General features: G+C 47.4%; 1 protein-coding gene across 1 annotated transcript; it reads left to right on the forward strand.

Moving 5' to 3' along the window:
- The first annotated feature begins 13,690 nt into the window (after positions 1-13,690).
- On the forward strand, positions 13,691-31,973 carry LOC136493409 (sugar transport protein MST1-like). Its single transcript, XM_066489492.1, has 4 exons — positions 13,691-13,909; positions 30,095-30,414; positions 30,540-31,175; positions 31,270-31,973. Exons 1-4 carry the CDS (start codon positions 13,768-13,770, stop codon positions 31,681-31,683), a joined length of 1,512 nt encoding a protein of 503 aa, XP_066345589.1. The 5' UTR covers positions 13,691-13,767; the 3' UTR covers positions 31,684-31,973.
- Positions 31,974-72,089: the final 40,116 nt, after the last annotated feature.

Consider the following 72,089-nt stretch of genomic DNA (forward strand, 5'->3'; position numbering starts at 1 on the left):
TTTCCTATGGCACATATCCATCGCGGCTATACTCATAGGAACAAAGGCAGCCCTATACCCAACGTGGCAAGCCCCATTTGCACCAAAAAGGTAACCTCTAACTAGCTAGAAAATGTCCTATTACTGAGCTAAAGTCAGAGCCATATGACTTTCCCGGTTGCACTGTCAGTCCTAGCTTTTGCCGACAGATAAGTCCTTATGGAGGGCCGGGTGCAACATGATCAACAGTCATTTGCCCCTTCGCCCTATGTATCAGTTGTTATACTCATGTTATACCTTTAGTTCCATAGAATCATTCATCATCATGTAGATCATGTTTAGTTAGAGCACTAGCAATCTACCCATATGCAATTAACCCATAGGAGACAAGGAACAGGATAATCAATCACTAGGATGTCCTTACGGGTATCAAAATTAGACACATGCAAATGAGTAATTTATTAAAGTGAAATAGGACATCAAGGTAGGCCCATGCTATACTTGCCTTGGTTCACAAACTCTTGCTGGTCCTGCTGGTCGTCGAAGAATTCTTGGTCTCCAACGTTCTCCTCACCGTCTGAACGCGACCAACACGGCAACATACAACATTCCAAAAGCATTCATGCAAAGCAAACATTCCTATCATTAGAACAGTATACCAACAGTATAGAAAATAAGATAAAATGTTTGTGAAAATAATCTACGTCTCGCTACGATCACGTCAACGCGAAGTTCACGAAAAACAAAGCTAAAATACGAAAGTTATGATTTAAACGGGATTTCCTATAGCAATATATTTAATTAAATCTAACCAGAAAATTAAAAAGTTCCAAACTTGTCTAACAGTGATTCTAACATGTAGATTACGAAATTACGAAGCTAACGCGATTTGAACGGATCAATTCGGAGCTAAAACGATAATTTTATAAGCAAAACTGTTCAAATGGCATTTCTGTAAATACTGAAAACGTATTTTAGACTATAGCAGTGAACTTTACGCTTTTAAAATAGGAATGCGTACTCGGGGAAATACGCTTTGGACTGCGGGTTAGGACTTAGAAAATTACAGGGTCTCTTTAGCAAAATGACCCCCGAAGAGGTATCGGCCAATTAGAGCCGTCGGATTAGAAAGGAACGGTCAGAAACGAAACCGGGGGAGAGAGAAGTAGGCTGGTCGGCCGGAACAGTGGTAGCGCGGCGGCTCAGCCATGAACGACGGCGAGAGCTCACCGGCGAGCTCAGTTAGGGCCCCACGGGCCACGGAATGCATATCCGAGGGCACCGGGAAGAAGCGGAGGAGCGGGGGATCATGGCTGGGCCAAAAAGATGGTCGGAGGGTGCTGCCATGGCGGCGATCGCCATGGCCGGCGGCCGAAGATCCTCGGCGCGTGCGGCTACGGTGCTAGAAACCAAGAAATGTGAAAATAATGGCACGGGAAGATAGAGTGGAGCAAGGGGGTTCTCACAGCGGGGAAAAAACGATGTCGACGACGGCTTGGGGACGGTTGTCCGCGCGGACGGGCGGACGACGGTCGGTGGAGCTCCTCCGTGCAGCGGTTGCGACCTCCGTGGCGTGGACGAGGGCGAAAATGGAGTGGGGAGAGGCAGCAGGGGGGCGGCTCGGGTGCGGGCTCCCATTTAAAGAGGCCAGGCGTGGGGAGGGGCGCTCCCACGACGCACGACGTGGGCGCGGGCGGTGGTTGCGGCTGACGCGCGCGCGGGCGGTTCCGAGACGCACGGGAGGAAGGGGGAGGAGCTGACAGGCGGGGCCCGGGCGTCCGCGGCAGGGGAAAGGAGGCGCGGCAGTTGCTGCAAAGCCGTTCGGCTGGGCCGGGCCGGCGGTACTGGGCCAGCGCGGAGCGCAAAGGGGGAGGCCGAGCTGGGCTGCGGGGTGCATCGCGCGAGCCGGGCCGCGGGAGGGAGCTGGGCTGGCGCGGTGAGGAGAGAAGGCCTGCGGGCCGAAATGAAGAAGGGAGGGGAAAATGAATTTTGCATTTTTCTTTTTCTTTTCCAAATGGATTTCCAAAAGCATTTTCAAATAGGTTTTGAATTCATTTAAACTTTGAATCAAGATCAATCATCACAAAATTAGATATGCAGCAACATGTATGCATCAAGAAGTTTCTAACCTTATTTTTAATTTTAATTCCACAAAATTTATTATTTTCCTATATTTTAATGCACACATATTTGCATAAATAAATCAAATTTACTAATTTTAAAAGAATGTAATTTTTTTAGGGTGTTACAGTACAAGAAAGGGTATTATTCCAAGGGGCACATCTATCCTTCAGGAGAGAGATACAAGAAAGGTTATTACACCAAGGAACACATCTATCCTTCAGAACTGTCTGAACTGATTGATCAGTTATTGAGGGTTGAGATGAACAACTTGTGCAGGACACATTTTATTTAGAGGATGCAAACATCATTCTATCCTTACCACTTTCTGTTCATAGGGAAGATTTTCCGGCATGGACCCTAATCCAAAAGGAATGTTTTCCGTTAAATCTGCATATGCCTTAGGCACAAAAATTAGATATCACTAAAACAATAGCAATGCTTCCACCTCAGGTTATGAGGGAGGCGGATTTGATTTGGATGTTCCGAATAAAGTTGTTTGTGTGACGCTTGGCTCATAATAATGGTTTGCACGTGAAGCTTAACATTGCAAGAAGGGGTGTGGATCTTACTACTCCGTGCCCAATATGTTCGAGGTTTGATGAAGACACAGGTCATCTCTTTTTCAAATGCAAGGAGGCAAGACATGCTTGGCAGTTGCTTAACATGGAGGATAAAAGAATCATGATGATGGCAAAAAAATCTCATAAAGCAATGCTGCAGAAAATTTAGGGTTTCGACAATGATTGCTAATGCAAATTAATTTTGTTTAGGTGGTGCTGGTGGTCTGCACGTAACAAAGTAAATTAGGGTGAAATGAAGAGAACTGCACATGAGGTGACTAATGATGTTTTGTTCTTTTTTCGGGCATGGAGAAATGTAAACCACCTGGACAAGCAACCTTGTATATTATCTGGCAAGCCAAAATGGATAGCTCCACTTGAAGATGTCGACAAAATTAACTGTGCTTTTATCCCTGGATCAAATAAAGCTAGGTGGGGTTTTATTATTAGAAATCATGTTGGCATGGTTGTAGCAGCAGGAGTAGGATCAACAAATTTTCTAATGTCACCTCAACATGTTGAAGCAACTGCTTGTGTAAAAGGCCTGGAGCATGCAACTCTGCTGGGAATGAGGGGAGTTATTTTAGAGACTGATGCAGTTGTTATTGCTAGGGCCTTAAATGATCAATGCTTCAAAAGATCTCTGCTTGCAAATCTGTTGAGTGAGATCAAAACTTTTTATTTATTTACAGCCTGTTCGGCAAGCCACAGCCAACCGAACAGATTTACATTTCTGAAAAATAGTGCGTTCAGAACAGTAATGTAATGTTGCAGGGTTGCATGCTCCGGGCCTTTTGTTGCAACATTACGTTTATCTGAACGCACTATTTTTCAGGTGTCCAGAAACGTAATGTTGCAGGAGATAATCTGGCGGCCATAGGCCTGAATTGTACCGATGGTCCTCTACTGTGGCAAGTCCATGTAACAGACTTTGTAGCTGCGTTGGTGTCCGGCGATCTTCAAGGAACACGCTAATGAAACTATGCTTTTTCTATTTAAAAAAAAATACCACCCAGACTCGCTTATTATATATCTACATGAAAATGATGGGTGAGTCACACTCAATGTCAACTGAGATCAATATGTGAAAGGTTTGGGCCTAGTATACTTTTATAAGAAGAAAATAAATGTAGTCTTTTCGGAGTCTATACACTACCGGAATCTTCAAATTTGCCGAGTGTATTCCCTCGGACACTTGACGAATAAGTTTTTTGTCGAGTGCCGTGCGAAAAACACTCAGCAAAAAAAAAAAAAAAAAAAACTCAGCAAACAGGACGTTTTGCTGAGTGTCAAAACAAAAACACTCGGCAAAGAGGTTGTTTGCCGAGTGTTAAAAAAAATACATTCGGCAAATAAAAATAAAATCTTTTTCTGAAAATGTAGGAGAAGAAAAAAATTAAAAAAAACTTTGCCGAGTGCCCCATCCGAGACACTCGGCAAACAATAAAAATATCTACTTAACCTAACCGCGTCCAGCACCCCACCCGCCCTTCTCTCTCCTCCCGCTCCCAGCGCCCTCTCCCCTTCTCCGCGCACGCGCACGCGCCGCCCCCTCCTCCCTCTCGGCACCGGCGTGGCCCTGCCCTCCCCTCCTCCCTCTCCGGCGCCCGTGCGGCCCGCCCTCCCCTCCTCCCTCGCCGGAGTAGCCTGCCCTCCCCTCCTCCCTCGCCGGCGTAGCCCACCCTCCTTCTCCCGGATCCGGCTGCGCCGCCCCCCTCTCGACCCTCCCTTTCCAGATCCGGCGACGCCCCCCTCCCGGCCCTCCCTCTCCAGATCCGGCGGTGACGGGCGTGGTGGTGGAGGTGGAGGGAGGAGCGGCGGATCTGGTGGCGTGCTCGTCGGCGTTCGCAGCTCCACGAGGAAGGAACAAGCGACGCGCGACGCTGGCGAGGATGGGCTTGGGCGAGGCTCGTCGAGGTGGATGGCACAGCGGTGGAGGCTTGACACCGCGGCTTCCTGGTGACGACGAGCAGAGGTGGCCGCGGTTAGGGCGTCGCAGCTTAGCGGCGTGGTGGAGTAGGAGCCCGCGATGGTCGCGGATGACGACGTCGCTGTGGCGAGCGGCTCGAGGAGGCGGCTTTGCTGGTAGCGCGGTGGTGGTGCGGCGTGGTGGGGCCCTCCCTTCTTCCCCGACGTGGTGGCGGCAGCGTGGATGGTGGTGGTGCGGCGTGGTGGGGCCCTCCCTTCTTCCCCGGCGTGCTTTTTTTTATTTTTTTTTGAAAAAAAAGTTTGCCGAGTGTTTTTTGACACTCGACAACTTCTTTGCCGAGTGCCCGACAGAAAACACTCGGCAAACTAGTGTTTGCCGTTAACAAGTTTGTCGAGTGTCGTTTGCCGAGTGTAACACTCGACAAACCCTTTGCCGAGTATTTTTGGGACTTCGTTGAGTGCCCCTGGCACTCAGCAAATATCCTGTATCCGATAGTGATATCACATAGCTACGGAATCTTAGACACGGGAGCATGTTGAGTATACTAGTGCATCTGTACGATTATAACTACTAATTATCAAGGTGGAGCATTGAGAGAATATGCTTTTGTGGAAATTAAAACGCATGCGTGGAAGCCTGTGTACCTAGTGGATTATTAAAGAATGTATTTGTATATTTTGACGATTTTTTCACAAATTCGCTATTGCTATTAACTAGCAAACATGATGTGCGTTGTAACAGAGCGTAATTTATGGAGTGATTCTCGTGAGCTAGCTATTTTATTAGATTTAATTAGGGTTGATCTAACCTTAAATCAAATAATTTTCAAGACTCATAATAAGTGCAAGGATAATAAAAAAATAATCATGTATAGGTATAGGAGATTGGCTCACTTAAATCACTACAGGAAAACGCCTCTTTGCCGACTGCTTGCCCCGGTCGGCAAAGGCATAAACCCAGTCGGCAAAGGCTTTGCCGACCGCAAAGCCACGTGGCAGTCGGCAAAGAGCAGTCGGCAAAGCCTGGGTCGGCAAAGGCGGATTTGCCGACTGCCACGTGGCACACAGTCGGCAAATCCTTTGCCAACTGCCACGCCAGCAGTCGGCATAGCCACGTGGCGCCGTCAGCCCTGACGGCAGGCTTTGCCGACTGCTGGTTCCTCGGCAGTCGGCAAAGAATTTTTTTTCAAAAATTGTTTGCCGACTGCTCGGCAGTCGGCAAAGAAAGAAAATATTTTTTTTTGAAATGTTCTTTGCCGACTGCTTTCGGAGTTGCAGTCGGCAAAGATTTGACCTCTTTGCCGACTGCCTCCCATTGCAGTCGGCAAAGACTCTGTCCTGGGTTTTTTTTGCCCAGCTTTGCCGACTGTAAGCTGGAATTTTTTTTGCTTTTGTTTTCTGTTTTCTCGCATCAAAACCCTGCAAAATCACAAATTATAATCCAATTTCACCAGAAGCACCGGTAGCACCATTTATATCACAATTTCATCACATTTGTCGCCAACATCACCACATATATCACAATAACGCACAACATCACATATATCTCACATATATGTCACAATAACAACCACACAAGTGCATTACAACCATTACATGAAGTCCAACACGTCGAACACCACAAGTTGACGTCCATCACACGAAGTTCAACATAACAAGTCTAGGTCCATAACGAAGAAAAGAAATACATGACAACAACTTCGACGATACGGTGGATACATGATAACAGAATCGACAAGTACCTAGCTCGTCGCGCCGTCCCCGGTCTCGTCGTCCGCTCCGCCCCCAGAGCCCCCAGGGTTTGCCCACGGAAACCCCCTTGGACCAAACTGAGGCGCCTGCGCGTACTGCCACCCTCCGCGCATCGGCGGCCACGAGTACGTCGGAGGAGGGCCACGCGGAGGTGGATACGGTGGATAGGGTGTAGGTGGTGGATACGACATCATCTGATGGCCGGGACCTCCAGGAGACGGGTTTGAACCCGCCGACTGTACCTGCACAAGTTAAACGCCAAGTGATGTCATTAGTATCTGCAGCATGGACGCACAAGTTAAAGCAAGAGTCAATATACTCACCGGGGTCCCTCCATCCGTGCCGGGCGTACGAACTCCGCAGCACATGGTTTTTAGGTTGGGTCGACTCTCCTCGTAGCTTCTCATGCGAAAGCGATAGCCATTCACATCATAAACGGTGAATGACTTCACCCTATGGGAGAAGCCACGGCCCACCTGTTTCAATTCATCGCTCATTTCTGCATCCGTTCGGGCCTGCAAGGGTAGGAGATCGTTACATAACTCGCTCCGGGGAGCAAAGTGGAATCACAAAGTCAGAAAGAGGTTAGTTGGTTGGTACCTTTGTACAGAACCAGGAGATGAAATCGGGCACACCGTGTCTAAGAAGATTGTCTTCTTCTTGCTCGGTAGGAGCCCTATTGCCTCTCCAGTATTGACTAATAAATTCCCTGAAAGAAGGAAGAAACTAGAGGGTCAGACCATGATAGATGGAGGATAGTGACGGCGTAGGTAACAAGCTCATTGAGAACTTACTTCTGATAAGGAATCACTTCATTAAGGTTGATCAACAATGTGAACATGATAGTCTGCCACTCCTGATGGTTCAACTGCTTGTTGGTACCTGCGCTTCCACTCCCGAGATCCCCTTGGAAAAGGCTAAGTATCGATGAGTTCTCGTCAGCGTTGTAATGAGGGGTTGGATTGTGCATGCTGGGAAGCTTCTCAGTATAGTACGCCTGTGTGAAGGTCGACACCTCCTCTAGAACGGAGGCCTCTCCCACGGAAGCCTCAATCTTGGCTTTATTTCTACAATTTTTCCGAAGAAGCTTTAGACACCTCTCGATTGGATAGCACCAACGGGCTTACACGGGACCCCCCAACCGTGCCTCACGCGGTAGGTGCAAGATCAGATGCTGCATGGACAGAAAGAAGCCGGGTGGAAATATCATCTCCAACTTGCAGAGCAACAGAGGTGCAGCCTTCTCCAGTTCAACACAAACATCCCGAGACAACTCCTTGGCACAAAGCTGGCGGAAGAAGAAGCTCAACTCTGCCAGGACGCGCCACACATGCTCTGGGAGGTATCCCCGGGTCATCGCAGGAAGGATCCGCTCAATCCATATGTGGAAGTCATGGCTCTTCATCCCTAAGACTTTCATAGTCTGCAAGTTCACACCCCTGCTCAGATTCGCCGCATACCCATCGGGGAACTTTAACGTCTTGATCCACTGCAGAACTTCCTTCCTATCTGCCCTTTTCAGGATGTAATCGGCCGGCCCCCTTTTCCATTTCCTGCCGAGCGCAGGGGTCTTCATCACCAGGTTTGGTCTATCACAGATCATCTCCAGGTCCAGTCTAGCCTTGACGTTGTCCTTCGACTTTTTGCCAACGTCCATGAGTGTTGCCTAGAGTGCCTCGACCACATTCTTTTCTGTGTGCATTACATCGATGTTGTGTGGAAGAAGAAGGTCCTTGAAGTAGGGGAGCCTAGTCAAGCCCGATATATGAGTCCACATGTGGTCCCAAGCATATCCCTTAAACCCACCTGTTTCCTCAGGTTCGAGAGCCTATATGTCGGCAAGGACGGCGGCAGGGCTCTTAACCTGCGGAATGGGGCCGGTGACTTGAACGCCTTTCGTGAAGTGCTTTACATCTATCCTGAATTCATGGTTCTCAGGCAGGAATTGGCGATGCTTGTCAAAAGAAGAAAACTTGCCGCCCTTGGCCAGCCAGGTGAACATCACATCTGCCTTGCATGTCGGGCAAGGGAACTTCCCGTGAACACACCACCCGCTGAATAAGCCATACGCCAGGAAGTCATGCATTGAATACTGGTACCACACATGCATTCTGAAGTTCCTCTTCGTAGCCCGGTCGTACGTGAGTACCCCCCTCTTCCCAAGCAAGTTCCAATTCATCCCACACCGGCTGCATGAACACACCCATATTGTCGCCCGGGTGTCCAGGTATTATCAGTGTCAAGAGCATGTTCTTAGGTTCAAACATGACGCCGGGGGGGAGATTGAGGGGGATCACAAACACGGGCCAGCAAGTGTACGGGGCCGCCATCATTCCAAACGGGTTGAACCCATCTGTTGCCAGCGCTACGCGTACATTCTGAGCCTCCATAGCCTTGATAGGATTCATGTTATCGAAGTGCTTCCATGCATCACCGTCCGCCGGGTGTACCATCTTGTCAGGATGGTATCTTTTGCCATTCTTGTGCCATGTCATCTGTTTCGTGGACTCCTCCGTCATATACAGCCGTTGCAGCCTCGGTAGGAAAGGAAGGTGCCGTACGACCTTCTCGGGGACCTTAGACTATTTCATGCTGCCATCAGAGCCTTCTACCAACACGAACCTAGAGGCATCGCACTTCGGACAGGTTTTTGCTTCCTTGAGGTCTCCCCTGAACAGGACGCACCCCTTCGGACAAGCATGGATCCCCTCATACGGCATCTTAAGTGCACGAAGGAGCTTCTGTGTAGCGTAGGTGTTCGTCGGCAGGACATGATCTGCCGGAAGCAGTCCCCCAACAATGCTCAACACGAGATCGAAGCCGTCTTGACTAATGCCCAGCTGCGACTTCAACCCTATCAGGCGTGAGACAGCATCCAGTTGCGTAAGCTTTGTCTTCTCGTGAAGGGGCTTCTGTGCCGACTCCATCATGTCGTAGAAGGCCTTCGCGGTTTCCTCCGGATCTTCCTCCACATCCATTCCTTCGCCAAACCGTGCTTCGTGGAAGTCTGCCATCATGTCTGCCATCCCGGCATCGCCATCATACTCCTCGAGGACGGGTCGCACCACCTCGTCCCTAATAGGATGGTATTCACCATGGTGGCGCCAACGGGTATAGTTTGGAACGAACCCGTGCTTGAACAGATCTCTCAACACCTGAGCCTTTACTTTCTTCTTCTTGTTCCTGCACTCGCTGTAGGGACACGGCATCCGAATCGACCCTTTAGCAGCTGGGCCAAATGCATGCTCTAGGAACTCAGTCATCCCCCTGATCCATTCGTGGCTCTTACTTGCGAAGCCCGAGTACATCCACTCACGGTCACCCATGCTCTGTCATGCGGCAATGTTAACATGTGATAAAACCAGCAAGTGCATCTACAACGCGCTCCTACCATCTAATAGGTGAAGGATAGGTCCTAATCCCACCCGAGCATGCGCAGACGAGGTTAGCTTCCATGCTCCGCTCCCATCCGAGACGGAATTTCGGCAGCACCTCCCCACTGTTCTCCCGATACACGTCCCGGCGGGGAGAGTGTGTATCCAGAGAACAACGGGGAGGTCCTGCCGAAACTTCGACTCGGACGGGAGCGAAACATGGGAGCTAACCTCGTCTGCGCATCCTCGGGCTGTCCAAATAACGTGGACAATCCGAAACAGATACGGTTATACATATGCGAAGAACGCATACTTCCAACCATATCCGTTTCGGACGGGAGACGCCTAACTGGGTAACGCGACCTACGACTACATGTGGCGGAAAGAGGGGTCATACCGCAGGTGCCGGTGAAGAAAGGCTAGCGGGGCAGTGCCGAGTCGTGCTCCTCCGGCTAGCCTCCAATGGGAGCCCTCCTGAAAAAGAAAAACAATTAGTGAGAACGAAAAATTTCGGCAGCACCTCCCCTGTACGGGAAGGTTACCAAACCTGCAAGAAAAGACGACACGATGGCCGACAAACACATATACATGTCAGGCACGATGGCCGACAACCACAAATGTATTTCCAATCCATGCAGAAGAATATAAGCAGGTATTAACAAAGTAAACTACTACTACTACTAGTAGTACTACTACCTCGTCGTCACGGACGGCGTCACCGGCGCGTGGAGCAGAGGCGCGCGCGAGGACGGCGCGGCGAGGCGAGACGGCGCGGCGAGGACGGCGACTCAGGGCCAGCGGACGGCGAACGGCGCGCGGACAGCGGACGGAGCGGGGCACGCCGGATCGGGGCGGGGCAGCGACGGCGCGCCTGGCCTGGGGCCGGATCGGGGCGGGGCAGCGCCGGTGAGGGGCCTGGGCGGGCGGCCGGCGCCGGGAGGGGGCCCGCGCGGGGGGCCAGCGCGGGGGGGGGGGGGACGCGCCGCGGGGGTGGCCCAGCACAGTGGGGGGGGGAGCACGGGGGGAGTGGGGGCACCGCCGGGGAGGGACCAGCGCTGGGGGGGGGGGGGGGGCGCCGCCGGGGAGGGCCCGCGCCGCGCGGGGGAGGGTCGTCCGCGCCGCCTGGGAGGGGCGCGCGGCCACGGGGAGGGGGCGCGCGGCCACCGGGAGGGCGTCGCGCGGCCGGGGGAGGAGGAGGAGGGGATCCGCCGGCGCGGGAGAGAGGGAGGGGAGGGGCGCGGGGGAGGGCGCGGGGGGGGGGGGGGGATGCGCCGGCGGCCGGCCGGGCGACGGCGTCGACGGCGGGGGCGGCCTGGGTGGCGGCGGCGGGCGAGCGGGTTATTTGGGGCAGGCGGGCGGGATTTTGGGGAGGGGGGAGGGCGGGCCGAGCGAATAAGGCGACGTTTTTCTTTTTTTTATTTTTTTCCCTTTGCCGACTGCCAGCATGTGACGCAGTCGGCAAAGGTCTATTATTTTTTTTTCAAAAAATTATTTTTTTTAATTTTTTTTAAAAAATACTTTGCCGACTGCTCTGCTCCCTGGCAGTCGGCAAAGGTTATTTTTGATTTTTTTCTCAGAAATTCTTTGCCGACTGCCATCCTCCCTAGCAGTCGGCAAAGGCTCTTTGCCAACTGCCACTAATTGGCAGTCGGCAAAGAATTAATTTTTTTTTCGATTTTCGATCCCAGTTTTTTTTGTGTTGCCTTGCTACAGTAAGTACATGATATATTCCAAGTTTGGGGTCATTTTGATTTATTTTGCTATATTCCATTGATTTTTTCTGTTTCTTTGATTTTTTCCGGCAGCTCCAGATTTGAACTGCAGGTACATGAAATAATGGAATCCGGCGATTCAGAAAATGATATTCATGATGTTTGGAGCATGTTGAGGCCGTGTGCGGGGCCTCGCGTGAAATTTCGACCGTGTTGGTGTCGGAACACGCCGAGCCACGCGCGTGAAAAGTGTTTTTAAATTTTATAAAATCGAAACGGAGTCCGAAAATGACGAAACTTGACGACGTGTCTTGTCATCGCATGCGGAGGCTGTGGTAAAAATTTGAGAAAGTTTCGAGCAAGTGGCGACGTCGGGTGGCTAAAACCTGGACATCTCCACCCGACGTCGCCACTTGCTCGAAACTTTCTCAAATTTTTACCACAGCCTCCGCATGCGATGACAAGACACGTCGTCAAGTTTCGTCATTTTCGAACTCCGTTTCGATTTTATAAAATTTAAAAACACTTTTCACGCGCGTGGCTCGGCGTGTTCCGACACCAACACGGTCGAAATTTCACGCGAGGCCCCGCACACGGCCTCAACATGCTCCAAACATCATGAATATCATTTTCTGAATGGCCGGATTCCATTATTTCATGTACCTGCAGTTCAAATCTGGAGCTGCCGGAAAAAATCAAAGAAACAGAAAAAATCTACGGAATATAGCAAAATAAATCAAAATGATCCCAAACTTGGAATATATCATGTACTTACTGTATCAAGGCAACACAAAAAACTAGGATCGAAAATCAAAAAAAAATAAAAATTCTTTGCCGACTGCCAGGGAGGATGGCAGTTGGCAAAGCCTGCGCCTTTGCCGACTGCTGACGGAGTGGCAGTCGGCAAAGGTGACGGTGTGGATGGCGTCAACCATGGCCTGCCTTTGCCGACTGCAATTCTTTGCCAACTGCCTGGCAGTCGGCAAAGCCAGGCAGTCGGCAAATCCTGCTTTGTCGACTGCAGGAAATTCCAGTTGGCAAAGGGACCTCTTTGCCGAGTGTCGAAAAAAAACAGTTGGCAAAGAAAATTGCAGTCGGCAAAGAGCCAGTTTCCTGTAGTGAATGTGTACACTTCTGTGAGTTTGATAAAGGTGGAAGGCGTGCCACCCTCACGCATGCTGCGAAGACTTGGGTGACCAAACCATAACATTAGTGCGGCGCCAACTAAAATTTTGCAACTCCAAGGTCAAAGCAAGAAGGATGAGTGAGAGTGAATGACAACGGATTGAGGGACATAAATGTAGCGAGGGACAAACGAACGAAAGATATATAGCGAGAAATGAAAGAAAGAAATTTCTGCCCATTAATATTACGTATAGATATAGATTTTTAGAATTAAGCTCATTTCTCTATTTATGCTTTGATTGAAACGAGCTAGTTATCTTGCTGGAAACGCAACAGCGCAACGAGCCAATCATATATATATATATAGACACACACACACATTTTGGTCTATGGAGTGTTCCGCGTTGCTCTCCTTTGCTGCTGGTTATTCACCCATTTGCGTCTTGTTTAGTTTCACCTTAAATTTTAAAAAAGTGCTACAGTACCTATCACATTGAATATTCGCGGCCCGTGTATGGAGCATTAAATGTAGACGAAAAAAAACTAATTGCACAGTTTGGTGGGAAATTACGAGACGAACGTTTTGAGCCTAATTACTCCATGATTGAACACTAATTGCTAAATAAAAACGAAAGTGCTACAGTAGCCCTAAATTTCAACTTTCTGAAACTAAATACACGCTTAGTTGACTTCTAGCTAATCCCTCCCCCGTCAAATCCATGGGCCCATATAGCTGGTGAAGCACCCCCTGTAGCGATAGCGAGCCCCCATCCCTCCCAAACCCAAGCTAACGCTGAATCCTGCAGCAAAGCGCCGAAACCGTCGCAAAACCTGCAAGCTCGATCGGACCCGGCCTCTCCCGCCCGCCCGATCCATCGAGCACACGATCGAGAAACGTAAAAATGGCTGGAGAATTGTTAACCCCGTACGGCCGTGCGTGTTAGTTGTTGGCTTGCATCGCAGCCATAGGCCCGGTTCGCTGGGAGAAATTTAGAGAAATCTAGAGAAATTTATGAGAGCATGAACAATAACTTTTAGTGATTTCCGGCTGGTTTTTGCACCGCCGAACGGCGCCATAATATATAACAAGCCTCCACGGCACACACCCACAGGCCACAGGGTGCAAAACATAACTTGTTGGCTCAGCTCTCGCCGGCCCAACCAAAGAGGCGGAAAGGAGCCCCTGGCAGAAGTTGCTTTCCCTGCTCTCCGATGGCTGGAGGCGGGTTCGCCGCGGCGGAGGGCGGCCACGCGCGACACGACTACGGAGGAGGCGTGACGGTCTCCGTCGTGGTTACCTGCCTCATGGCCGCCTCCTGCGGCCTCATCTTCGGCTACGACATTGGCGTCTCAGGTGCGCTCTCTGCTGGCTCCTGATGGCTTGGTTTTCTGTTAGATGATACTCCATAAAGCAGCAGCATGCTTCAACATATGCGTCGAGCAAACGCACGTTTTTTTTCTCGGTTCGTTTGCTTCCTGATTGCATCTTGTGCCACTCCGGCAGCCAATCCCAGCCAGTAATAAACTAATAGTAAGACACGCGCGGTCTTTTGCTTGATCTCCTTGGACTCGTGGTTAATTGTTTCTTCGAGGGAACTGGAGGGGCCTAAGCCCCTACAGAAGATTTTATTAAAAGAGAGTCTGAGCAAATAACAAGCAAACAGAACAAACAAAGAAGACAGAGCAAATAACAAGTAAACTCGTGGTTAATTGTTGCACGACGACATGGTATATTTCCATGCATGTTACGGAATTGGACACCCCCCCCCCCCCCCCCCCCCCCCCTTTTTTTTGTATTGAGCTGCTAGACAGCTACACCATGTCGCTTGATTGATCATACAGATGTGTGTTAACATTAGTAGGAGTTGCAGAATATAGACTTTCTCCTTAAATTTACTGGTGGTTTAGACCATGTGTTTTATGTATTGAGCTCCGCAATTATATGCACGTTTACTATTGATTCCGCTAGCTCGACGGGGAAATCATGAAATTTGGATGTAAATTTTAAGATCTTTTTTCTTCTCTCAAATACGCAAGAGTGTTCCGTATCATTATATCAGAATAGGAGAATAGTATCAAAACACTTCGCAACTGGTATCCCAAGCAATGGAGAAAGGTTGGTACAGACTAAAGGTAGCTTTGACCTCCATGGTCTTTGAGATTCTCAGTAGTACAAAGTGATTAGTTTAAATATTATTTTTCACCTAAAGTTTAGAATTATTGGTCCCTTTACCACCAATCTTCGCAATGTTACATGCTTAAAGATAATTTATGCATATATATAAAAAACACACAGAGGTGTAGAGAGATAGAAAGGTATGGAATGGATGGAAAGCACATACAGAGTAACTTGTAACTTTATCATAATAGAGATGACAGAGTAGGTGTATTGTGTTAGAAATTGGTAAAAAAAAAGAGCGCAAAGATAAGTATTCCTAATTAGTTGTTGGTATTAGTATTAAAATAAACTTCTAAGTCTAGCCTGTTCGGTTGACTGGTTCGTATCGTTGCTGGTTCGTGAAGAAGTACTGCTGGCTGGTTTGTGTGAGAGAAAAATACTGTTCCGGCTGGAAATTTACGATCGTTTACGACAAGCCACAGCCAAACGAACATGTGTTGAGTAGAAGGGCACGGATTGATGGAGTAGTTTACATAAATGACAAAACTCTTGCTGGCTCTAGTCCTCTATTCTAGTGAAAAAAAGGGAGATGATTTCCATGCAGGACATAGAGAGGTGAAGCATGAGAATCCAGTCCGGACATGTGTTGAGTGGAAACATGAACTGTTATAGGGTTTGGATGAAACCTGTCCGGCCATCTAAGCTGACATCTGCTGGTCACTTTTACTGGGTATCCTGGGCTCCTTGGCACAATGCATGGTGTAGTTGGCCTCTCGTGTAGCGCAATTATCAGTGTAGCACAGGGCCAAAAGATGTCTTCCAATAGTGGTCGGTGCGTATACAGCAAGAACGGGGAACAAGCAGACAACCCTCACTATAAGACGCATAGTACTAGACATTCCTGTACAAGTAAACCACAACACAGCAAGGATGTATGGTGATCGAAAAGCAGTCAGCTGCTTGGGGAAAACGACAGGGTTTATCCGGTCAGTATTCCCCACTTACGAGGTGCGGAGGAATGTAACGCAAACGTAAAATGATAATAAGCTGCCGATGTTACTATACCGGCGGGATGTACGTTTGAACTAATTTCATTAACGTTTACGTTACTTTGGAACCAGCCAAAAAACACGTTAAATTTTGATTTTGGGTCTCTAAGTTCAACGGCTAACTAAGATATTGATAAACCTACATCATCTTGACTCAGGAGATGCGATTCGGTCTGGATATGCACATCTAAGAGCAACTCTATCCTTTCTAATTAATTTATAGAAATATTATCTTGTGCGTATTCTAGAGAGCCATCATCGTTTTCTATCTTTCGCTAGCGAAAAAATAGAACAACAGATGTCTATATTTAGAGATCCAATAAAAGATATTATTGGATGGTACAAAGATATAGAAAACAGTTTTTACTCAATAACTATATAAATGATGATTTAGAGAGTAAATCTTATAAAGACTCTTGATAGAATAGTCTGTTGTTACGTACACGTAAGCTCAGGGATGACTCGGTTTCACATACAACTATACAAGTCGAATTATATCAAACATCGCTGGACTTGCCAACGTGGAGCTCTGAAGTCCACTCTTGTGTCACGATGAACGTCTAAGAGTAGTGGTGCTTGAAGCAAGGGTGCAACTTGCAAGGGTGCTAAAATCATAACATATAGTAAGCCACTTAGGCTGTGTTTAGTTATAGGAATTTGAATTTTGGGGCTACTGTAGCACGTTCATTTTTATTTGGTAAATAGTGTTCAAACATGGACTAATTAGGCTCAAAACGTTCGTCTCGTAATTTCCCACCAAACTGTGCAATTAGTTTTTCTTTTCGTCTATATTTAATGCTCCATGCACGGGCCGCAAATATTCGATGTGACAGATACTGTAGCAAATTTTTGGAAGTTGGATTGGAACTAAAGAAGGGCTTAGAACTTCTGTAGTGTAGTGTGTCGCTACAGATAGTACATAGTACAAAAGAATATTTTATTATTCTAGCTTCACGCAACCCTCGGTTTTAGGCTTTAAAAAAAGAGTACCACCACAAAACATAATCTATTGAGGCCAAACATAGCTTAAAACAATAACATCATAACTCACTATAATAGTAAACGGTGCGTAGCTCAACTGGACAGATTCTGTGTTACAATGGCCCCGTTCGCTGGTCTGAAGCTTAGCTGAAAAATACTATTCCAGCTGAATTGTTGTGAGAGAGAAACACTGTTGGCTGGTTTGATGAACAGTGCAATGGGAGGGGAACCAGCCGGCTGAACTTTTCAGTTCAGACCAGCGAACCAGGTCAATATGTCTACCCGAGAATTATTCGATTTGATGTGGATGCTCGTATTTTTTCTGAATTTATCCTAGAATTTAACAACACTATTTTTAGTTGTTGGTGACATGCCCTTTGACAGCGAGACATGTAGTGACTTCGTCAACTTTAAAATATGTTGGTCTAGTATTTCAGAGCTGCCTATTGAGATAATAAGTATGCATACTCTAATAGAAATAAGTGTGCATGGATATATGTAAGCGTTTATATCGTGTTTCATAAAAAAATCTGATTAATAAACATCCGCGCATACTTGGCAAGATCTTCAAGGCTGTCATGTTCAATAATAATACATGTCCATTTCATGGTTGTCATCTTCATGTACTTTCTCCGTTCTAAAGCGTAAGTCATTCTAACTTTTCTAGATATAGAGCATGTTCGCTGATTGGTTTCTGGGCTGATAAGCCCGACTTGTGCTGGTTTGTAGTGAGAGGAAAACACTGTTGGCTGGCTGATAAGGCCTGACTGAAATCAACAAACGAACACCCTGATAATAGATACATAGCTTTTGATGCACATCTACATATACATTATGTCTATATGTAATAAAAACTATACATCTAGAAAAGTCAAAACGACTTAAAAATGGGTAATTCTTGTTGCGTCTATAACATGCATGTAGCCAATTCCAAGATAAATGTGCCATATGCAGGGACGGGTGTAAGCCATCAGGGGGCTCGAGCCCTACCGTTCGGCAACCCATGGAGTCACTCCCCCTCTAAATTTTTGCGATGTGCTTGCCACTGGCAACTTGTGTTGAAGGATGATGTAAACCAAAGCCTATCAGTATCAATTCTCCAAACAAACATTACATGGTGGTATCAATCAAATAACAAAGTAGTCTTCTCGTCTCATAAAAAGTGTCATTCTTATTTTTTGAGAGTAAAATATTTTTAACTTTAACTAAGTATATATAAAAAATTATTTATGACGCATAATGAATATTATTAGATTAATCATTGAATATATTTTTATAATAAAATTATTTAGAGATACAAATATTGCTAATATTTTTTTTTATAAATCTAGTTAAATTTAAAAAAGTTTAACTTGCATAGAACCCTAATCGTTATTTTTTTGGGGGGACGGAGTAGTTACTATGTTGCTAAAAACAACGACGACTAATGCACTGGGAGTTGTGTTTCATCAAGTTCTTTTTTGTTAAAATCACATCCTTACATTGAAACCATAGGAAAATGTTAATCATAAATGTACCTTACATTTCCACAGAATATTTCTTCTAGTTCGGACATGTTGGTGAAGTACTCAAATCCCTCCGCTGGAAAATAAATCAATTTATAAAATTACCCTAAATCAAACTATTTTAAGTTTGACCATTTTTATAGGAAAAGGCAATAACATTTATGGCACAAAATAAATACATAAAATATATTTCAGGATATATCTAGTGATACTAATTTATTGTCATATAAATATTGGTGCTCTTTTCTACAAATTTTATCAAACTTAAAACACTTTGACTTGGAATCACTATAGAAACTTATTTAATTTGAGATGGAGGGAGTATTTGTTTGGTCATCATCTAAGGAATCACCCTGATCATTCACTTGCACAAAATTAAATCTACTTTTTTGGGGTTTTTAATAAAGAATAATGCTATTTTAATTATAGCTACCAAAACATTCCTTTGGTCAACAAATCTCCTGCTACTGCTTAGTTAAAACACATGGCATGGAACACTATTCATAAATCATAACTTCTTCAACTGTCACATGTGATTTTCGCAGGGTATAAAATAAGGGTGAGCATTAATGTTCTTTTAGGGTTGCATATCCAATCCACACACCATATGTCGGTACAGAAAGTGACCAACTAGTGAATATTTATAGTTTTGCTGTACGTTGTGATCGGAGGTGACCTAGCACTCAATGACACAGAATTTATACTGGTTCAGGCAACGTGCCCTACGTCCAGTCGGGGTCGATCGGTGACTTTATTCCTGAGTCCAGGTGCTCGAAGTCTACAGTGGGGTTACAAACGAGAGGGAGAAAGATGAGGTGTACAAGAGGTCTGGTCGGAAGGGCCAAGAGTGACAGGAAGTTTGTTATGAGCTAAGTGTTCAAGCGTGTGCTTGAGGTCTGAACCTGACGGTTCTGTGGTTGTGAGCTATTGGACTAATGAATCTCAAGGAACTGAGCTTGGATCGGTTCAGTCTATCCCTTGTTGGAGGGAGCGCACCCCCTTTTATAGATGAAGAGGACGGCTTTACAAGTGAGAGGGTGAGGGTACGTATGTTGCCGAGCCTTGTTGCCCACGCCTACCGAGCCTTGTTGCCCACACCGGCGGGTACAAGATAGTGGTAGGCGCCTATAATACTATTTCTATCACTGTAGAATATCAGATGCACATGGGAGGTCGTGATGAGTACAGGCCCGATCTTCCGAGAGGTAGCCGGTAAGTTCGATTTGTGGAGATCTCGACGTTGGCGATCCGGCTTCAAATCAGACACGATTCGAACCCTGCAACCGTTACACCACTGCTCCATTGGTTATCAACCAAGCACAACTTGATTGACCTCGCCAAGAAGGCTTTTCCTGCAAGCGAATCGAAGAGCACAAGCAAGAAGGTAAAACACGCAATCTGAAATTGCAAATATGAATGACGCGAATATGAATAGAGGGTTCAAGAACTCGGTTCCAAAGGACTAATCGACACAGTGGAGGAGATCAAGAACGGGGGCCCTGGATCACTGTAAAAGGATTTGTCACCACAGTTACAATGAACAATTCAGTTTCTCGAGGGAAAACTAAACTCTAAACAAAACCCAATTGTGTAGCAGCGGCGGCGGCTATGTTTATAGTCTAAGACTCGACCTAGGGTTGGGGACGGCCAGGGGTTGGGCGCCCACAACTTGGGCTTAAGGCCCGACACGATACATGGCCAAGTTGGCCCAAATAGGTGACGCAGCACCTTGCCGTGGTCACACAGAATGATCCACGGACCTTCTGGAGCTGGGACCAGATCCAAAACGACGGCATCGTCGTCCCCTTTCCAACGCATCCAGACATAAAAGGTTGACAAAACATAGTATAACATGGTGCATCAGGATTATCACATAACTCAGCAGTAGCAGGAGTTGTAGCAAGAAAAGCACCTCCTTTTAACTTAATCTCATTATTTTTAGCAATGTCTGTTGGAGGTTTATTTTTGATCTCATTAGCATGTTTAATAATATCCGTAGGAGACAAAGGCAGCAATGTAATTTTCTTGTCCTTATGTATGATAGTGTATGTATTAGTTTTACCATGGTGTAAGGCATCATTATCAAATTCCCATGGGCGACCTAACAAAATGGAACAAGCTTGCATAGGGACAACATCAAAATCAGCAGTATCATGATAAGAGCCTGTGAAAAAGCTAATGCGTGCTGATTTAGTTACCTTAGTCTTACCACTATTATTGAACCATTGAAGTTTATATGGATACGAATGTTGTCGTGTGGTCAAGCCAAGCTTGTCAACCAAATCTGAACTCACCAAGTTGTTGCAACTCCCGCTATCAATGATAGTGAGAACACGACAACCCTGCACAATGAGATACATGTGGAACAAATTGTGGCATTGGATCTTCATCTCTTCTTCATGACCCACACGTGTACTCAACACACGCTGCACAAGAAGGCTAGGGTAGTCCGTGGCAGCAGCCACAGAGTCAATTGTGATGGCCTCCTTGTCATGATCGCCCTCGATGGGATCTGCATCAATGTTAGCAGCAAGGGCTAAATCATCTTCAACATCACTAGCACTTACATATCCATCCTCGGTAGCAATGAAAGCGCGACGACTGGGGCATTCCTTCATGACATGTCCCATACCTTTGCATCGGTGGCAAATGATTTTAGAGCTGGACGAGGAGGAGCTAGTAGAAGCACCCGGAGTGCCACCTTTCTTCAGCTGTGGAAACTGCACATTAGACAATTTACTTACCCCGGAAGAAAATGGAGGTGTAGATGGCTGTGGTGCAACAGGAAGCTTGGGCGTCTCCGGCTCGGAACGCTGCTGAAAATTCCTCCCATTGTTAGACCTGAAAGGCTGGTGTTGTTTGCGTCCCTGTACTTCTCGTTCGGCCTTAATAGCAAGATGATACAATTGGGAAAAATTGCGCCATTCTTTATAATCAAGTATGTTCTGTATATCATGGTTTAAACCACCAAAAAATCTAGCACTAGCATCATCATCATCTTCATTTATAGCACAACGTGCTAAACCAATAATCAATTCTTGATAGTATGCTTCTACTCCTTTATCACCTTGTTTTAAAGTTTGTAGTTTCAAACGTAAATCACGTTGGTAATAAGGAGGAACAAAACGAGATTTCATACGTTGCTTTAAAACATTCCAAGTTTGAGGCACAGCAGCAGCATTATTAGCATTGCAAAGATCACTCCACCAGAACAAAGCAAAATTAGTAAACTCACTAGTAGCAAGTCTAACTCTATGCTCAGCAGGAACATTATGAGAATCAAATTTTTGTTGAACAGCAAGCTCCCAATCTAAATATGCCTCTGGATCAACATTACCAGCAAAAGGTGGTAGACTAAATTTAATTTTAGCAAAAGGATCATTATTACCATGATTATTACCTGCCATACCGCGACGATTGAAGTTGAGGCGGCGACGGGCACCACCGTCAGCATACGCATCTTCATCACCAGCATCTTCATCATCAGCACGATAAGGTGGAGGGCGTTGCTCAAGCTGTTCAATGCGGGTGACCAGATTGTTCACGTTGCGCGTCAGCTCGGTCATAAGATTGCGTTGTTCAGTCATGAACGTTGCAAGCTCGCCCTTGGACATGCACTCATTGAAGTCCGTCGGAGTTCCTGCCATGGTTAGAAGATAGAAAAAGACAACACCAAAGTATTATCCCTATCAACTAAAAGGAAACAAGTGGTGGTGGTGAAAGTGGAATACAAAATCACAAGCGGCTTACCACCGTCTTACCTGTATTCTTACCAACGCCAAACAGGAGCAAAACCAAAGTGGCGAAGCAATCTGTTGTTGAGCGTGGGTAACAGTTGCAAGATGAACCTGTGCTGACAGAAGAATATGTGGAGCTATGGGTAGGCACACAATATGACAGCAAGGATTAGCAATTAACGAGTGTAGAGTAGCGATTGTTCAATCTGGATCCAAAGGACAAATCACAGTTGCTGGCTAAGACGTGTCGAGACGTAGCGCAACAAGGTGAAAACAAAGGACGATCGAAAGAACTCACAGAACAAGCAAATAGCCCGGATTTCTCCTTTTTCCTGAATTTTTCCCGGATTTTCCCAAAAGGCACTAGTAGGAAACAAACTTTTTTTTTTACTATTTTTTTTATACTTTTCTCTGAACAAGGATCACAAAAGATGCAACCACAAAAATGGGCACCTACAACTGAGGTGGGATGTGGTCTACAGAAATTCAGCACGTTCTCTGAAAAGCGTGCAAAAACTTTGACAATTTTTTTTCTTTATTTTCCCGAATTTTTTTGGCAATTCTGATGAAACCAAACAGGGCGAAGCCGAGTTTGGGTCGGGTCCAAATGGTGTCAAGAAGCTGCACAAAATTTCAGATTTTTCTGATAAACGAGCGAAAAGTTATGCCTGTTTTACCGAAGGTATCTCAAGGTATGTTTTCCGGGAGGCACAACACGGCGGCGGCAGTTAGGGCAAAGCGTCCCTAAACTCTAACACCGATCACAGCAGTAGGTATTCGCCTGATGATGTAAGGAGGGCTGCGATGCAGGCAAAATAAGAGCGGCTGGCAACCTATCTAGGGTTTGCGCGGCGGCGAGAAGTTACACAAGGCGGCTAGCGGGGCAAGTCGAGTAATGTGGTGGCTTCGACTTGTTGTTTGGGAACGGTGGATGGGATAGCGGCGGAAAACAAAATCACAGCAACGAGCGATTGAACTACGACCACGAACACAATCCTAAACCAGCAACAAGACTCGACCACGGACACAAACTCAACAACACGAATCTGAAACGAAATTGCAAAGGCACAAAGGGCGATAGGACAGCGGAAATTGAAATATTTTTGGGCTTTTTGTGGACTCTAGGTAATGAACAAATACGAATCTAAGGCAAACGAGATTATACCTCGCGGTAAACCTGAAATATCTGATACCAATTGATGAGTACAGGCCCGATCTTCCGAGAGGTAGCCGGTAAGTTCGATTTGTGGAGATCTCGACGTTGGCGATCCGGCTTCAAATCAGACACGATTCGAACCCTGCAACCGTTACACCACTGCTCCGTTGGTTATCAACCAAGCACAACTTGATTGACCTCACCAAGAAGGCTTTTCCTGCAAGCGAATCGAAGAGCACAAGCAAGAAGGTAAAACACGCAATATGAAATTGCAAATATGAATGACGCGAATATGAATAGAGGGTTCAAGAACTCGGTTCCAAAGGACTAATCGACACAGTGGAGGAGATCAAGAACGGGGGCCCTGGATCACTGTAAAAGGATTTGTCACCACAGTTACAATGAACGATTCAGTTTCTCGAGGGAAAACTAAACTCTAAACAAAACCCAATTGTGTAGCAGCGGCGGCGGCTATGTTTATAGTCTAAGACTCGACCTAGGGTTGGGGACGGCCAGGGGTTGGGCGCCCACAACTTGGGCTTAAGGCCCGACACGATACATGGCCAAGTTGGCCCAAATAGGTGACGCAGCACCTTGCCGTGGTCACACAGAATGATCCACGGACCTTCTAGAGCTGGGACCAGATCCAAAACGACGGCATCGTCGTCCCCTTTCCAACGCATCCAAGAACGGCCCGTTTCGATGTCGTATGAGGAAGTTATGACCGAAACAGTAACGACATGTCTGCTGAATCCGAGGACGACGTGGCCGCTGAGATGGAAACGAATTGCAACTTGGGGAAGACCATGGCGTCGGTGTGTCCAGCGTGGCGATGTCCTCATCAGGTCGTGCTGCCTTTTTCAGAGACTATGGATGTCGGTACCTGCAAATACTGTTTGATGCCTAAAGACATGTGAGGAGTCTCGCTATGTTCACCCGGTACGGTAAATCCTGGTGCCCATACCGCTATCGATGTTCAGAGACACGCGGGGGGCCTTACCGTATGGGAGTTTTAGCGGCCCCTACAATACTATAGAGAGAGATGTCGGCGCCTACAATACTGTTTGTGTCAGGCTGGCTGCAGAGTACTGTTCCGTGCAGGGTATGGTCCATAGTACAGTGGTTTTGACTTGTGAGCCTTGCCTTTCTCCGCACGTCTTCTGGTTTCTACCGAACGGGCGTCCCCGATCGGATGGCTCTAGTCGGCTCTGAGTGCGCCGGTCGGAGAAGAGAGGTGAGCAGAGTTCTTACGAGCCCTAGTCGGAGGGATGCGGGGTTGGAGTCATAAGTAGGGCTCGGGGCAGGCCTTCTGACCGGAGAGGTCGTCCGGAGACGGCTGGAGCCTGAATCAAGCGCTCCAGTCGGATAGGTGGGCCAAAGTTGTTGATGAGTGGGCGTTGCTCTTCTTGGGCCTAGCCTTTCGGTCGGTTGTTGGACCGCCCCTTTGCCTTGTTGTTTTTAGACTCTTGGGCCGAGCCTTGGTGTAGAAGCCGGTCCCCGAGGGCCCCCAGGTTTATGAACCCGATAGGAGCCCCCGAGCCCCCGGGCGATTCGGGTAGAATCGTCCGGGGGATTTTTGTCTTGTCGACAGGTGCGCGAGCGCACCTGCAGGTGTAGCCCCCGAGCCCTTGGGTGGTTCGGGTAGAACCATCTGGGGGTGTTGTTTTAGCGGGCGTGTATGCGTGTTTTTAGTCTGAGACAGAATTTTGTCAACCAAGGTGTCGTTGTGCAGTCGAGGCGTTTTTAGGCACGAAGATTGGATTGAAACATAACTTACTGATCCTGGCGTCGATGTGCGCCATGGATTGGGCGAGGAAGTTAGTTTGGACGCGAGAGAGCTCACTGGTCCTGGTGTCGGTGCGCATAGTGGGATCAGACAGGTCGGAGTCATGGATCCTTGGCCTTAGCGTAGCCTGGGCAGCCGAGGTAGTTAGTTCAGTTAGTTTTCATGCTAGTTTGGAGTCGTAGTCCCTAGATTTTTGGAGCGCAGTCGGAAGTGAAGCCGTTACGTGAATTCAGAGTCGTGGTCCCAAACCGTAGCCAGATGTCGTAGATCCTATCGACATGAGTTTGGGGTCACGGTCCTAGGGTTTTTTGGAGTGTAGACGAAAGTGAAGCCGTTATGCGAGTTCGGAGTCGCGGTCCCAAGCCGTAGCCGGATGTCGTAGATCCTATCGACGTGAGTTTGGGGTCGCGGTCCCTAGATTTTTTGGAGTGTAGAAGAAAGTGAAGCCATTACGTGAGTTTGGAGTCACGGTCCCAAGCCGTAGCCAGATGTCGTAGATCCTGTCGATGCGAGTTTGGGGTCGCGGTCCCTGGATTTTTTGGAGTGTAGACGAAAGTGAAGCCGTTATGCGAGTTCAGAGTCATGGTCCCAAGCTGTAGCCAGATGTCATAGATCCTGTCGACGCGAGTTCAGGGTCATGGTCCCTAGATTTTTTGGAGTGTAGACAAAGCATAGTTAGTTAGTTAAAGATCGGACAAGGCAGTGCTCACGGATCCTGGCGTCGGTGCGCGCCGTGAGACCAGGCGAGTCGTAGTCGTGGATCTGGCGAGTTCAAGGTCGCCTCCTTGGCGTTTGTCTTGAGCCCCTAAGCCCTATCGGGCCTTCGTGGGGGTCGATGTGAGTTGTGTGCATTACCCCATCCGGTTCCTCACAAACCGGAGGGGCTGAGTTTCATCGCTTGTCCCGATCGCTTGGGCTCAAAGACTAGCTCGGTGAGTTCGCTAACGAGTGTGATCGAGCAGAATCCAGGTCTGTTGTTCATGACGGGGTCAGCATAGCCCTCTTGTGATATTCGACTACTCCTTTACCTACAACCCGGCAGATGCCTAGGTCATTTCGGAGACCGACCCGAGTGGCCTAATGGCCTCTCCTCGATAGAGATTCTGTGGGCCTAGCGAGAGGTTCAGGATCGAACGAGAAGGTTGAGATGACCCGGTCTACCGGACCAGGCTAGGGCCGCACGGTGCTCATCTATGGTTTTATCCCCTGGCTCTGTTGGTTGCTCTTGTCGAATGAGGCAACTGCCGCTTCATGACGCAACACGGAGCATTCTGAAGCATTTCGTTGCACGTGCGATGCCTAGTTCCCGAGCCCCTGGGCAATTCAGGGCCCGAATCGTCCAGGAGGCGCAGGCGTATGGAATGAATGCGCGTATGGATGTATGAAATGAATGCGCGTATGCATGCCTCTCGATAGCGGATCTTGTGCTAGCGCTTAGACCAGACGATGTCAGATCCACCGAAGATCATGATGCACTCGTCGAGCTTGGGGAAGCCATCTCTGTCCTTGCATACCACACCCCCCTTCTTGGCTGCCGCCTCTTTGCCATCTCCCTCCTTTGGCCCACCAGCCTATCGGAGGAAGCGTTTGAGGAGCTTGCATTTCTTGTAGAGGTGCTTGATGGGGTAGGCATGGTTGGTGCATAGACCATCCATGAGTTTTTTGAAGTGGTCAGGTAGTCCCTGTTGGGGCTGCTTGGCCGTGCGATCGGTCGCGGCAACCAGCACAGAGCTGTCTAATCGGCGTTGATCTTTTTTGTTTTTTTGCCCCTCTGCGTGGAGGGGCCTTCGTCCAGGTCTGTGCGCTTGGCTTTGGCCTCATGCCAGCCTCTACCGAAGACCGCTCCGACCTCCTCCTCACCAGAAGCATGGTTGGTGGTGACATCGAGTAGGTCGCGGGTGGTACGAGGTTTCAAGCAACCAAGCTTGTGGATCTGGGACTTGCAGGTCGTCCCGGAGAGGAACACGCTGATGATGTCTGCATCGATGACATCGAGCAAGGAGTTGCATTGCTGGGAGAACCTACAGATGTAATCCCATAGGGACTCGTTGGGCTCCTGTTGACAGCTCTTGAGGTCTCAGGAGTTTCCCGGGTGGACGTACGTCCCCTAGAAATTCCTAATAAAGACCCTCTTGAGGTCCGCCCAGTTGCGGATGCTGTCGTGCGGAAGGAATTCAAGCCATGCCCGAACATATCCCCCCACACAAATGGGAAGGTATTGAATGATGAAATAGTCATCATTCACTCCTCCGGCTCGACAGGTGAGCCGGAAGTCTTCGAGCCAAATGCCTGGGTTGGTCTCCCTAGTGTATTTGGTGATGTTGGTGGGCGGCCGAAAACGCTGTGGGAACGATGCTCTTCGGATACGCCGGCTAAAGGCCCGTGGCCTCGGGCCCTCAGGGCTAGGGCTACGGCCGTCTAGCTGGCGACTGCGCCTAGGGCGTGTTTCACCAGTTCCCTCAATGGTTTGGCCAGGGTCCGTGTCGCCTGCTGCCGTACGGTGGACATTGTTATCGCGTCGAGCCCGACGTCGGTTGTCGATGATGCTGCGAGCATCCTGGTGTGGATCAGGCCGCTCGTGTACCGGTAGTTGGTGTGGAGCAGGCGCCAGGTTGGACCATGGCACGACTGCCGCACCCTGAGCCAGGGCTGACGGTTGTGGTGGCGAGCGAATGGAGCGATCCGTTTGGTGCGTCCTTGTCCCCCCGGTGGGGAGAGAGGGTGCGGGTCAGAGTCGCGATGCGGAGCTTTCCGCCTGTTGGACGGTGGCGGCTTCTACTAGAACCCGAAGGTTCCGGTAGACTGCCCGCTCCTATGGGTCGGCGGGCTTAGGAACGCCACGCAGAAGCATTGCCGCAGCGCGCGATGTTCTGGCTAGCCTGGGCGAATCGAGGGAGATCGTTCCCCTCATTCATGATGTTCTGGCTAGCCTGGCTAGCCCTGGCGAATCGAGGACCTGACGGGCGCGACCCCGGGTGCCGCTCGCCGGGCCATGCGCATGGGGCGCAACGTGCTATACTGATGGCGCCGGCGTAGGCGGCGGCTGGTTCTGCTGTCGTTGTCGTAATTCCTCGGCGTGTGCTTGCACAAACGCGAGGGCCCCCGCACGTGGGTCCAGAGGAGTGTGAGTTTGCGTAGACTCCGCAACCACCGGTGGCTGTCTCGGAGCGTCCGCCATAGCGCACTCCCAGGACGGACGGTGGCCGGGCGCCACATCATCGATGCTGGAACCGTCGCTCTCGCCCTCACCATCCGAGAGTTTGTGGGAAATGGTAGGAACGCAGCGTGCCAGTCCCACGAACTCGGACATGAGGGGGGATGGTACCAGCATCCTTCGGAGCCCCCGAGCGTATGTGTCCGCGGAGAACGCGAGGCCGTAGGGGAACCGATTGTACGGTGTTTGTGGCGTGGGCGGTACATTCCCTCCGGGTGATTGGTGGGAGATAGTAAGTAAAGAGCGAATAGTAGTACGCATATTACTTACAGTGGGGTTTGAGCAGAGAGTTTGCTCAGAATGAAGCGCAGATGCCGCGCCGTCGAAGTCGCGCGTCCCAGAGTCGATGGAGGACGTCTCTCCGACAGGTGTCGGGTCGCGAGTCTCCTCGTGGAGGTGGAGTACGCCGAGTCGGTTGGCGACGAATTCTAGGCTTCCGAAGAGGAAGGTCTGGGATGGCTTGAAGATGGGTGGAACCCGCATCCTAGCGGGTGAGAGTGCGGGAAACTCCAGCAAGCCGAAGCGAATCGTATCGTTCGGGCCCGTCACGGCGAGGGTGGCGGAAATGTGGGCCATCCGATGACCAAAAAGTGTTGAACGTACAACGTCTTCCCCACGAACAGCGCCAACTGTCGGTACAGAAAGTGACCAACTAGTGAATATTTGTAGTTTTGCTGCACATTGTGGTCGGAGCTGGCCTAGAACTCAATGACATAAGATTTATACTGGTTCAGGCAACGTGCCCTACGTCCAGTCGGGGTCGGTCGGTGACTTTATTCCTAAGCCCAGATGCTCGAAGTTTGCAGTGGGGTTACAAACGAGAGGGAGAAAGATGGGGTGTACAAGAGGTCCAGTCAGCTTCGGTCGGAAGGGCCGAGAGTGACAGAAACTTTGCTATGAGCTAAGTGTTCAAGCGTGTGCTTGAGGTCTGAACCTGGCGGTTCTGTGGTTGTGAGCTATAAGACTAATGAATCTCAAGGAACTGAGCTTGGATCGGTTCGGTCTGTCCCTTGTTGGAGGAAGCGCACCCCCTTTTATAGATGAAGGGGACAGCTTTACAAGTGAGAGGGTAAGGGTACGTATGCTGCCGAGCCTTGTTGCCCACGCCTACCGAGCCTTGTTGCCCACACCGGCGGGTACAAGATAGTGGTAGGCGCCTACAACACTGTTGCTGTCACTGTAGAATGTCAGATGCACATGGGAGGTCGTGCTGCCTTTTTCAGAGACGGTGGACGTTGGTACCTGTAAATACTGTTTGATGTCTAGAGGCATGTGAGGAGTCTCGCTATGTTCACCCGGTACGGTAAATCCTGGTGCCCATACTGCTATCGATGTTCAGAGACACGCGGGGGGCCTTACCGTATGGGAGTTTTAGCGGCCCCTACAATACAGTAGAGGGAGATGTCGACGCCTACAACACTGTTTATGTCAGGGTGGCTGCAGAGTACTGTTCCGTGTAGGGTATGGTCCTTGATACAGTGGTTTTGACTTGTGAGTCTTGCCTTGCCTTTCTCCGCATGTCATCTGGTTCCAACCGAACTGGCGTCCCCGGTCGGATGGCTCCAGTCGGCTTTGAGTGCGCCGGTCGGAGAAGAGCGGTGAGCAAGGTTCTTACGAGCCCCGGTCGAAGGGACGCAGAGTCGGAGTCGGAAGTAGGGCTCGGGACAGGCATTCCGATCGGAGAGGCCGTCCGGAGACGGCTGGAGCCTGAATCGGGCGCTCCGGTCGGACAGGTGGACTGAAGTTGCTGATGAGCGGGCGTTGCTCTTCTTGGGCCTGGCCTTCCAGTCGGTTGCTGGACCGCCCCTTTGCCCTGTTGTTTTTAGACTCTTGGACCGAGCCTTGGCGCAGAAATCGGTCCTCGAGGGACCCTGAATTTATGAACCCGACACCATCCTAGCTAGAGCCAATTTGAGATCCATTATTTTACGTACGCACAGTGTGATGAACGAATGCAAAAGGAAATGTGATGATATATCTTTATATACTCAGGCGGTGTGACGCAAATGGACTCGTTCCTGAAGAAGTTCTTCCCTGAAGTGCTTCGGGGGATGAGGAGCGCAAAGCGTGACGCCTATTGCAAATACGACAACCAGCTGCTGACGGCATTCACGTCGTCGATGTACATTGCCGGCATGCTGGCGTCGTTGGTGGCGAGCAGCGTGACGAGGAGGGTGGGCCGCAAGGCCGTCATGCTGAAAGGCGGCGTCATGTTCCTCGTCGGCTCCCTCATCAACGCCGGGGCCGTCAATACTTCAATGCTCATCATTGGCCGGATCCTACTCGGCTTCGGTGTTGGGTTCACCGCGCAGGTCTGATACTGCTAGTTCCTTGACATCACAAAAAGAAAAAATGAAAATGAAAAAAAAGAAAAGAAAAGGTAAAAACAAAATCCTTGCTGCAAACATGAGTACGAGTTCTGCCATGCATCATTCAGGCGGCTCCGCTGTATCTCGCCGAGACATCACCCACGAGATGGCGCGGCGGCTTCACCACGGCCTACCATTTCTTCCTCGTCGCCGGCACGCTTGTCGCCAACGTCGCCAACTACTTCACCAACCGGATTCCCGGCTGGGGCTGGCGCGTCTCCCTCGGCCTCGCGGCCGTGCCAGCCACCGTCATCGTCACGGGCGCCCTCTTCGTCTCAGACACGCCCAGCAGCCTCGTGCTGCGCGGCGAACCAGACAGTGCCCGCGCGTCGCTCCAGCGCATCCGCGGCGCGGACGCCGACGTGGAGGCCGAGTTCAAGGACATCGTCCGCGCCGTGGAGGAGGCGCGCCGGAACGAGGAGGGCGCGTTCACGAGGCTGCTGCGCGGCAAGGGGTACCGGCACTACCTGGTGATGATGGTGGCCATTCCCGCCTTCTTCGACCTCACCGGCATGGTCGTCATCTCCGTCTTCTCGCCGGTGCTGTTCCGGACGGTCGGGTTCGACAGCCAGAAGGCCATCTTCGGCGCCGTCATAATCAGCCTCGTCAGCCTCTGCGGCGTCGTGCTGTCCACTCTCGCCGTCGACCGCTGCGGCCGGAGGTTCCTGTTCCTCGCCGGCGGCACCGCCATGTTGCTTTTCCAGGTATGTAAGTTGTTCATGCCAGTATGCCACTCCTCGTCGTCATGTGCTTGCGTTCTCTAACATGGACCGTGCTGCCATGGGATGATCGACCAAGGTGGCCGTGTCATGGGTACTGGCGGACCACCTCGGGAAGCACCAGGCGGTGACGATGCCCAAGAACTACGCGGTGGCCGTCGTGGTGCTCGTGTGCCTGTACACATTCAGCTTCAGCGTGTCGTGGGGGCCGCTGAAATGGGTGGTGCCGAGCGAGATCTACCCCGTGGAGATCAGGTCCGCGGGGCAGGCCATCACCCTGTCAGTCGCGCTTACCCTCTCCTTCACGCAGACGCAGGTGTTCATCTCCATGCTCTGCGCCATGAAGTACGCCATATTTCTCTTCTACTCCGGATGGGTGCTGGCCATGACGGTTTTCATCGCGGCGTTCTTGCCGGAGACGAAAGGCGTGCCGCTGGAGACCATGCGGTCGGTGTGGGCAAGGCATTGGTTCTGGAGAAAGTTCGTCGTCTAGCTAGCTTGGACGCCTGGCAGGAGGTTCAGGTGAACCGTACACACTCCGTCCAGAAAAAAAAAACGCAATTCACGTCTATGTTTAAAAACTAGAATTACGTTTTTTTTTCGGAAGGAGGGAGTACGTAACCAGAATCGATCATATCACCAGGCAGTGAAGAAGTCGAATTATTACTGATATCATGGTATGCAATATGTCTACTGTGCTTGTGAGCTGTGACAGACTATGTACAATGTACATGTTGTCTGGGAGCTAGTAAAAGATCAATGGAGTTTGTGCGCCTGCATAAATCGACGGGGTGAATCAGTGTGGGTTTCATCGGATCTGAACGATCGAGAAAGGCGATCGGGGACTCGTGCGAGCGGTTAGCGAGGGCAAGAAAGGTGAAAAAATATTTTTTCAGTCAGTTTTAGCCAAATTTCAGGCCAGCGAACGGAGCCTAACTTTGTGGGCTTTTATTTTTATTTTGATGATGTGGGACCCATCTTGTGGCTACTATAGACCTTAAACATAACAGAGCTTTGGTCTTATGAAGTGTGGGACCCACCTTAAGGCCTTTGGACTGATGCCTAAGTACTCTCTAGTCATGGATAAGTGATAGGGAGATAGTAGCGCCCGAACATTTGGACATAATATAACACCCGTGTTTTTGCATCATATTAAAAATTCACTAAAAATTTAAATTTTTTAAATTTTACAACAAATGAAAACCCTGACTAGTTAGTTTCCGCATAACCGTTTTGAAAATATATTTCCAAAACCTTGCATCAAAACTCACCGTATGCATTTTGTGTGTCGCTTAGAATTTAGTTGTAGCGCTAGAAATGACTTGTAGGAATAGAAGACCGTCTGGTATTTTAATTCCTTTGCCTGCACCTTGCCTGTTGAAATGCTTGAATGCTTGCTTGATTGCACGTGTGTTTGAATGTTTGCTTTTCTGGAATTTATTTGCAGCACCAAAATAACTTCACTTATTTATTAATTGCATTTCTAAATATAGAGAGATAGATAATGCATCATAGATATAAATAGTATTTCACTAGGAATTATTGTAGCACCCGATTTTAAGAACAAACTCAGATACACACCATATGTGGGTCTAGAAAGTCAAATCTCATATATAGCTATAAATAAGAGTAATATTAATAGACAATGCTCAATATATAACATACTTAGCATAAAGAATATAACCTTAGATAGCAAACAACAGAAAGACAATTCTGATCTTCGGGTGAAGACTCCAGTTTCACAGGGACAACTGACTGGTTGATCACAAGACTAAATCTTCCAAACTCTAGCAATCTGGTACCCATCCGAGATTTTTATCCAAATATTTAAAAAATAAAGCAAGCGTAAGTACATGTCGTACTAAACAAATATAATATAGGGTTCATGAGTCTTAAAAGACTGACATTGATTTAACTGCGATTAGCTTTTAATTATCACAATTTTAACATAGAAGTAGCAACAAGTTTATCACAAGCCCATATAAACACATGATCAGGTAAACCTGAATAATGAATATTATAAACAATAATCATTAGTGAGCATCTTCATAATCAGTATCATCAGTGTTCATCATCTATTCCGTAAGGGTTCCAAGGCCGCTCGTGACCGTGAGTACGACTGATATACCAGTTTTACACTCTACAGATGTTGTACACTTTCACTGTGAATCGTGATTTCTCATTTCGCCTGAGGTGATCAGCCTCTTGACCCACTACCAAGGAAGGTCGACAGCATTCACTATGAAGCCTTTCAAAGGTTCGTTTAACAAGGGCCATTAGTGTCAGGGACCAATATTAGGGTACCCGAAGAGAAGGAGCTAATGACCATCAACATTGATTCGTCCGCGCGATCAAGAGCGTGACTACACCGCTTGGCGAGTCCCTTCTTGTCCGGCCACCGAGACCATGGGTCCTGCCTCGTCTGACCCACGAGGGTTGGCTCTGCCTCGGTGGGCGCTGCGGTCGTGGGCCCTGTCTCGCCTGACCCCCGAGGGTTGACTCTGCCTTAGGCTGACTCCCGAGGGTTGGCTCTGCCTCGCCCGACGTTTGAGGGCTGGCTCCACCTCGCCCGACGTCCGAGGGCCGGCTCCGCATCGCCCAATGTCCAAGGGCTGGCTCCGCCTCACCCAACATCTGGGGGCTAGCTCCGCCTCGTCCGATGTTCGAGGGCCGGCTCTGCCTTGCCTGATATCTAGGGGCTGGCTCTGCCTCACCCGATGTCCAAGGGCTGGCTCTGCCTCGCCGGACATATGAGGTCTGGCTCCGCCTCGCCCTACATCTATGCACGACTCCTTCATAATGACGCGCGCGGATAAGGCAGGACACTCAAGTCAACCGCAATACCAAGGACCATACCCTGCACGTCTGCAGGAAGTACCATCAGGACATGACAGAAGGGCGCTTTGCGACCTTCCAGGCATGACAGAGCCCAAATAGTGCTATAGGCACCGATATTTGCCTTATAGTGTTGTGGGCGCCGCCATTTGCCCTCGGGCACGAATCCTTATGGAAGCTCATGACAACCACTATGGTTTAGAAGGAAACTCGCATCCCCTATAGTAACAGACATGCGGTCACTGCGCTGTCTACTCCCTGTATGGTTGTGGATCGGCACATTGGTCCACCACGCTGTCCACCGAGGCGGGATGGGACATGACAACTCGCTGACAATGCCAGGACATGGCATCATCAGTGAGCTGACGCCTAGTGCGGCCCTATCAGGGTCAGTAGACATGCACCTAGCAAGGAGCTATCCCTATCACCGTGTGCCATGTCAGCGGGACCCGCACAGAGGAAAAGGAAGACCCGGCGTCGTTGAAGGATTTCCTTTGCCTCTGGTTTTTCTCTTTTCTCCCATCTTTCCTCCCTACTCTCCCTTGGCCTATAAAAGGGAAGGCAGAGCACCCCACTAAGGAGATTGAGTCAACACATCACACATAGATGAACAACAACCAAGCTCTCAGCACCCATTCGACCTTTCCATCAGAGACTTGGGACCCGTCCCTCTCTCGCCCATTTGTAACCCCTACTACAAACTTTTTAGTGCTAATAATATGAGCAGCAGCCATGAACTGGACGTAGGGACATTCTGCCCGAACCACTATAAACCTTGTGTCTTTTTAGCACACCATCCGGACCAGACGCACAATAACACAAATTTACTCATTGGTGTTTACTCGAAACACCGACTGTTGGCATGTCAGGTAGGGGCCGTTACACGTCCCAACATTAACATCAGGCCATAGATGGCTAGTCACGGCATCAGCTAGGTCCTGGGCGCACATGTGCGCTTCGGGGACCTAGACTTCATCATCACGGTGGGAGGAGAGTTGGTATTGTCTCACGCCGCCATCCAACCTCTCCCCTCCATTGGCCTCAACACAATCGATGAGGTGGTTGAGGAGCTGCAGCTTCATGCACTAGGGGCCCGTGCCCCTAGAAACAACCAATTCCTCGACTATGAGAGGCTTGAGTGCTGGCTCGACATCTCCCTAGGACCCCAGTCATCCTGGGAGGACCTGCACCATCTCACCTTCTCTTACACCAATGACATGGCATGGCTCGCTGGAGGGGAACCCCTCTCTCCAGAACACCTCATCCGAAGTGCCCCGACAGTGCTCCCGTTTGGTCTCCACAATGCCGTGGAGACTGTTTGCCACCTTATGGTGCAACGCATGATTCCACCTCCCACAAATGACAAATTCATGGGGGTGATCAAACACATCATGGAATCTTTCCATGACCTACTCGAAGAGGAGCTAGAGTCACCCTCTGGCTCTGACTCTAGCTAGGGGAGTCATCACCCTTCTTGTGAATGCTTCATGACAGGTACCCCCAAGGGACATGTCGAAAGCATGCATGAGGAGGAGGCTACCCCAACAAACGACCTCGACAACAAGGCCGAGGGGGAGACAATAGCCCCACCATGCATGTAGGTGGAGTAGCTGAAAGCCCGACACCAAGAGCTCGAGGAAGCGTGACTCTAGCTTGAGCATGAGCACGCGGAGCTCGATCAGGAGATCGAGCGCCATGGAGATGGTGGGCGCACACGTGCCATGGCCCGCGATGTGAACCAAAGGATCATCGTGGGCAATGAAACCCTCCCTCACTTTGTTCGGGCAAGCCAGAACATCACTGCCTCAACAGCCTTGCTCCATGGTCTTCCAGAGGCCACAACGCCTAAGGATCATCGGGCCCACTATGAGATTCACATGTTGCTCGAGCGTGCGGCAGTGCAGCAGGCCGAGAGCTCATTGTCTCGGTGACACGAGCTCAACGCTAGCCAATACACGCTCTCCGAGCGCCCCGGTAGGGACACGTTGGTCCACCAGGCGCCACAAGGAGGCATGCAGCGCGCCACGGTCTTGGTGCATCAGCGTCTCGGCCGCAACCATGACGCCCATGACACCCTTGATGCTCGCAGGCGTACCCATGATGACCTAGGAGAGGAAGCTAGCCACGGCTATCACCCTCACCATGGTGGACGCTATGATAGCGGTGAGGACCGAAGCCCGAGCCCTGGCCTACTAGGGCCTTAGGCCTTCGGTCGACACATCCTCAACGCTGCCTTCCTGCTAAGGTACCGATCACCAACCAACATCCCAAAGTACTCTAGGGAGACAAACCCTATATATGGCTTGAGGATTATCGGTTTGCCTACTAAGCCGGTGGTGCAGATAATGATGATTTCATTATCCATAACCTTCCATTGTTCTTGGCCGATTGAGCACAAATATGGTTGGAACACATGCCGTTCAATAGAATTCAGAGTTGGGTGGACCTGAAGGAGATCTTCATGGGGAACTTCCAGGGCACATACAAGCACCCTAGGAATCCATGGGACCTCAAGAACTACCGACAGAAGGATGATGAGACCCTCCGTGGGTACATCCAGCGTTTCTCCCAGCAGTGCAACGGGCTACCTAACATCGTCAATGCCGATGTCGTAGGAGCTTTCCTATCTAGGACCACCTGTGAGTCTCTGGTTCACAAGCTGGGATGCAAGGGCCCATGAATCACCAAGGAACTCCTAGACATCGCCACTAGCCATGCCTCGGGCAAAGAAGCAGTTGGAGTGATCTTCGACCGTCTCAAAGGCAAGGCGAGATAGGACAAGGACACCGACGAAGGCGCTTCCAATAGTCTCGCCAAGAAGAAGAACAAGCAGTGGTGTGGGGTCTCTCTCATGTCCACCGTAGACCGAAGGGGTGGTTGAAAGCTCGTGGAGGGCACTCCGAACCATTTTGAAAAACTGCTCGAGGGACCATGCCTGAACTATGCCTTTCCCGTTAAGCACCTATACAAGGACTATGACCTCATGAAGCAGTTCTTATCTGAAGGCTCGAATAAAAGGGAGCATGGGAAGGACCCTGACCTGACCATGGATGATGCCAAGGGGAAAGACGGTGGCTTTCTGACACTGGATGGCTACCTCATGATCTTTAGAGGGTCAGCGGCCTATGACTCCAAGCACTGCTAGAAGGTCGCACGCCGTGAGGTCTACATGACCGAACCAACCATGCCTGCCTTCCTCCGGTGGTTAGAGTCCGCCATAACCTTCGACTAGACCGACCACCCGGAGAGTGTCCCACAACTAAGGAGATATCTGCTCATGGTTGACCTGATCATCAGTACAAAGCAGCTTACCAAGGTACTGATGGATGGGGGTAGCAGCCTCAACATCATGTACGCCAAGACGCTTGACACCATGGGCATTGACTGAGCATGCGTCCAGCCAACCGGAGCACCTTTCCACTATGTCATGGTGGGAAAGTAGGCATTGGCACTTGGGCGGGTTGATCTACCCATCACCTTCGGGGGTCTATCCAACTATAGGATAGAGACCCTCACCTTTGAAGTAGTTGGGTTCCACAGAACCTACCACGCCATCCTAGGACGACCATGCTACGTGAAGTTTATGGCTGTCTCCAACTGCACCTACCTCAAGCCAAAGATGCTAGGCCTAGGTGGGGTCATCACTATCGTCACCTCCTTTTAGTGCACCTATGAGTGCAAAGTCAAGTGCTACGATCACGCCACAGCAATCATCGCCTCCGCAGAGCTCGTGGCTCTCAAGAAGGTGGTCGTTGAAGAAGCACCCAACCCCAAGCGGTCAACTAGATCCTTTGAGCTAGTGGAGGGCTCCAAGGAGGTCCTCATAGACCCTAGGAGCACCGAGGGCAAAATGGTGTGCATTGGTATCACACTTCCCTCCGAATAGGAAAGCACGCTCGTCGGCTTCCTCCATGCCAATAGAGACAACTTTGTGTGGAAACCCTTGGACATGCTAGGCATTCCGTGGGAAGTTGTCTAGCATGCCTTGAAGATCTGCCCCGGTTCCAAGCTGGTGAAACAACGCCTGCATCGCTTCAATAAGGGTAAACATAGGACCATCGGTGAGGAGATCGAAAAGCTTTTGGCTTCCAGATTCATCAAGGAAGTGTACCACCTAGAGTGGTTAGCCAATCCCATTCTTGTATGAAAGAAGAGTGGGACATGGAGGATGTGTGTTGACTACACGGGTCTTAACAAGGCATGCCCAAAGGATCCGTTTCCTTTGCCGCGCATAGACCAAATAGTTGACTCTACCTCAGGGTGCAAAACCATCTACTTCCTTGATGCGTACTCTGGATACCATCAAATCGCAATAAAAGAGTCTGACCATCTCATGACATCTTTCATCACCCCTTCGGATCGTTCTGCTACATCACCATGCCATTCGGTCTAAAGAATGCTGGGGCTATATACCAGCGTTGTATGCTCAAGTGTTTCAGGGACCTCATCGGGCAGACCATTGAGGCCTACATTGATGACATCGTGGTGAAGTGCAAACAGGCTAACCACCTCATAGCCAATCTTGACCAGACCTTTGCAAAACTCTAAGCATACGGCATCAAACTCAATCTCGAGAAGTGCATTTTTGGGGTCCCGAGGGGCATGCTACTTGGTTTCATCATCTTCGAACGTGGCATCGAAGCCAACCCAGAGAAGATCTCAGCCATCACAAGGATGGGCTTGATTCATAATGTGAAGGGAGTACAACGAGTTATAGGGTGCCTCACCATGCTCAGCCGCTTCATCTCGCACCTCGGTGAATGTGGTCTCCCCCTTTATTGACTTCTGAAGAAGGCCAACCACTTTGAATGGACATTCAAGGTCCAGGAGGCACTTGACATGGTCAAACTACTTCTAACAAAGGCCCGGATCCTAGTTCCTCCTACCAATGGAGAACCCCTTCTGCTCTATATTGTGGCCACCACACAAGTGGTCAGTGCTACCCTGGTAGTGGTGCGGGAAGAAGAGGGACACGCCCTCAAAGTCCAGCGCCCTATATACTTCATCAACAAGGTCTTATCCGACTCAAAGACCTGCTACCCCCAAATCCAGAAGCTTCTATACACCATCCTCATCACCAAGGGGAAGCTACGCCACTACTTTGAGTCACATCCAGTGACAGTCGTGACGTCCTTCCCCCTCAGCGAAGTCATCCAAAACTAGGATGCCATAGGAAGAACCACAAAATAGACACTCAAGCTAATGGGTCAGGGCATTGCGTATGCTTCCCAGATGGCCATCAATTCCTAGGTGCTGGCTGATTTCACCGTGGAATGGGCTGAGGTCCAAATGCCACCAGCGGTCATCGATCAAGAGTATTGGACTATGTACTTTGATGGATCACTAATGAAGAAAGGCACCAACATAGGGCTAGTCTTCGTGTCACCCCTTGGGGTATGCATGAGGTACATGGTCTGTCTCCATTTCCCCTCCTCCAACAATGTGGCCAAATATGAGGCGCTCATCAATGGCCTATGCATTGCCATCAAGTTGGGCTTCTAACGCCTTGACATTCGAGGAGATTCCCAGCTGGTCATCGACTAGGTCATAAAGGAGTCAAGTTGCCATGATGTCAAGATGACCGCATACTGCCGAGAAGTCCATTGGCTAGAGGACAAGTTCGATGGCCTCAAGCTTAATCACATCTTGAGACGCCTCAACAAGGTGGCCGATGCGCTTGCAAAAGCAGCATCCGACTGAGAGTCAGTGCCAACAGGCATCTTTGCCAGCGACCAGCAAAGCCCTCAATTTGCTATGAGGGATCGGAACAAGGCGGTGATGGTCCGTCCAATCTAGGCCCGGGGGCTGACCAACCGTCAGCTCCATCTGGCCCCAAAGTCATGGAGCTCAAAGAGGACCCAGCAATAGAACTTGACTCTCTGGTCGACTGAAGGACGTTCTACCTCAACTACCTCCTCTATGATGCACTACCAATGGACAAGATAGAGGCTCGACGGCTTGCATGTCATGCCAAGTCCTTTGTTCTTGTGGAGGGTGAACTCTACAAGCAAAGCCACACCGAGATCCTATAGTGCTGCATCCTCATTGAACAGGGGAAGCGTTTGCTAAGTGATATCGATGGTGGGGTCTGTGGTCACCATGCTAGGCTTAGGACCCTGGTCGGAAATGTGTTCCGATAGGGCTTGTACTGGCCCACCGCTGTAACTGACGCCGAGTAGATTGTGCGCACCTACGAAGGGTGTTAGTACTACGCTCAATGAATTCACCTACCGGCCCAAGCACTCCAGATGATCCCTATCATGTGGCCATTCATGGTCTAGGGGCTCGATCTGGTCAGACCTCTCAAGAGAGTGCCTGAAGGCTACACCCACTTGCTTGTCATCGTGAACAAGTTTACAAAGTGGATAGAAGCTCAGTCAATCTCCGTGATCAAGTCCGAGTAAGGCATGCTGGTCTTCCTCGACATCATCCATCGCTTTGGAGTCCCAAACTCCATCATCACAAACAATGGCATGTAGTTCACCATAAAGAAGTTCCTTTGATTCTACGATGAATACCACACCAGGTTGATTGGGCCACCGTCGCGCACCCCCGAATAAATGGGCAGGTCGAGCACGTAAACGACATGGTCCTACAAGGCCTCAAGGCTAGGATCTTCAACTGGTTGAACAAGTTTGGTGCACGCTAGGTCATCGAGCTTTCTTTAGTACTCTAGAGCCTGAGGACTACCCGTAGTCGAGCCACCGGCTACACACCCTTCTTCATGGTGTACGGTTCTGAGGCCATCCTCTCAACTGACCTTGACTATAGAGTGCCAAGGATTAGAGCATATGATGAATAGGGACCCAAGGCGTCCCTCGAAGACACCATGGGCTAGCTGGATGAAGCACGCGATGTTGCCCTCCTCTACTTGGTGAAGTACCAACAGGCGTTGCGATGGTACCACAACCGACAAGTGTGGGGTCGAGCCTTCAACATCAGAGGCTTGGTCCTCCACCTCGTACAGAGCAACAAGGACCGCCACAAGCTCTCCCCACCATGAGAGGGACCGTACATAGTTGTGAGGTGCTCCATCCTAGTGCCTACAAGCTCAAGACCATCGATGGCGAAATCTTCACCAATGCCTAGAACATCGAGCAGCTATGTCAATTTTACCCCTAATAAATGCACACTTTCTCTTATTAGTTTTGTTATCAAAACTCCCCGATCCTTTGTGACATCTGACCCCAGCAATAGCAAGGGGTCAGGCCTCACTCGGGGGCTGATATGAGTATATTTACCCTACAAACATTCTCTATGCCTGCCCCCTTTTCTCACGTTAATGCCTAGGAGCTAGGTTTTCAGGAACAAACTCTGAGTATAGCTAGTCGGACTGTGAGAAACCTACGCCCTAGCAGCTACGGCGCCTTGGCTCACTAGCGTGATCAGAGCTGGCTGACCCGCACTCTGAGCTTTTATGACCTTAACTATGGAAAGGGTCGAAATGCACTAAACATTTTTTACAAAAAGGGGGAGAAGAGCTAAAAAGCTATTTGCTATAACAAAGATTAAGAGCTTATCCATTTTACATAAGTTTGTCGCTCGGCTTATCTACCTAACTAAATTCTTGCATGGGACGTTCTCATTCTCTATTTCCATAGGAAAAACTTATCTCAACAGGTAACACAAGTCGATCAGACGGCTTGGCCACTAATGAGAAACAGGTAAGGAGCAGACAAGATCACACTCATATCCAGTGGAGGTTTTTTGAACCTATCACTCTTACCATCGAGGTAAAACCGGTGCCTAGGTCGATCAAACGGCTTAAAACCGCCACCGAGAGACAAGCACCCTTACTTACTTTATGTATTAATTTCGATACCGAGCCTCTGACCCTAGCAATGGCAGTGGGTCGGACATCGCTTGGGGGCTAGTAGGAGTGTCTATTCGCTAGACATTCTCTTTACCTGACCCCTCCTTATGTCTAAAAACTGGAGGCACGGTGTGCGGGCACAAACTTTGAGTAAACCTGGTCGGACCGCTAGGACCCTATGCCCCAGTGGCTATGGCATTTTTGCTCACTAGCATGATTAGAGTCTTTGTCTCTGACTCCAAACCTTAACCTCCACCTTCTCGAGAAGGGTTTGGAGTGGCCTACATATGGAATCTCCATCAAGGAGAGGCTATCAGGTCGTCTAAGTCGATCAAACAGCTCGGGCTGCTACCAAGAGATAGATACGAAAGGCTAGGATGCTCGTGTAGGTTACACCGGCCCTATCATGAATGTCGAACCCAAACCTTGCATGAACATATTTGGTAAGAGCTCCCAGAACCCGTCACTCATGCTATCGAGGTAACATTACCGACCCCTGCCTTTTCTTTATATGATCATTCATTCATCCATTTTCATTCATACTTTTGTTCATTCAATCATTCATACATTCATCTCATACATCCAAGCATTGCATATGCAATTACTGAGTCACAACGTTTCACGTTGTGTCATGAAGCGGTAGTCGTCTCATTTGATATGAGCGGCGACCGATCGAGGTTCGAAGGCCATCGCACGAAGGGCTCGAGGCCACCTCGTGTTAAACAGAGATAGGGGAGAAAAACTGAGATGAGCCCCAGTGGCCTTGCTCAACCCCGCTCAGAAGCAAACAGGGACATCTTAAACTTTCTCGTTCGATTCTAACCTTGAGCCAAGCCCATAGAATCTCCATTGAGGAGAGGCCAATGGGTCACCTGAGCCTATTGAACGACTCAGGCATCTGCTGGGAGATAGGTTAAGAAGTAGTGTAATGCCACATGAGGGCTCTATCGACCCCGTCAGCGGATGATGGACCCAGATGTGACTCGAACATGCCCGTTAGCGAGCTCATCGAGCGCGACACTCGAGCCATTGAGGCAAGTGTCATTAGCTTAGCCCCTCCAGTTGTGGAAACCATGGACGGGGTGATGCATGAAACACGGTCAACCCCTACCAAACCCCATGGGGCTCAGGGGCTCAAGCTACTTGATCCTAGATTGAGAGACCGAGGTTCGAAGGTCGGTTGGTGAAGGGCCCAAGGCCACCTCGTGTCGAACAAAAGCTACGGGGGAAAACACAGATGAGCCCCAGTGGCCTTTGCCCATCCTGCCTTGAAGCAGACAAGGTCATCTCAACCTTCTCGTTCAATCCTATCCTCTAGCCGAGCCCATAGAATCCCCATTGAGGGGGAATCTATTGGAAGGCGGGTTAAGGAATAACAGAATGCCACACGAGGGCTTTGCCGACCCCATCACAAGTGATGGAACTAGATTCTGTTCGAGCATGCCCGTTAGCGAGCTCACCGAACGCGTCACTTGAGCCATCGAGGCAAATAACGTTAACTCAACCCCTCCAATTGCGGAAACCATGGACGGGGCGACAGTCACAAAAAATGAGCCAACCCTCGACTGAATCCCTGCTACACATGGGGCTCGAGGAAGGTTGGACTTGCAAGGAGACCAAACACATGGTCGTAGAATGATAGCTGTGATCCTAGGGAGGGGGTACATGCGAATACAAGAGATGCTTTCTCCTACTAAGTTTTGCTATCCTCTCCTCGACCTTCAGCGACATTTGACCCCAGCAATGACAAGGGGTTGGATCTCACTCGGGGGCAGATAAGGGTATAAATACACCCCTTTTCTAAAATAGTTGCCGCGCTAGACCTCTTCCTCACATTAAGTTTAGTGGCAAGGTTTGTAGAAATGAATAATTGAGCATGCCTGGTCGGACTGCAAAATGCCTATGCCTTGGCGGCTACAGTGTCTTTGCTCACCAGCATGATCAAAGTTCCACTCTTACACCTCAGGCCCTATGATCTTAATGAATAGAAGAGTCAGAATACATGAGCCCCTTTTTCACATACAAAAAGGGAGGAAAACAAGTTCAATCAAGTAGAATGAAATAACAAAATTGTTTTTACGATACATAAGGGTCGACACTTGTCCATAGATTACAATAATGTTCATCCGACCTATATGACTAACTAGCCCCTCCAGGGGAGAACTATATCTTCAACTCTGTTCACCAGGTCTTGTGCAAGAGGAGCCACCGTTGTCTCTATCTCGTCCAGCTCATAGGCTTCGTAGCTAGGTGCAAAACCAAGCCTCATCGTGTCCAAGTCGATACTATCCGCATAATGCGAATGAGCAATCACAAAGGCTTGGGTGACCCAAGCACAAAGAGTGTCCCTCTTGAGCTAGCGCACCCACACCGTGATATCGACGACACGGGCCATGAGCGAACTAGACCCCTCCGACTGTACCACCTCCAGGTCGTCGCAGACCACTCTAAGAGCGGTGCTCAGGATACTGAGCTCATCGCTCTCTGCCTAAAGGTTCCTCCTCACCTTGGCGAGCTCTATGGCTAGCCTAATAGAGACACCCTCGGCCTCCAGCCTCCAGGTTGTAGTGGTTTCAAGCTCGGCCTAAAGGGAGCCGATCCTCCATTGCGCCTCGTCGTGCTCTTAGACGGCCTAGTTGCGCTCCTCACGGGCCACACCATGCTTTGAGCAGAGTCTCCCCATAGTTTGGAGCAGCTCATCTCGCTCCTTGCATAGCCGGGTGACCGCCTCGGCATCCTGACTCGCCCTCTGCTCCAAAGCTGTGAACTTCTCCTTAGCAACTAGCTTTAGGTCCCGTTCCTTTTTGGCCTCGGCCAAGAGGTCAAGGATCCATTGGTGGGTCTCAACGTCCCTCTAGAGCAATAGATCCTACTCCCTCCTGACTCTGGTGGCCTCCTCCTCATCTTGCCGCACCCTCACTGATAGGGCCTTGAATGCCCTCTCGGTCTCCTCATGCCAACGGGCCTCGGTCTCCTGTAGTTAGAGACTGTCCACCTCCTCGGCCAGGGGAGTCAGCTCAGCCACCGTCTATTGGATGGCAGCAAGCTAGGTGGCCACATCTCCACATAGCCAGGCCTCTTCAAAGAGGCAGTCCCTGTTCTCCTTCTACTCACGAAGAAACTAGGATTTCTCCCAGCTGCGAGTGATAAGGGACTAAAAAAAGATAATGGACAGAACACAAAAATACATGAAGAAAAATGAGGGTGAGAGGCAAGGTTGAGTGAATACCTGGCTAGTGGGAATGATGACTTCGTGTAGGGCGCCCCTGGCATGGTCCATGGCCTTTAGCATTGCTGCAGTCCCCTCATCAAGACTCTCCCACTCCATGCTCTCAGTAGCATCATCGAGGGCGAAGAGGGTCGACGTCGGGTCTTGCGGGTTCATCCACCAGAGAAGGGGCTCTCCCCATGCCAGCGAATGGCTGCCCCTCGATGTCAAGGCTAGGGATGATTCCCCGCCGGTCCTCTCTGCCACTGCCACAACATCCAGGGACCCCTCGGCCACGTCCCCTTCCGTTCGGCCCACATCGGGCGCCGTCACTTGGGCCACTAGTGGCGCGGATCACACCGCTTCATTAGACACCACTATGGGTGCATCCAGCTATGCCTGGCTTGTCACAATCGCTGCCACCTCTACATGCATCGGTGGGGCCTCGACTAGTGGCATCGTGCCCACCACGGTCGGTGCCGCAAGCGCGGTCGGTAGCTCTGCCCGCCCTATCATCGGTAGCGGAATCACCTCTGTGGCCGACTGCTTGGCGACCTCTTAGGGTGTTCCTTTAGCTCTAGTGCTCGCTTGTCCCACCGAGGGCACAGATGCCACCATGAGCGATGCCTCATCGGCTAGCGACGTAGTAGCACCGGCGCTGCTCCTGCCCAAAATGGGTGTGACACCAGCCGATGGCTGCCTCCTCACTTGAAGGGTGATGCTCTTTTTTGGTGCCAGCACCAAAAGATTGCACCGCCTCAAGACGCTGCAAGAAAGAAAGGCGTGAGTCATGCTGAAAACAGAGAAACATAGAGAAAACAGAGAAAAATAGAGTAAACAGAGGAGCCGGTGAATTACATCGGCGCTGTTGGACGACGGACACATTTGGGGGGCGAACCCCTAGACTCCTGCAATGCTTCATCGGGGCAGGTCCATTTTGAGCCTGCCCCTGCTCCCGGTCAGAGGGGCTCGTTCCCTTGCATCTAGGGGCACAGCGGTGGAGCCACCCTCCTCCAGTTGGCATCTCGGGCGTAGCGGCAGATCCACCCACCCATTGTAACGTCCAGTCCCGACATACATGGCCCAGGCCCACTCTTCCTAGGAGTGGTCCCACCCGCGTAGCAACTCGCTTGAACTTTCGTCCTCGCTTCGTTCAAAACGGTTAACCGAAGGTTACTACGCGTCCCTGGCCCTGGTATTTAAGTCGATCCGGTGATTTCAGGATTTCCAGTATGGTACTAAACTTTGGTTGTGCAGTGTTTTCGCGGTGCTACAGTGCCGCATGAACAGTACTCCGAATTTGGCCGGCCCATTTTCGGGTGAACAGTGGTTCGGTGAGCAGTAGCCTGGAGTCCCGCTGCTACAGTACCCGACACCCTCTGCTACAGTAGCGCCGCCCCATACTGAAATTTAATTTGGGCCCACTTTGGCCCATTAGGATGTTACACCCATGTTGTCTCTTGAGGCATGGTGGTGGAGGCACCCTCCTCCGTTGGCACCTCGGGTGCAGTGGTAGATCAGCTCGCCCCCGCTGACTCTTGGGGCTAGCCGACGGTCTGGCCTATCTCTGCTAGCCTCATGGGTGACCCTTCCCCTCCATGAAATGGGAAGGGTCCTGACCCCTGCAAGGATGAGTAGGTACCTATCAACATATCCTCGCTCTCTAGGTTATCCCACTTGGTATCAGCAACTACCTCATCGTCATCCTCCTCATCGTTGTCGTCATCACTATCAGTTTCCTCCCATTGCTCCCATGTACGCAATTTCTGCTTCTTCTTCTTCCTCTCGTCCTCCTTCGCCTTCCTCTACCACTTGGCATCAGTGTGATTCGCTGCCCTCATGGATGGATCCCTCGGCAACAGAGCTAGGAGATCCATGAGGATGAGGTCCCTCGGCTGGTCCCCAATCTCAATGTTAGTATCAAGGGGTTGGAAGTTCAATTGTAGAAGAAGGCATGAGGAAAAGAAAACTTACAAGGACAATGTACCCTAGTTCTAGCCGCATCGGGGGATGCCACGGCACCGGGTACACAAAATCAAGGGGGCGCCTGCGCTATCCTAAGAAGGCTCCATCGCCTCCTTGATGAGCTGTGCGACTTTGGAGGGGGAGAGCGCCCCCTCGGTAAGCGTCATCCCATCGAATGATGCCCTAGGTGCCATCGCGTATAGGCAAAGCGTGTGCCTCATCAGTGGCGCCACCCTCCTTGCATGGTAGGCACCGATGATTCCCGACCCCTTTTAGCTTCTCTTTCTTGGCGTTGTGGAATGTGTCCAAGAAAGCTTCATTATGGCCTAATATGGCATCACAAACAAATTTGTTTATAGATTCCATGAAGAAACACCTATCTTTAGCTTCATTTGCATCTGTCTGCCCATGTAATAGAACTCTTGGCAGTGGATATTTCTGAACAATTGTATTGTCACGTGTTTTGGTGTAGGACAACAAACACTTATTCTAAAATTCTTCTATAGCTTTGCTGATGACACCTTTATCTCCATCAGGTAGGTCTTCATAATGTACCATAAGGATGTCGTTGTTGTTGTAAACCACCATGACGATTGTGGGGTCCCACCAGGCATGCCAAGAACGTGTGTTGGCATGAAATTTTGTCCTGTGTCAAGAGCACACGAGCAAGTCAAAAGGGTTTGCTTGATGGAGCTATAGATCCACCTGGCTTCAACGCATGAGTGGTCGATCCTACGTACTCCTCCCGAGACGTGCCAGTTAATTTGACCCTACAATTGACAAGGAGAGAAAGCTAATCAGTAATTTAAGGCGGAACATACCAGTGTTGCCAGATAGTCCTGAATATGCGGCTCTGAGAACCGATATGAAAAGAGATCGACTAAATAGTCAATTCTAGTATATTTATAAGAATAAATCAGTTAAAGCTCATGGGGTTGTGTAAGAAAAATTAGTTATCATTTAGGATGAATATCGTTATTTAAACAAATATTAGTCAATGGCAATAAGATGTCAACAATAATCAGTTTATGCTAAGCCAATGACTGCAAGTAACCAAATCTATGTTATATAAAGAAGTAGCTCATCACCATTTAACCATTTAATACAGATAAATCTAATGAACATATTAGATCTCATCTATTGCTATGACCAGTGGGCCTTGAGGTAGAATCATGCAGACCGTAGAAACAACAATAGATTTGATGACCCTAACTCATTACTAATATCAATAGAGCATGATGCAGAATCATGCAGGCTGTAATACAATAATAAGATCATGGGGCTAACACATCTTTAAACCTATCTTTACTTCAACGGTCTCGTGACATGAACTGCATATGTGAAAGCACTCGATATCGGCTAAAACAACCGATTTAGGCATAACGCATAGTTAAGGTCAAGCCCTATTAGGAACAAATCTACCAAGTAACAATCCCCACTCCACGGTGCTAACAGTGAGGTGTGAGGCAGAATCACACAGGCCGTGATAACGGGCCATGGAACGGTCTTTGTTAGCCAATAGATCTTTTCAAGACAAAATATGCCTTAACTACACACTATGCACGATCAAGATTGATATAAAACAGCCAATAAAACATAACTCATCATTTAAGATGTAGATTAGATCAGTTTAGATTAACAAACGATGGGTTAAATAGGATATAAGGCTGATCTAGATCAATCCCAATCGGGCGAAGTGATATTGCTGTAATTAAATAAATAATGGAAGCAATAAGCAATATTGGTAACTTAATGAATCTATCCGAAGGAACACCACCCTTAGATAGAGCCGATAACTTGACCTTAATCTAGTTCGAGCAGTGGAGGTCAACCAGATCGATGTAGGCGTACTTGAACTAAACAAGAGTCGATAACTAGTTTATACCAGAGTCGTACTGGAGGTCGACCGGATCGATGCAGCCGTACGAACAGAAGTATAAGCCATGATGGTACTTATAGACAAGTCGGAGGTCGGCCAGACCGATGCAGCCCTGCTCACTGAAGAACTCGCCGAGATCTACTCTACTCCTACTTTTAAGGGGTGGACGGAGCCAAAAAAAGTAAGGAACTTGTATTTGATTGATTGTGTGTCCTTTACAATAGCCGGGGTCCAATATTTATACCGAGAACCTACGCATGAATCCTACTTAAGCATGACTCATCATGATTTTTGGCCTAAGAGAAAATATTCCTAATTTAAGATAACTTGGACCCTAATCTTTCCCTTTTTGTAGAGTCCACCATGTTTTTTCTAGCGTCGATCATAGCTTTTGTCGTTATTTGCTGGCGCTATCTGAAGAAAGCCAATTTTAGTGCTGCATTCGAATCAGCTGATTCCTACCTTCAAGCAATCGATTCTTTGATGGCATGATCTTGGGAGTTTTCGAGCCCTTACAATTCTTCTTCCAAATTTTGGTGTAAACAGCCACCGAGACCATGGGCCCTACCTTGTCTAACCCTCAAGGGTTGGCTCCACCTCGGTGGGCGCTACGGCTGTGGGCCCTGTCTCACCCAACCCCTAAGGGTTGACTCTACCTCGCCCGACGTCTGAGGGCTGGCTCAGCCTCACCCAACATCTAGGGGCTGGCTCTGCCTCGCCCGATGTCCAAGGGCTGGCTCTGCCTCGCCCAACGTCTAGGGGCTAGCTCCGCCTTGCCTGACGTTTGTGCGTGACTCCTTCATAATGACGTGCGTGGATAAGGCAGAGCACTAAAGTCAACCGCAATACCAAGGATCGTACCCTGCATGCCTGTAGGAAAGTACCATTAGGACATGACAGAAGGGCACTTTGCGACCTTCTAGGCATGACAGAGCCCAAACAGTGTTGTAGGCGCTGACATTTGCCTTACAGTGTTGTGGGCACCACCATTTGCCCTCGGGAATGGATCCTTATGGAAGCTCACGACAACCACTATGGTCCAGAAGGAAACTCGCATCCCCTATAGTAATAGACGTGCGGTCACTACGTCGTTTCCTCCCTATATGGCCGTGGATCAGCAGCTTGGTTCGCCACACCGCCCACTAGGGTGGGATGGGATGTGACAACTTGCTGACAAGGCCATGACTTGGCATCATCAGTGAGCTAATGCCCAGTGTGGCCCTATCAGGGTTAGCAGACATGCGCTCGGCATAGAGCTATCCCTGTCACCACCTACCATGTCAGTGATACCCACACAGAGAAAAAGGAAGACCCGGCGTCATTGAAGGATTTCCTTTGCCTCTTGTTTTCCTCTTTTCTCCCATCTGTAATCTCTGCTCTCCCTTTGCCTATAAAATTGAAGGCAGGGCACCCCACTAAAGTGATCGAGTCAACACATCACACATCACATCACACATAGCTGAACAGTAACCAAGCTCTTAGCACCCATTCGACCTTTCCATCAGAGACTTGGGACCTATCCCTTTCTCGCCCATTTGTAACCTCTACTACAAACTTTTCAGTGCTAATAACACGAGCAATAGCCACGAACGAAACGTAGGGACATTCTGCCCAAACCAGTATAAACCTTGTGTCTTTTTAGCACACCATCCAGGCTAGACATGCAATAAAACAAATTTACTCATTGGTGTTCACTCGAAACACCGACAATTAGATTCACTTGGCAAACAGATGTAGAGCCCCCCTTCCCGATGGCACAATGATGCGTAGCCTATACACAAGGGGATAGAGGCTGCACTATACCCGATTCGGCAAGCCATTCTTATGCCAATAAAGGTAACCGCTAACAAGCTAGAAAATGTCCTCATACTGAGCTAAAGCTAGAGCCATGTAGCCCTCACAATTGTACTGTAGGTCTCGGATGATCACTTATAGATAGTCCTTAGGGAGAGAAATCTAGAGCACCATAAAATAGCCTAATGCTCTAGCCCCCTTGTTACATGTTGCTAAAAAGCATCTTTTAGTGTTTATTACATATACCATTAGTCAAGTTACAAGATCATGGCTTTCGTTGAGCACTAGCATCATACTACCCAATGCAATACCCCATAGGTATCAAGTTACAGGGTAACAAAGTATTAGGAAATCCTTAGTGGTAGTCAAGGTAGACACATGCAGTATGAATCAAATGATTAAAGGTGTATAGGACAACAAGGAAGATCACATGCTATACTTGCCTTAAACTCAGATCCTTCTTCTATTGAATTGTAACATCCAAAGGACTTCTTCTGGATCACCAACTTCTTTTATATCACCAACGCAAAGCTCACCGACTGGACATGATCATAAAGCACCACACAAGCATCCATGCAATCATACACCAAGCAAACAATAGAACTAAATCAGAACAGTACACCAAACATAATAAACAAGTAAAAAGTTTTTTAAAATGTTCTACATGTTGCTACGAACACACAGACATGAAAAGCACACTAATCGGAGCTATAACAAAAAAGTTATGAATTAAACAAGATTTCATTTAATAAAATAATAGATTAAAACTACCTCAAATTTCAAAAATTGAAAACATGTTTAATAGTAAGATAAACATGTATATTACATAATTATGAATCTAACGCAACTTGAACGGACCAAATCGGAGTTAAAACGGAGAAGTTATGAGCTAAACAAGGTAGTGGCAAAACTATGATTTTTGGAACTTATTTTTGAATTAAAACAAATCCAAATACGGTTTTTAAAATAGACCAGGGATGGCAGGCATGATAAAGAAGAAGTACAGGGGTTCTTTATAAAAAGTGCAGGGACGGTGGGTTCTATTACATGAAACTTTAGGGGCTCTTTTGAAAGATTGCTAGCCGAAGGGGTATTAGCCGATCTAAGCCGTTGGATCAAAGATGGACGACTCAGATTAGATGGGAAGGGAAGAGAGTCACCAGTGGCAATCTGGGACAACAGCGCATGGATGGAATAAGTAGGGGACCTCGCCGGCATTCGTCGTTCTCAATGTTCCAGACATCATCGGTCAAAAAGAAAGCACGGGGAGCAAGAGGAAGACACGACGAACTCACCTAGGGTGTTCTCGCGGTCGATGGCAGGTCTATGGCATCGGGCAGCATGGTGGGGTAGACAGTGAGCTCTGGTGATGCGGCGCGAGTGAGCTAAAGCAAGAAAAAGAGAGAAGGGGCTCGGTGGCTTCACAAGCTTGACGCAAAGCTCGGTGAAAAGCTTTCGGCGGCAGCGATGCGGCGAAACAGCGAATCACATGGCACTAGCAGCTTTAGGGCTGCAGGAATGCAACGAGCTCAAGTGGAGGTGGTGGCTCATGATAGGGCTGGATGGGGGCAGCATGGCACCGGGGCTGGCTATATAAGAGGCGGAGCAGTGTGGGGCACACAGCAATGGCGCGTGGAAGCAGGGCGACGACAGACTCCGTAGTAGAGTCCGGGTCGGCGACATGAGGAAGATGATGATGCTAATAGAGTGGGCGCACTTGTTGGTGACTCAAGGCATGGGAGAGAGGGGGCGTGGTGATGTGGCTGTGCGGGCCTTTGGATGCTGTGGCTGGGCCGGTGCGCACGGTGGGCCGCGGGGAAAGAAAGGGAGGAAGTGGGCTGGCGGCTTGCTGGGCCACATGGAAGAGAGGAAGCAGCTAGGCCAAGAGGCTGAAAGGGAAGACGGAGAGAGGCAAAGGAGCTAGGCCTTCAGGCCAAATGAAAGAAAGGAGAGTTTTTTCCTATTCTTTTCTTTTCTTTTTATTTCAAAACCATTTTAAAAGCAATTTGAATCATTTTGAGTTTTAGATCAAAACCACTCATCTCAATAAATTAAATGCACCAGCATGTATGCACCAACATGTTGCTACCTTATGATAAATTTTAATTTAATGAAAAATTATTATTTCCTATGTTTTATGAGCACAAAAATACAAAATTAAATCAATTTATGTCTTTTTCAAAAAGTGCAAATTTTAGGGTGTTACAATTCTACCCCACTTAAGATGAATCTCATCCTCGAGATTTGGAAGACGTCGACTAGGAGATAGGGATACTCCGTCTTTGAATTCTTCTTTACTTTGCACACCTGTTAACCTTATTCCAAGTATCTTGCCAAATTGATTCCAAGATTCTAACAGATACTCCAAACAATACTTAGGTAACTCCAATCACTAGGCCACCTTTCCTTTTTAGTCCATACTTATTAGACCTCTTTCTTCATATGTTCACCTTCCAACGGAGCCTGATGAATCTCTTGGTCAGAAGAAGATTCTACCACCAATCTTTAAAACATTAATGATTTCGGTTAAGTTGCTCAAACCTGGAATACAACTCTTAATCCATGGTGTCGTCTGAATCCTCTTAGCATAACCTTCCTTTGCTAAAGACGTCGGCAGCGACTTTTGTTTTTCCAAGTGATAGCACTTTTGCAAGGCATAATCAATTTGATTCCGACGATAATGTCACTAGCTCCAAGCCATCTTAGTGAAGATGTCCTTTAGATTCTTGTAATCCACTTAGATGTCACTTTTACATCCAAGTAGATAGTACCTCCATGCTTCACTTTGGATAACCCCACATAAAAATGTTGGGTAGTCCAACTCACATTTCCTTAGTTGACTTAATGAACAAGGTACTACTTTTTCTTCTTGCATAAGGACACATCCCACGCCTTTGACAGGGCGCATCATAGTGGATATAAAACTCTTGTACTGATCATAGTTTTTACTTCAACCTCTTTTTTTACTCCTTCAAATACTTAGCTGAGGTCTCTTGATCCACAAACTTAAACCTTCTCCAATAACACTATCAATATCTTGATGGTCTTGGATAAACTTCCCTTGAACCTCCAACCAAATCTCATCATTGAAAACTCTGAGTTTCTCTCTATTGACTAAATATGCCCAGCAATCCTCCGAGGGGTATCCCATAAAGGTAGATTGATCGGCAAAGGTGCGTGTAATCAAGAACAAGAAGGCAATAGAGACACAAGAGTTAGTCAGGTTCAGGTCATCAGCATGACATAATACCCTACTCCTATGGTCTATTGGTTTGTATTGGCTATCGTATGATATTATGTGTGATCAGATGCCTTAGGCTAAGCCTAGGATCCATATGGGGATGTCGACTAGGGGACCCTAGCCCCTCCTTATATAATCTGGTGGGGTAGGGTTATAAGGAAAATATCCTTTTTGGTATTACAATATCTTCTTGTAGTCTTGCAGTGCACGCCGACCAGTGCCGTGCGCCGCATGCCTTGATCTTGTAGGCTGTGCCACCTCTAATGGTGCAGCCTATGTCTTGTCTTGTGGGTACTGGGGGTCATGTCCCCCATAGCTAGTCCCCAAGTGCCTTGTATCCGCTTGGCGACGCCGTCTTGATCAAGTCCGAGCAGTTTAACACGAAGCCGATCAGTTTTGCTGATGACCTGGACAGCAAAAATCGAAGCCAACCTATTAAACTGGTGACCTAGGTAGTGAAGTCAAAGCCAACTAGTTAAACTGGTGACCTAGGCAGTGAAAGTCGAAGCCAACCAGTTAAACTAGTGACCTGCGCAGTGAAAGTCATAGCCGACCAGTGTAAACCGGTGACTTGAGCGGTGAAAGTAGGAGCCGACTAGTTTAACAGGTTAATCAGTCTCGGAATTAGCCAAGTAAGGCTTGCTGGAAGGTTGTAAGGGGCTCAAGATTAAATTGAAAAATTCTCCAGGCAATGTGTAACCACTTAGACTCTGTTTGCGAGGAATCATCCATGACTTAGTCAATAAGGAGGATAAATCAAGAAAAGAGCACTACATTCACCGCCAGGTGAAGTGTAGCCACTTAGTCTCCGAGCCTACTGAAGGATGAAGAAATAAATCTTGTAGCAGGGTCAAAGAAAATAAGCATAAAAGTTTGCCAATGTCATCTGTCATGTGCGTATCAAGACCCCAGACGTGCTACCCAAGATTAGCACCCTGATCTGAACAGCATGGAGCAAGTTGATAGCACACAGATGAGACGTAGCAAGATCTGACCACCAAGGGAGTCCCCAACTTAGCTGGCGACTCTTGCACAAAGAATCCAAACATCGAGGAGTCCCTAGCTTAGCTGGTGATGCTTGCACAAATAATCCAAACACCCAGGAGTCCCTAGCTTGGCTGGTGAGCCCCTAGCATGGCTGACGATGAAGCGATGAACAATCCAAACACTGTGGAGTCCTTAGCTTTGCTGGCGAGCCCCAAGCATAGCTGACGATGAAGTGATGAACAATCCAACCAGTTGATTGGCGAAGAATTGAGCACCGAGCAGCCCAACCAACTGGTTGGTGGCGAAGTGAGCGCCGGGTAGAAGTGAATGCCGAACAGTCTGACCAGCTGGTCGGCGATGAAGTCCATGAACCTAGCGGTCCGACCAGTGGATCGATAGAAAAGTTTGAAAGCCAGGTGGTGCAACCACCCGAACGATGACCCTACAATAAATATGTAGAATGAGTAGTACATGATGTAAAAATAAATATATGAACTTAGCGATAAAGGCAGCAGAGCGGAATAGATAGACATTATGTTTGTATGTAGTGTTCATATTTTATATGTGAGTAACTTCCTGCTAGTTGGTTTTGTATCGCATCACTAGCCTCGACTAGGCCATACTCCATAGCGTAGAGTGCTTAGCACCCGTTTACGCATAAGAGCATAGGCGTCACCGAGGAGCCACTGCCAACCATCCATAACGCAGAGGGTTGGCGCTTGTGCATGTGTAGGAGTGAGATCAAGAATAGGGCTGTTTCTAGTAACGCAAGTGAGAACATGGCTGGTCGGTGAGTTGATGAAGAATAACTTAAATATATTGTAAACATTAAGTTTTCTATTGGAGATGTGTTTATATTTAATATAAACTACCCTGAGCCGTTAGTTTGTTGGTTGAGCCCCCTAGCCCCGGCTAGCCCGTAAACCATAATGCGGAGCGCTGGAGCTCATGTACGTGTAGGAAGATAAGCATCACCGAGGAGCCACTGCCAACCACCCATAATGCAGAGGGCAGGCGCTCGTGCATGTGTAGGGACAAGCCAGAGATAGGGCTGTCTCTAGAGAGCCCAAGCGTAAATGTGGCTATTCAGGGAGCCATTGAGGTGAAAGCATATGTCATCTTTAAGATGGTATACATGGGGAAAAGTCATTTGGAGAATAATCATGTAGAGAATAGTATGAAGAAACATCATGGTGAAAACTTTATTAAATATTCATATATAAAAGGTACTTATCTTTAGACATAACGTCCAATCGGTGGCGTATGACGTTATCTGGTCGGCATCGATGGAATTGCCTAGCCCTTGCGCTTTTTGGCCTATCGTCATGGTAGCGGTCGCGGTTGTCATAGTGCTATTTTTCACGGCTATCATCATTGCGACGCGGCAGGTGATCGAAGCGAGTAGTCCGGACAATGTCGTCCTTATATTACTGGTCGGTGAATTTGTCCCTTAGGGCATCCTGATGGATGGTGGCCGTATCCCCTAGAGTTTCTCAATTGGCTTCTAATAGATCAAAACCAGAAGGTGGTCAGCGCTGAACCAGAGTGGTCAGAGCTGATTCTATGAGGGAGAGGCAGCCAGCGAGCTTTTGGCCGACCTGATCGATGGATGCGATTAGATCATCGTTGCGGGGTAGCAGGCATTGGTGTGGTCGGCACAAAATCGATCTACACTGGCTTGAAGATCTCTCCATCTCTGTCAGCATTGATGACCTAAGAGATTGGTCCAACCATAAAGATCTGGTCGGGCTTTAGAGAGGACAAAGAGCTTTAAAAGTGTAACATCTTGTTCGTCATGGAAATAGCACGCACACCCCTACCTGGTGCTTCAACTGTCGACTAAATATGCTCGATAGTCCTCCAAGGGGTATCCCACGAAGGTAGATTGATCGGTAGAGGTGCGTGTAATCAAGAACAAGAAGGCAATAGAGACACAAGAGTTAGACAAGTTCAGGCTGTCAGCATGATGTAATATCCTACGCCTATGGTCTGTTCGTTTGTATTGGCTATCATATGATATTGTGTGTGATCAGATGCCTTAGGCCAAGCCTAGGATCCATATGGGGATTTTGACTAGGGGACCCCTGCCCCTCCTTATATACTCTGGTGGGGTAGGGTTACAAGGAAAATATCCTATTTGGTATTACAATATCTTCTTGTAGTCTTACGATGCACGCCGACCAGTGCCGTGCGCCGCATGCCTTGATCTTGTGGGCTAGGCCACCTCTGATGGTGCAGCCCATGTCTTGTCTTGTGGGTACCAGGGGTTATATCCCCCACACTCTCACATCCTTGAGTACCACCTTTCTCATTAGATTAACCAATTCTTCCAAGTGAGGCTAGAGAGCATAACTGAACTTCATATGGCACCTTAAGTATTCAGACCCTTCTTAGTTGGATAGTTTGCATAGGTGTGATCTTCTATCTTATTGATCTCCTCCAAAGGTGTTTGTTCCTCTACACTAACATCTAAAAACTCACCATCCACTTTACTATCCTTAGTGTACACACCTTCCAATAGATCATCCTCGTTTTCCCTAGGTGCTGGTTGAACACCCTCATACTCAATTGTTTCTCCTGACGGTGTTGTTAGAAGCATTGAACATTGGGCATATGTGGTTTGCCTTCATTAGTCCTCCTAGAGAGTTAACTATCACCAGTCTCCTCATTGGAAGCATAGTTATCTTATGATCTTCCACACATTCCCTAGAGATGAATGAATGTGAAGCACTGGGGTCAAACAGTACCATAGCAGTAGCTGAGCTTACTGCAATCAAACCATAAATGACCTCCTTAGCTCCATGAGTGGTAATTATATCTACATTGTTCAACCTACCTTGAATGTAGTTTTGCTTTAACTTATTTCCTTGCACCTACTCCTTATGGACATTCTGTTCTAGCTCTTGATGCTGTTGATTCTGGCTTTGATTACTCTCAGCAAACTTCTCAAAACAATCGTTCTTATAGTGTTCAATCTCACCACAATCATAGCCTTCCTTACTAGTAGAAGTATTGGTCTTCATCAAGGTGATAGTAGGAGGTAACAGACATGGTTCTTGAGAGCTAAAATGCTACACTTCATCATTAGGTTGCTGATACTAATTCTAATCTATACTCCCAAGCAGATTCATAGGGTGTGACTGACATTCTAGTTGTGTAGCAAAATGGAGACGAGTATTTCTTAACTAGCATTGGAGGTCATGCTTTCTCTTCTTCTCTTCCATCTCTTAACGCTTGTTCTCAATTACAATTGCTCTGTCCACCAACATTTGATAGTTGGCATACACAACGGTCATCAGCTATAGTTGCAACCCATCATTTAGTTCTTAAAAAAATGTTTTTGCTTCTTAGCATCACTATCCACTTCTTTTGGAGCATATCATGATAATTGAGTGAACCAGTTATGATACTAACACACTGACATAGATCCTTGCTTGAGAGCCCAAAACTCATCTGGCTTGAGTTCTACCACACCCCTGTGGGAATGTGGTATGACCTGAAGCTCTCGCTAAACTCCTCCTAGGTGATCTGCCCACATTGTTGGGATGTCCATACTGGTAAGACTCCCACCAGTCTTGTGCTACACCCTAGAGTTGGCTCGATAGAAAAAGCATCTTCTCATGGTCATCACACTGAGCTATGTCCAATTGTCGTTCCACAGCTCTAAGCCAGTCATCAGATTCTAGTGGTTCGCTAATATGAGAGAATGTCGGTGGGTATCCCTTCATAAATTCACCATGCTTGTCAATAGGTGGTGCTTGATGTGGGTGATTCAACACACTTTGAGCAATAGTTTGCAATAACTGAGTCTGTGTCATCAAGGTGTGCTCTATAGATGGAGGATTAGGTGGCAGTGGATTAGAATTGGCAGGATTCCTTCCCAGTGAGAGCTAGGATCTACAAAACCACCTTCATTTTGGCAGCCCCTCTTAAGGAAAGATCAACTAGGGGACACAAAAAAGGTAGCTTGCACCTCCTTCTAGATGAGCTAACTAGTCTCAAGACATTCTGACCTTCCAGTGATACTCTTGTGTATGGGCAAGAACAAGAAATCTAAAATTCCTCGTGAGCAGAAAAACAATAGTGCAGTAAAACAGTTGTAACTCTCATTCTATTAATCCAATGAAGTTATAGCTTATACCATTGGAATGCTTATCAAATCCTTCACAACTTCCTTATAGAACACTTTTTCCAAATTATACAGTTCAGGTAGCCAAAAATGGTGCACAACAAAGACTACTCCAAGTTTTAGAAAGCACATGGGCATCATCTTGTGATTTTCATCACTACATAACCAAAATAGATATCAGGGTGATTCTTGTATTTTGAGAAACATGTTGAAGTCTACTATTGTATAGAATTTTTCTATGATTTTTGGACTTCCAAAAATAGAGATAAAAGTCAAAGAGTGCAGGCTGCTCTAAAAGGTAGGATTGGGAAAACAGAAGAAAACCATAACCCAACTATTTATTTCATTAATCCTTATACCTTAGGCCTATAAGCTAAATGAAATTGTGGGACACCCAACAAGATCATTGTAGTCATTACAAAGATGCAAAACAATCATAAGCATAATGATAATTCAACATGGTAATAAAGGTGCATAACTCAATCATTGACTCAACTTGCGATACTATCGTTTTTATTACACAAAGGGCATAAACTCCTATTCCTTATCCAAGGTGTGGCTATGAGGGCATCTAGGGTAGCCTCTCTTGCATGACCATGAGGGTGACACATCCTCCACTTCATTGGTCTTGGATAATCCATCATGGCTCCTTCATTCGTCATCCTCATCAAATGCTTCTTTTGGGTTGGGCATCACTAACACTTACTGGTGGCAACCCTATAGTGATCTGACTCTAGCCACTTCCATGGTGTAATTGTTGATTCTTCCATGGGCAAAATTTAGCATATTGTCCTTCTCATTGGCAATGATAACACACGATCTTAGCTGGACCTTTTGTTATGTCATACTCCATAGAATTGTTGCTTAGTGTGTTGTCAGCTTGCTGACTCTGAAGATTCATCCTTGTTTGACTAGACTGCTTTCTAGCTCGCTTGATCTTTCAGGGTTGAAACTCCTTATAGGTGATTGTCCACCCATCTATGCATACCTCATGTGAAGCAGTCTTAGCTTGAGAAGCCTCTAACTCTTTAAAGTCTGAATTTATCTAACCAGGGATTAGAGCTAGATGTGACAATGTAGTAGAACTCAAATTTTGGTCACTTCCCAATACTGGGTCCAGTGAGTTTGCCTTCCTCTTTGTAAGAAAAATGGACCCTTGGCCCATTTACTTTGGATTTTGGTGTTTGATGACTAACACAACCAAATTAGACTAATGAATTCGCAAGTGTTTGTTTTGTAGTTCAATATGGTGCAAGACGTAACTTGGACGAAAGCGACGTGATGATCCGATAATCAACACCTTAAGCAAGACCTTAGGAGCACAAGAGAAGACCCAAGAGATCAAGCAAAGTCCAAGCATGAAGATTGGAACCAAGCCGTATGCAAGATTATGAAGAAATGAGCTCACTGTGGTGACCGGATGCTAGACCGGACGCTGGATAAGCGATTGGATGCTGGGCAAGTGGCTCGGCAGACAGGCGACCGGACGCTGGACCGAACACTGGCGGAAACTAACTGGACGTAGGACAACAACATCTGATCAAGTATAGTAAGGTTCTAGAGCGGCAAATCTACGACCGGACATGTTCGGTGGCAGGCGACCAGACGCTGGCCAGCGTCCGATCAGCACATTGCTAGCTCAACGGTTGGGACGACCGGACGCGTCCGGTCAGGATGATCCAGTGTCCGGTCAGTAGCAGAATTGTGAGAGTTCGACCCCAACGGCTACTTTCTTAGTGGGGCTTATAAATACAACCCCCAATTGGCCATTTGAGGTGAGTGGAGCTGAGGAAACATACCAAGGGTGTTGATACACCATTTTAGTGATCTCCACTTGCATAGAGCTTAGTGATTCATTAGGTGATTAGTGTAGGTGCTTTGCGAAGTGCTTAGGTTGATTAGACCACCGCTCATGCGCTTGCTCTAGGTTTAGGCCTAGTGTTTAGTGAGGTTTGCATACCTCTTACCACTTGGTGCTTGCGAGCACCATTGTTGTACATCGGAGGGGCTTGAAGTCTTGTGATATCACACCAACCGTGTTTGTGGTGTGGCCACCACCGTGTACCGAAGGGAACAAGGCCCATGGCGTTTTGGCTGGAAGCTTGATAGTGAAGACGGCAAGGAGCATCGGGGAGAGGCTTGTCGGAAGGCACATCAGAGACCCACTTGCGTGTGGAGAAGGCCTAAGGCTATCCACGGAGTTACCCAACCGGGAGCTTGGCCCTTACGAGGGATTCCTTGCGAGGGGCTCCAACGAGGACTAGGGGGAAGCTTGCGCGTTTCTCGATACCTCGGTAAAAATACCGGAGTCATCAACGGGAGTTTGCATATCTCTACCTTACTCTTTAGTTTCCACATTTACATTGATTACTTTACTACGTTTGCGGTAGAGATAGCAACACACTAGCAAAACCATAATTGCACATCTAGATAGTTTATCTATTGCATAGGTTTTGCTAGGGTTAGAAAAAGAGGCCATAGTTTTAGAGTTAGATTTTTTAAGTTGCCTAATTCACCCTCCCCTCTTAGGCGTCACGGTCCCTTCAATTGGTATCAGAGCCGGTTGGCTCATGTTTAGACCTTTGGCTTAACCGCCGTTGAGCCAACGCTATTGTAGAGTGGTTGGGATGGATACCACTAGGCCTCCACAATTTGTTGGCACTAACTTCCTCTAGTATAAGGCTAGAATGGCTTGCCACCTTGAGGTGGTTGATTTAGGTGTATGGAGAGTCACTTGTGATGGAATGAAACCCATTAAGAATCCTGAAAAGCCCACAAAGGGTGACAAAAAAGAAATGCATTTTAATGCTAGAGCTAAGAATTGCTTGTTTGAATCATTTAGCATGGATGTGTTTAACCAAGTGTTCACCTTAAATATGGCTCATGAAATTTGGTTAAAACTCCAAGAGCTCCATGACGGCACAAGTAATGTCCGCGAGCAAAAACATTGTCTAGCTAAGCAAAATTATGATTCCTTTACTATGAATGATGATGAGCTTGTTCGTGATATGTATTCTCATTTGAATCTAATTATCAATGAGCTCCATTCTATAGGATTATTAAAGCTAGATGATGCGGACATCGTGAGGAAGGTCATCTCTATGCTACCACAAAAGAAATATGCAAGCATCATCACCATCCTTCACAACATGGAGGACTTGAGCAACATGACCCTAGGCATAGCCATTGGCAAGTTAGTGGCATTTGAAATGTCACGTAAGATGGGTCAAGAGGAAGCTTCTTCATTAAGCAAAGGCAAAGTTCTTGCTTGTAGCGAGAAAAAGAAGATGAAGGGCAAGCAAGTTGAGACAAGCTCAAGCTCAAGTTCCTCAAGTGAAGATGAAGAAGAAGATGAGGACAATGATGATGATGAAGATTCAAGTGATGATCAATCTTCCTCCTCCACCTCCGATCTTGATGAAGAATCAATCAAAGTGATCAACAAGGTGGAGAAGATGATCCAAAGGCTCAATGTCAAGGGTGTACCCATCCAAATTCAAGATTTCATTTTCACAAATCAAAGAAAGGAGCAAAGAAAGAGAGGATGCTATGGATGCGGCGAGTTGGGGCACTTTGTGGAAGTTTGTCCAAACAAGCCCACACCCAAGACAAAGAAGAAGGCATGCAAGAACCAAGCCCTCACATCAATAAGATCATGGGATGATTCTTCAAGTGAAGAAGAACCCCATCACAAGAGGCGAGGCCGCAAGCACTCATCATCAAGCTCTTCTCGTGTGTGCCTTATGGCATGAGGTTACGAAAGCTCTTCCTCTAGTGAGAGTGATAGTGATGATGATATGCCTTCTTATCATGAACTTGTGTAAGAAAATCTTAATTATGCTAAAGCTTGCACTAGTCAACAAAAGAAGCTCAAAAGTTTAAAAGAAAAGCTAGATAGTTCACAAAAAGCATACAAAACCTTGCTTGAACAATATGAGAACTTTGCTAATCTCAATGTTGAACTATCTACTAAAATTGAGAAACTTGAGACTAGTGCAACAACAAATGCATGCACAATCAATGATGAGCAACTCTTAAAGAAAAATGAAAAATTAAAAGAAAAGTTAGCTAGCTCACAAGAAGCATATAATAGTTTGCTTGCTAAAATGGAAACCATGTGCAAACATTGTGATGAGCTAACTAATAAAGTTGCTAATCTTGAAGCCGTTAGCACAACCCCTACCAAGGCATCTAAAAAGAAAAGTTCTATCGTTAACATGTCTAAAAAGGATGCCTCTACTTCTTGTAATGATTTATGTTTAGACTCACCTTTATGCAACCAAGTTTGTGTTGAGAAAGTTGTTGTAGATACATGCACTCAAGAGGTTGCAAAGGAGAATGAGTAACTCAAGCAAGAAGTAGCTCGCCTCACCAAGGACTTGACTCAAGTGAAAGGCAAGGCGAAGTAAACCCAACTTCATCAAGATAACACCGTCAAGGGAGTGAAGAAGCTTGATGAAGGACAAACCATGGTTTGTTACGTGTGCTACAAGGAAGGTCACAAGTCCTATGAGTGCAAGGTGAAGAATGGGGGAGGAGCAAAGAAGAAGGAGAAAAAGCAAACAAGCAAGCTCTCCAACACCTACACCAACAAGGTGGACAAGAAGGCCTCCACACCTTATCTCTTGAAGAAGAAGAAAAATGACAAGGTGGTGGCCATCAAGGTGAACAAGCAAGCCAACAATGGGGTCAAACGCTTTTGGGTGCCAAAGGAAATAATTTCAAACATGAAGAGCACCAAGAAGGTTTGGATCCTAAAAGGGAAGTGAGAAGTCCGTTGGACTTCGGGGAATTTGGAGACTTGGCAAAGTGTGGGTGCATTTCATGGGGTGCATCATGATGGATAAAATCATTGCCAAGTGGGTTAGTGAATACTATAGAACCAAATTCCCCTTCCCATGTTAGGTAACTAGATGTTATTACTTTTTAATTGGTACATCTTTCAATTGGTATTTCTTACAAATTGATATCTTAAGCATCTAGTTACTCTTCATGCCTAGGTTTGCATTTGCATGCTTATATCTTTTGTCATGCATACACTAGGTATTTCTTATGGTAGGCTTGCTCGGTCTCCTTTTTAACCCTTGGAGCAAATCTACATGGTTCAAAATTGTTTAGGAGCACGGCACATAGCTTGTCTTACTATTGTTCATCTAATATATGCCAAAGTCTAAACTGTAGATAATCTCTCTTGAATATCTATTTTGAAAATGATTCTCACATTCATGAGATATCATCTTTCAAGTGGTATTTTTTATTCTAAAATCAATGTGCATGATTTCTACAAAGTATTCTACATTTGTGTGCACATATTTAGGGGGAGTAATTCTACAACTTGGATGTTTTGAGACTAACACTTTTTCAAATGGTATCATTTTTTCAAACCTATCACATGTGTAGTAGTCTCAGTGTAAGGAAATTGGAGTCCCCGGAGTTAAGCATCATTCTTCAATTGGCATCATCATGTTGATTTCATTTCATATTTATATGCTTTCTCCATGCATTATATTGATTAAACTCTCTTGTGCAATAAATTGCTAATTATGCATATGCTTTGCTTTCTACCATATGTATGCATACATTTAGGGGAGCTTAGTCTATATAATGTGAGAGTCAGATTTTGTGATCCATTTCACTCTATACACAAAGGATCACGAAATTTGACCCTCCCTTGTGCTACTAATGTCTTCCTTTTCGGTGTTTGATGCCAAAGGGGGAGAATTTGAAGGACCAAAGGCAAGCATAAAGTTGATGTCTACAAGTGGTAATGGTCCGAGAAAGGGAGGAAAGTGGATTATGGATTAGTCTAAGTAATGGTAAATTTGTATGAATCCATAATGCCACATGGGGATTTTTGCAAGGGCAAGATAACCTTTCATTTAGTTTTAATTGGTATCTTACAATTGATTTCAATTGGTATCCCTTAATATCATATATGATTTCAATTGGTATCTTTAAGTATCAAATAAACTTGCCCTTTGCATTGCATCCTAGCAAGTAGGTAGTTTTTAACTTCCAAATTCTTATTATTTGCTTGCTTTGGTCGTGTTGGCATCAATCACCAAAAAGGGGGGAGATTGTAAGGAAAATGGACCCTTGGCCCATTTACTTTGGATTTTAGTGTTTGATGACTAACACAACCAAATTGGACTAATGAATTTGCAAGTGTTTGTTTTGTAGTTCAATAGGGTGCAAGACGTAACTTGGACAAAGGCGACGTGATGATCCGATAATCAACACCTCAAGCAAGACCTTAGGAGCACAAGAGAAGACCCAAGAGATCAAGTAAAGTCCAAGCATGAAGATTGGAACCAAGCCGTATGCAAGATCGCGAAGAAATGAGCTCACTGTGGTGACCAGATGCTGGACCAGACGCTGGACAAGCGACTGGACGCTGGGCAAGTGGCTCGGCAGACAGGTGAACGGACGCTAGACCGAACGCTGGTGGAAACTGACCAGACACAGGACAGCAGCGTCCGATCAAGTACAATAAGGTTCCAGAGCGGCAAATCTATGACCGGACGCGTCTGGTGGTAGGCGACCAGACGCTGGCTAGCGTTCGATCTGCACATTGTTGGCTCAATAGTCGGGATGACCGGACTTGTCCGGTCAGGACGATTCAGAGTTCGGTCAGTAGCAGAATTGCAGGAGTTCGATGCCAACGGCTACTTTCTCAGTGGGGCTTATAAATACAACCCCCAACCGGCCATTTGAGGTGAGTGGAGCTGAGGAAACATACCAAGGGTGTTGATACACCATTTTAGTGATCTCCACTTGCATAGAGCTTAGTGATTCATTAGGTGATTAGCATAGGTGCTTTGCAAAGTGCTTAGGTTGATTAGACCAACGCTCATGCGCTTGCTCTAGGTTTAGGCCTAGTGTTTAGTGAGGTTTGCATACCTCTTACCACTCGGTGCTTGTGAGCACCATTGTTGTACATCGAAGGGGCTTGAAGTCTTACGAGATCACACCAAACCATGTTTGTTGTGTGGCTGCCATCGTGTACCGGAGGGAACAAGGCCCGCGGCATTTTGGCCAAAAGCTTGATAGTGAAGACGGCGGAGAGCAATCAGGAGAGGCTTGCCGGAAGGCACGTCGGAGACCCACTTGCACATGGGGAAGGCCCGAGGCTATCCATGGAGTTACCCGACTGGGAGCTTGGCCCTTGCGAGGGATTCCTTGCGAGGACTAGGGGGAAGCTTACGCGCTTCTCGATACCTCGGTAAAAATACCAGAGTCATCGATGGGAGTTTGCATATCTCTACCTTGCTCTTTAGTTTCCGCATTTACATTGATTACTTTACTATGTTTGCGGTAGAGATAGCAACACACTAGCAAAACCATAGTTGCACATCTAGATAGTTTATCTATTGCATAGGTTTTGCTAGGGTTAGAAAAAGAGGCCATAGTTTTAGAGTTAGATTTTTTAAGTTGCCTAATTCACCCTCCCCTCTTAGACGTCACGGTCCCTTCACTCTTCTTATCCACATTGGCCTCACAACTCAGGTTCACCTTGACTTCCTTCTTATTTGGCTTGTTTCAAAGACAAGGAAAACCATAATGTTCACAACAATGACATTGATACTGACTTCTGAGCATATTACTACTAGCACCTTCATTGGACTTCATTTTCTTCCAAGCTTTTGCCACTTGTCTCTTCACTGGTCCCTTTGGTATGTTGGTTTGACCCTATGGCAAGCACTATTGAGAACTCCTATGTTGAGTCATTCTTTCTAATAGTTGTTGTTGCATTGCTAAAAGCTTCTTCGTATCAAATGCAGTTAAGGACAACATAGCTTGGTCCTCCTGACCTCTGATGCCAGTGGTCTCCTCATTATGACCCATCTATTCAGACGAAGAGAGAGGGTTGAGAATAGAGACAAGGTTTTCATAACAGAACAGAGGCTAAAGTGAGCATAACTTTTAGCAAATAACAAGGTTGGAGAGAACACAAGAACTAAGCAGAGATGAAAGCATGCTAAAATGTCTAGTTCTAACTAGGCTTGCGTCCTGTAGTCAATAATGCTCTGATACCACTTTATAGCATCTAGTTTTAAGAATAAAACCAGATACACACCATATATGAGCCCATGAAGTCAAATCTCACATATAGCTACAAATAAGGGTAATATCAATAGACAATGCTCAATATATAACATACTTAGCATAAAGAATATAACCTTAGATAGCAAACAATGGAAAGAAAACTCTGATCTTCGGGTGAAGACTCCAATTGCACAAGGACAACTGACTAATTGATCACAAGACTAAATCTTCTAAACTCTAGCAATCTGGTACACATCCAGAATTTTTATCCAAATATTTAAAAAATAAAGCAAGTATAAGTACATGTCATACTCAACAAATATAACATAGGGTTCATAAGTCTCAAAAGGCTAACACTAGTTTAACTATGATTAGCTTTTAATTATCACAATTTTAACATAGGAGTAGCACAAGTTTATCACAAGCCCATATAAACACATGATCAGGTAAACCTGAATAATGAATAGCATAAATAGTAATCATTAGCGAGCATCTTTATCATCAGTATCATTAGTGTTCATCATCTATTCCATAAGGGTTCCAAGGCCACTTGTGACCATGTGCACGATTGATATACCAGTTTTGCACTCTGTAGATGTTGTACACTTTCACTATGAGTCGTGATTTACCCTTTCGCCCGAGGTGATCAGCCTCTTGACCCACTACCAAGGAAGGTCGGTAGGGTTCACTATGAAGCCTTTCAAAGATTTGTCTAACAAGTTAGGGCCATTAGATTCACTTGGCAAATAGATGTAGAGCCCCCTTCTTGATGGTACAATGACGCGCAGCCTATACACAAGAGGATAGAGGCCGCACTATACCCGATTCAACAAGCCATTCTTACCCTAATAAAGGTAACCACTAACAAGCTAGAAAAGGTCCTCATATTGAGCTAAAGCCAGAGCCATATAGCCCTCATAGTTGTACTATATGTCCCGGATGATCACTTATAGATAAGTCCTTAGGGAGAGGAATCTAGAGCATCATAAAATAGCCTAATGCTCTAGCCCCTTTGTTCCATGTTGCTAAAAAATCAACTTTTAGTGTTTATTGCATATAGCATTAGTCAAGTTACAAGCTCATGGCTTTAGTTGAGCACTAGTATCATACTACCCAATGCAATAACCCATAGGTATCAAGGTACATGGTAACAAAGTATTAGAAAATCCTTAGTGGTAGTCAAGGTAGACACATGCAGTATGAATTAAATGATTAAAGGTGTATAGGAAAATAAGGAAGATCCCATGATATACTTACCTTAAACTCATATCCTTCTTCTATTGAATTGTAACCTCTAATGGACTTCTTCTGGATCACCAACATCTTTTATATTGCCAACGCAAAGCTCACTGACTGGACATGATCATAAAGCACCACACAAGCATCCATGCAATCATACACGAAGCAAACCATAGAACTAAATCAAAATAGTACACCAAACATAATAAACAACAAGTAAACATGTTTTAAAATGTTCTACATGTTGCTACGAACACATAGACACGAAAAGCACACTAATCGGAGCTATAACGAAAAAGTTATGAATTAAACAAGATTTCTTTTAAAAAATAATAGATTAAGTCTAACCTTGAATTTCAAAAGTTCAAAACATGTTTAATAGTAAGATAAATATGTAGATTATGGAATTACAAATCTAACGTAACTTGAAGGGACCAAATCGGAGTTAAAACGGAGAAGTTATGACCTAAACAAGATAGTGGCAAAACTGTGATTTCTAGAACTTATTTTCAAATTAAAACAAATCGAAATACGGTTTTTAAAATAGACCAAGGACGATGGGCATGATAAAGAAGAAGTAAAGGGGTTCTTTATAAAAAGTGTAGGGATGGCAGGTACTATTACACAAAACTGCAGTGGCTCTTTTGAAAGATTGCCGACCAAAGGGGTATTAGTCGATCAGAGCCGTTGGATCAAAGATGGATGGCTCAGATTAGATGGAAAGGGGCAAGAGTCGCCGGTGGTGAGCTGAGACGACGTCGCATGGCTGGAATTAGCAGGGGACCTCGCCAGCGTTCATCGTTCTCAATGTTCCGGACATCATCGGTCAAAAAGAAAGCACGAGGAGCAAGAGGAAGACACGACGAACTCACATAGGGTGTTCTCACGGTCGACGGTAGGTCTACGGTGTTGGGCACCACGGTGGGGTGGATGACGAGCTCCGATGAAGATTTAGCGATGCGACGTGAGTGAGCTAAAGTGAGAAAGAGAGAGAGAAGGGGCTCGGTGGCTTCGCAAGCTTGACGCGAAGCTCGGCGAAAAGCTTGCGGCGACATCGATGCGGCGAAATAGCGAATCACATGGCAGCGGTAGCTTTAGGGCTGCGGCGGCACGATGAGCTCAGGTGGAGGTGGCGGCTCATGATAGGGCTGGATGGGGGCGGTGTGGCACTAGGGCTATCTATATAAGAGGTAGAGCGACGTGGGGCGCATGGCAACGACGCGCGGAAGCAGGGCGGCGACGGACTCGGTGATGTGAGGAAGATGGTGGCACTAACAGAACAGGCCCACCTATTGGCAACTCAAGGCATGGGAGAGAGGGGGCACGATGATGTGGCTGCGCGGGCCTTCAGATGCTATGGCTGGGCCGGTGCGTGTGGTGGGCCATGGAGAAAGAAAGGGAGAAAGTGGGCTGGCGGCTTGCTGTGCCACACAGAAGAGAGGAATCAGCTGGGCCAAGAGGCCGAAAGGGAAGAGGGAGAGAGGCGAAGGAGCTGGGCCTTCAGGCCAAATGAAAGAAAGGAGAGTTTTTTCCTATTCTTTTCTTTTCTTTTATTTCAAAACCATTTTAAAAGCAATTTGAATCATTTTGAGTTTTAGATCAAAACCACTCATCTCAATAAATCAAATGCACCAGCATGTATGTACCAACATGTTGCTACCTTATGATAAATTTTAATTTAATGAAAAAATATTATTTCCTATGTTTTATGAGCACAAAAATACAAAATGAAATAAATTTATATCTTTTTTGAAAAGAGCAAATTTTAGGGTGTTACAATTATGATAGCCATTGCATTAGTAGATTATTGGTTCCCTTCCCAAGTTAGATTTAACCTATATATTCATTAGGAATCTAGAAATAGGAGATTATTACTTTCATTAGAATAGATATACTATTTAGCTATACTAGAATATTTGAGGATACATCATTTAATACATATAGGCATATATATACACACACACATATATAGTTACACTTCTAGGAAGTAGAAAATAGGAAATTTGTGTACTCTCCCAAGTGGGCCAAGCCCAGCACCAGCCCTAGCCCAACTCGTCACCCTTCCCCTCCTCTCCTCCCTTTTCCTTCCCCATGATGGGCCAGCCCAACCTGCCTTCCTCCCCTTCTCCTTTCCCCTTTGCCCTTCTCCCCGTGATGGGCCACCTCTGGCCCAATGCTGCCATAGCCCACCCACCTTCCCTTCTCTCTTCCCCTTCCCATGATGGGCCTATGGCCACTCCACCTAGTGTTTCCTACAGCCTGGCCCAGCCACCAGAAGTCGCCATCCCCTTCCCTCCCTTCCTCCAACAGACATGCGGGACCTGCCCATCAGCTCCATCTCCTCTAGAGGTCAACGGTGGCACTATGGGCATGACACCACTGCCGCTGACATGTTGTACCCATGTCGCCGCTGCCATCGACCAACCACCTTCCCTTGTTGATGCTGCACCCCCTCCGCGTTGCCTCCGTGTTGCCTCCGCTTCCCATCGTCATCTAGCCCAGGCCAGCTATAGCCTAGGCGTAGGTCACATAAGGACCGGTTGATAGTCCCTCTCGCCTAGTGAGTTTTTACGTACAACCACATGTTTATATGGGTAGGCTTAATCTCACACCCTGTTAGATAGAAGTATATTTTCTACTAGGAGGCCGGTGTAGGCAGTGGAATATCAGGAGCCGATACAGGTGATGGATTTCTTCCATATCTAGTTCGCATGGATGCTATGTGATCTTCCACGTTAAGCTTTAGGTTTAGGCCGTGTTTGAGCCACTATTTTTCTTGGCCGTGTTTGAGCCATGTTTTCTTTTGTGATGATTTGGTATCATCATGTTTGGGGGATTTGGTATCTTCCCGATTTTGTGTTTCCAACCCCTAAGAAGCCATGGTAGAGACTATATAGAAGTGTAGGTTAGCTTTCGAGTGGGTATAGGATCTCGTTAGACCTGTCTAAGCCATGACGATGGTGTCGAACTATGTCTATCGTGTGGGAAAATTTATACACCTCTGTAGAGTTAACTAAATCTATTCGAATAGCCACATCCTTTCTAATGGGCAAATGCTAGGATGGGATACTATGATTAGACTTCATAATCTTGTAATATGTATTTTACTAATTTGTTAATTATTATGAACAACGGGAACTGGTGAGAATAGTAATACTCTGCTAGGTCCAACCTAAAGTTATAACTACTCCACCTTACTACTTTACCTATCCACTCCAACTACCCCAACCACCATAACCACCTCCACCATATAGCCTTCCCTTCTACTCCACCTCCACCCAAATTAGGGCTTGCTGAGTACTTTATGTACTCAACCCCCTCCATCTACATTTTTAGGAGTTAAGCCACAAGAGGCTATGCCCGGATATAACTACTGGGACTATGCCAGGATAGGACACTAGGAGTATACTTGAAGACGGAGCCACATGAGAGAGTTACGCTAGGAATACGACATAGCAGTATAGGATTACGCTATAAGAATAAGCCTAGGGTTATGTTCGCACTCCAAGTTGCTTGTAGGAAATGAAGCCACGTCGACTGTTGGTTTTTATTAACGCAAAAAGAATATAAAGGATTCTGCAAGCACACAAAATACTATTGTAGCATTTTACCAGGAGTATTTTAGGTATCATTATTTATATTTTACCATAGGGAAACAATGGAGTAAGACTTATTGAGTAATAGAGGAATATCTATCAATATACCAGCATAGCTTAAGTAGAGGGTAAATATATAGATAGGAATTAAGCATAATGACACTTAG

Source organism: Miscanthus floridulus, chromosome 11 (assembly GCF_019320115.1).
Source record: "Miscanthus floridulus cultivar M001 chromosome 11, ASM1932011v1, whole genome shotgun sequence".
NCBI classification, from domain to species: Eukaryota; Viridiplantae; Streptophyta; class Magnoliopsida; order Poales; family Poaceae; genus Miscanthus; species Miscanthus floridulus.

Excerpts from the sequence above, each read along its gene's own strand:
- LOC136493409 (XM_066489492.1), top strand. The coding sequence starts at position 13,768 with ATGGCTGGAGGCGGGTTCGCCGCGGCGGAGGGCGGCCACGCGCGACAC. Across the intron at positions 13,910-30,094 it reads CTACGACATTGGCGTCTCAG|GCGGTGTGACGCAAATGGAC; the intron begins GTGCGCTCTCTG and ends TTATATACTCAG. Across the intron at positions 30,415-30,539 it reads GTGTTGGGTTCACCGCGCAG|GCGGCTCCGCTGTATCTCGC; the intron begins GTCTGATACTGC and ends TGCATCATTCAG.